This window comes from Cydia strobilella, chromosome 13, assembly GCF_947568885.1.
Source record: "Cydia strobilella chromosome 13, ilCydStro3.1, whole genome shotgun sequence".
NCBI classification, from domain to species: domain Eukaryota; kingdom Metazoa; phylum Arthropoda; class Insecta; order Lepidoptera; family Tortricidae; genus Cydia; species Cydia strobilella.
The window spans coordinates 9066118-9138206 of record NC_086053.1 but is presented as its reverse complement, the minus strand read 5'-3'; the positions used below and the strand labels follow the sequence as shown (position 1 = coordinate 9138206).

At 36.5% G+C, this 72089-nt stretch overlaps 1 protein-coding gene across 4 annotated transcripts; it reads right to left on the bottom strand.

Moving 5' to 3' along the window:
- Positions 1-21951: 21951 nt before the first annotated feature.
- LOC134746666 (protein gooseberry) lies at positions 21952-44108 on the bottom strand. 4 transcript variants are annotated; one of them, XR_010128247.1, is made up of 7 exons: positions 32651-33228; positions 29673-29845; positions 29319-29577; positions 27591-27790; positions 26401-27011; positions 25931-26045; positions 22703-22859 (listed from the first exon to the last, which is right to left on the bottom strand). XR_010128247.1 is itself a non-coding variant. In XM_063681173.1 (6 exons), the coding sequence occupies exons 1-6, from the start codon at positions 43291-43293 to the stop codon at positions 22742-22744; spliced, it is 1416 nt and encodes a 471-aa protein (XP_063537243.1). In that variant the 5' UTR covers positions 43294-44108; the 3' UTR covers positions 21952-22741. The 4 variants fall into 4 exon arrangements, 3 of the variants coding, with proteins under 3 accessions (XP_063537243.1, XP_063537242.1, XP_063537244.1); XM_063681173.1 differs by lacking the exons at positions 25931-26045; positions 32651-33228 and adding an exon at positions 43239-44108 and having other exon boundaries at positions 21952-22859; XM_063681172.1 differs by lacking the exon at positions 25931-26045 and having other exon boundaries at positions 21952-22859.
- Between the last annotated feature and the right edge of the window lie 27981 nt (positions 44109-72089).

Below are 72089 nucleotides of genomic sequence, written 5' to 3'. Positions count from 1 at the left end.
CATTCTGGGTGGAATAAATACAAAATTTCAGTTTGGGACAAAAAAACTTTTTCGTTTTCGTCTTTAGTATGTACTTACCGAAAGTTTTGTTTATATTAATATTTGTCTTCGGTTACCGCGATAGTTACTCATGAAACAAAACTATAAAAACGCACATTGTTATTTTTTTCTCAGGCACCCGTTGACTGCGAACGCTGTAAAGGGTTCGAAACATCGGGATGTATTATAAATTCAATATACACGATATAATCTGTTTTTATACTTTTTTTTTATTATAATTGACCGCTTTCGTATGTCTGGCTGTCTGGTGTTCTCCTCATACAAGTCGCATTTCTCTCGTAAAATATTGTAAGCAGGTTCGATAGTTATGACTAGATACTGTAGATAGCTAGATTTTTTGTCGATACAAATTTTGGTTTTTCTTTTGTGGTGAATTATATAAAAAATAGAATATATATAAATTATATTAAATTAACGCCCACATAGCCCTTTACATCTTGCGCTTGTGCCTGTTCTCACCTAAATTCTTGTATATTCTACGCTGCTGCCCCATATGGAAATTTCCCAGTCTGACGTCTTTTATTGACAATACTCAAAAAAATTCAATCTGCAAAATTTTAAACATCTCGTTAAATCCCCAAACTTGGTCCCAAGCTATTCTGCCTATCAATTATGGCGGGCTGGGTATTCGCTCCACGGGGGACCTGGCTCTCCCTGCTTTTCTCTCATCTGTGCATAGCACCGTCAGTCTCATCAGTGATATTCTTAACATCCTCAATCCCACTGATTTGATAGTGACGGGCTTGGCAGAAGCGGAGTCTACATGGGGAGCCAGATTTCCCGGTGAGAACCCACCTACAGAAAAAACTAGCCAAGCTGCCTGGGACTTGGTAAATATAAAATCAGCTCACAAAACACTTTTGAACGACAGTTGTAACCCCAGTGAGCGTGCTCGATTACTGGCAGTATCTGAGCCAGAGTCGGGACATTGGTTACACGCTTTGCCGTCGCGGAACATAGGATCTCTTTTGGACCCGGCCGCACTGCGTGTGGCCGTATGCCTCAGGCTGGGGCTAAAGACCTGTGAACCGCACCCCTGCTGCCGCTGCGGAGGCCCAGTCGACGCCCTCGGACGCCATGGACTATCTTGCCAGTCGAGTGCGGGCCGAAATTTCAGGCACGCGGCGCTCAATGAGCTGATCCGCAGAGCTCTCGGTACAGTTAACATACCGGCAACCCTCGAACCAGCTGGCTTGTCAGCGGCGGATGGGAAAAGACCCGACGGATGCTCGCTTGTGCCTTGGTTTTTGGGGCGATCCTTGGCGTGGTTTGTGACCTGTGTGGATACTTTGGCTCCGTCCCACGTCCAGCGCTCGGCCCGGAAACCGGGGACGGCTGCAGAAGACGCCCAATTTAACAAGCGCCGCAAATATGCATTTTTAAAAGAGAATTACATATTTGCGGCGCTTGCAGTCGAAACCTTTGGGCCATGGTCATCAGACACCAGACAAGTTGTGAAAGAAATTTCAAATAAACTTGTCTGGGTGTCTGGCGATTTTCGAGCGGGCGAATATTTCGCTCAGCGGCTAAGTCTGGCAATCCAGCGGGGAAACGCAGCAAGCGTCCTGGGGACGATGCCCCATGCAACTTTAGGTTTTTAATATCTGTATTATGAAATTTGTATTGTAAATGTTTGTTGTGAAATAAAATAATCACAAAAATAGATAAGTAGTTTTAGATCATAACATTCATAAATCATAAATATGAATTTAATGTAGTTGTTGTAGTTGAAATAGTTAAGTGTTGCATGTTGCTAGGTTTACATTCTAATACCACTTATGTTCTCGGTGAGATATGCTTAAGGAAACAACATAATCTATAATAGTTATGTATATTCTGTTTATATTGTTCTTCACTTGTATGCTTCTGTTTTATCTCCTTGTAATAAAATAAAATAAGCAAAGATAGTCTAAGATAGCCATTAGTCATATAAAAGTCAGGTACCTACATAGTTATGTCGCCGCAGTACGGAAAATTTTTCATAGCTGGCTACAATTCCATTCCTACTGTAGGCCCTATTTTTAATGTGTACTAAAATGTCGCCCTAACAAAACACGGGTCTATGTCAAAAACTCTATGTTGCTCAAGAGTTGTGCTAGGAGTTTCCCTGTGAGAACGAATTAAGCACGAAAAGCTGCAGGAAAACTGCTTATTAATTTTATTGCGATCTGACTAGCTGACTAGTTCGACTAATCGTCCATCCGAGCGCCAATTAGTCGGCCATTCATCGGCTAGTCGGCCAAAACAATAGTCTGTACATCACTAGTTTTCTCACATCTTTCTGACCCTACATCTTACGTTACCAGCGCTAACGTCAAATCACATGTCGTATATTATTTGCAGATTCTGTCGACTTCTGATGGCATTACCTGTCTCGAAAAACAAGTAACAAAGGCCGAACACTTCACACCTATTACGATACACCCCGCTTCCATTCATGAATGTGACGCCACACACAAAGACTCGAACATAAACGTCACGGCGGTGTTTTTTCAAAAATCGAACGGTCTTTATTTTATTTCTTTTCTGGCAGTATTTGATGCATTAGCCACGAATTAGTCGGCCAGTTCTTTCATAGCGAGATGTAATGTACAAGTTCTTTTGATGGTGTTTGTTGCATTCAGAAGGTGACAAAGTAGTAACGCCCATAGCTTGTGTGTGGCAATGCTTGGGTGGCTTAAGAGAAGTCTAGTGTTTTTGAACATATTCATTAAGTTAACGAAATTCCAAGTTCTAGCTTAACCCTTAATAGGGCACCGGTCATATACTTACCACTTTGTTCTGTCAGGCACAGATTAAATACAATTTGACTTATGTGGTGGTTTGATAGGTTTATGAACGCATACATAACCTGTCATTCATAAAAAAATATGTTGGCAACACTGTGAAGTGTCAAACGTAGGTTCTGTACTGGCTAAGCAGAAAATTTGAAAGTCGAACAATTTTTATGGTGTTTAGCGAATATTTGTTATCAAAGTGTTCTAACAAGATTCCGGTAAGTGGTTTTTGTTACTTTTATGTAGTAATTTGTTATTTTATCTGGATAATTACGTGCTATCCACCCTAAAATACATATTCCCACGGTTTCGGAAGATAGCAAGTAGTTGGTGGTAAATATTTTACCAAAGCCCGTTACGGTCATAAAAGTACGGATCAGTTTTAAAATTATATTTTTTATTTTCTTGCTTTCAGTAAATATGTCTAGAAAAAAGAAGTTAACCGACAAAGATATTCAAGAAATACTTGAAAATGATCATTCCGGCCTTGAAAGTGACTCAGATGATGACATGGGATACATTTCTAATTTCGTTAATGAGTATAATTACTACAACCAAGTTATGCGAGGGTTATCAAAAATTTTGAGTTCAGAGGTTGCCGAAGAGCATTGTGTTGACAGCAGAGATGATTATCTAGAGGTAGACGATATGGCAATAAGCGAAACTACCCCAAAAAATGCTTTAGATACTGGTGAACATGAGAAGAAAACATGTGATGGGGCCCTTGATCGGTCTTCCGAAGATAATTTGGAATTAGTTGACTACGTAACGATGTGACGTATGCAAAGTGGCTTTATGCGCCACGCCGTGCTTTAAAAGCATTCATTGTGCATCCACAGACGGCATGTCCATGCTTCACCAGTCTGAGGACAGTATTGCCTCATGCAGCACGAACGGGCAACGGTAAAATACTTACCACTTCCTAAAAACCATTAAGAGGTAACGGGCATATAGTTACCACCATGTTTTTCATGAAAACTGATTTCCTGAAAAAAAATTTTTTACTATCATCTTGATTGTGGCTACAATAAATATCTAAATCACTTAGTCAAGTTGTTTTATTTCGAAATTCATATCTCTGCCCTATTAAGGGTTAAAATCCAATTGTAGCTTTCTTCGATTTCCACAAAGGCTTAGTTTTTGCTTAAAATTGTACATATCAAATAAGATTTTTCTGTTTATGTTTTAAGTTCAATTCACCAAACAGGACACAGGACTAAAATAATAGATACTAAGTAGGTATACTTGACTCTTAACGCCTGCAGACATTATTTATGATCAACAATGGTCCACCAAACTAAGTAAGCTACCTATATGACTAGACTAAAGTTTTGTCTCGCTACTCACATACTAGCCGTTTGCCTTCATTTGTAAGAAAAAAAAACTCTTAACACAAATATTTACCGAGAAACACTTTAGGTACGCTTTGAAACAACCAAATACCCAAAATTCAATTATATTGCCACAGAATGGCCCAGATTGTTACCTCTTAATTTTCTGAGCGTGAAAAATGATTCGTTAATGTACGGCTAACCGCATAATTTTGGACCTCATGCCGTCATTAGAACAAAAGGGACTGGTTACTGTTCAGTAGCAAGTAAAACCCCCATGATGCCTTCGCGTTGTATCAAAACCACAAACAAGACTATTGAGACCAACGTCCTCTGGACGGCTTTTGTTTCGAATTGAATAGAAAGACGCATACTGTATTGTTGGAAACCAAACTATGATGCTACCGGTGGGTGGCTGAGTTCTTGCAAAGGATTTACCCAATACCCAACCGATGACAGATTTGCAACCTGTTATTGATTGCTTCCTCACAGAATGATTTATAATAGATGGATACATTTGCTAATGTAGAGAGTGAATTTATTGATGCTAGTGACTTAATACTATAAACCCAGAAAATAACTGTGAAATAAAATGAACTTGTCGGTTTATCGCTATCTAAAAAGAACAAAGCACATCTGTCGCTCGCGATCCGAATCGCAATCTTAACTCTCAAGGGCGCAAAGTTACCAGCACACGACTGACATAAGAAGTTGCACATTCTCAATATCATTGTTAGTCTCTTATCAAAGTTCTAATCACGCTCGCACTACTTACGCTAAAGTTTATTAAACAGGATACCTTTGAAACGATTCCAGCTAGTGGGAATGCGAACTTCATTTCGAATTTCCATGACATTTAATTATATTTAGTGGTAATGCCGGGGCCACACTAACGGGAAACGGCGGGAAACGCCGTTGATTATCGCGATAACCCCAGTGTAGCCGTATGAAAAACGTCATATTAACGCGTTTCCCGGCGTTTCCCGTTTGTGTGACCCCGGCATGATGAATTCGTCTAAATGTGCCTATTTATCCATCCATGTTCTCATTGCATTTGTGATGGCCGTTTGAATGCGGGGTAAAAAAACTGCCATAATGTCAAAATTAAATAACAGTCATTTGTCTTATAAAAGTTACCCAATATCCCTCCAACTTTTATTTGCTCTATATTTGTGGTTTATGGTAACATTTGAATTTATATCGTCTAGAAAAGATACTGCTCAATATATAATATCAATGTAAATAATACCTATTATGCTTTTCTGCAAATCTACAAGTACCTACTTAGAGCTTATACTTTGCTTGCATTCATTTTATACGGTTGCCGACTTACATATGGAATTGTTAGTCCTTGGTAGTTAAAATTATTGTAACATTTAGAATATACCTAAGCAAGGATAATAAAAAAAAATACAATTAAGTAGTAGTATATAATAATCCCGTCTAATAGGTACCGCATTCATACCAAACTTTTAAAAAGTTTCCAATAAAATCAGGAGAAAAGCAAGCAATAGTAACGAACTCGGTTCCTTCTGCTTTAATGACAACAATGAACGTTTATTGTTTAAATAACGACACTAACGACGCAAGCAGGCGGTGTATTAAGGCCAACAATAACTGCCACGAAAATTACGGAGCAAACTGTGAGGATATATATCTATATACGTGACCGGACAAAACCCTTTGAAATGGCGCTGGATAGGACATGTTTTACGAAGGCTACACAATCACCTATCCAAGCAAGGACTGACTTGGAAAATTCCCAATAAAAAGGAGGTAAGGTCCCCCCGTACCACCTGGAGGCGCACAGTAGAAGAGGAGGCTGCACCTCGGCTGGGCGGAGCTGGAGGAGGCTGCGCTGGGCCGCGAAAAATTGAAAACCCTTCTGAGAGCCCTATGTCCCTGATGAGGGATAAAAGGATGCCATCTTCATCATCATACGTACTTAAGATATATTTTATAATAATATGTATGCTAGTTTTAAAATATTTATATATGGGCCAATAGTTGCCTGAAAATAAAGAATTTCAATTTCAATTAAGCCCGCTCTCAACAGCTGTCTTTTCTAGTTGCTCCGTATTTGTTTTTCCTGGGTAGATTTAGGACAGTCTGCTTACCTACGGACCTGCAGACCTAATACGAACGAATGGATTTTTGATCGGTATTATTTCGAAAAGGTATTTGCTTTTTTGGGCTCTTTTTAAAATTCTTACGTTGGGTACACCTGAGGTATACAGAAAATCATAGCGTTGCAAGTTTTAAGGCGTTTATTAAAATTTATAAGGGATTTATAAATTTACTAGCTTTTGCCCGCGACTTCGTCTGCGTGGACTTAGTAACAGCAGTATAGCGCCTGGAAAAAATCTCATAGCAATAATTCAACTTGAGCATATTATTATTACACACACACAAATTAGCAGGCAATTCATTAATTATCTCAATTCCACCCCGCTTTTTACTTTCTTAAGGTGATGATGATGATGATTTTCGGGATAAAAACTATCCTATGTCCTTCTCAGGGACTCAACCTATCTCTATGCCAAATTTCATCTAAATCGATTCAGCGGTTTAAGCGTGAAGAGGGAACACACAGACAGACAGACAGACAGACAGACAGACTTTCGCATTTATAATATTAGTATGGATATGGATTAAGAAAAATCACCTTGACCGTCGCGAGGAATAGGGGACTAGACTTTTTAGTAAACCATAGAGTAACTTATACATACTGTACCTTTAACAGGTTTTTGACAAGTTTTCAGAGATAATAAAATATGACATTGATGCATCAAGGCGGTTTGTTTACGGAGGACCTACCGGGAAACACGAATCTGAAATTTCGCTATAGGCCACTTTATAACGAAATTTCCATTTTCTTGTTTTGCGATAGACCCTCAGATTGTGGTAGTGGCGACAGAGCTCCCACAACGCAGATTTTTGCGTAGTATTCCCTATTAACATTTAATTAAAACTAAGGCTTTTAAGTATGTGTTATTGAAAATCAGCATGAAGAACCGGCCAAGTACGCGTTGGACCACGCATAATGGAGAATACCATCATACGATACAGTAGGAGATAAATATGTTCCTGAACATAATTAAATAGGGTTGCCTAAAGAAATACGATCAAGGCTATTTTTTTAATTAATTTTTGGAACAAAAGTTTTTTCTTTAAATTTCACCGACTTGCCTGCCGAACGAACTAAGTTTCAATGAAAAGTATACAACTAGTACAACATAAATCTGTTGGGTTGCCTATCTTATTCCGGTCACTATTATGTGGTTGATATCGATAATTGCACTCATCTGCCTACCGCTTGAAAAATATATCAAAAGGATGGTAATTTTATTGCGAATACAGTAGTATAAGGTTGCCTGCGAAAATCCGGTCACAAATAAGGGTATAGGCTTTTTTAAAATAAAATAAGAAGGGAAGACTTTTAGCGATAACTCAAAAACGGCTTACCTAATAGATCACGATTGTTTTCATTGAATGTATTTATTAAGCCCTGTTTTCGTGTTTTTTTTTTATATTTTTTGGATCGATGATTCAAAAGTTAGGAAAAGAGAGCTGGCGGCTTTCTCTCGCAGCGCATAAGTATTGCCATTCAGCGAGGGAATGCTGCCAGCATCTTTGGCACAATGCCGCGGGGGCCTTATTTAGATGTTTTTTAATTAAGAGTAGTTTTGTTTTTTTATTTTATTTTTATTTATAATTTGTTATTCTTAGTTACTTTTAGTTTTACTTTTAATTGAATAATAATATTTGTAACAATAATAAACAAAGTTAGGAGAAAAAACACGTAGTAAAATTGTAAGTTGCAGCTCAAACTAGCCACTTGCTTTATATTTTCCTCATTGGTAATTTACTACAAACATTTCCTGTACAGGCCAAAGCTACCTCCATAACAAAATTATCATGTCGCGAATTTATGTAGCAAGGCCACTTACTTCCGAAAAAATGACCTTTGGAAGAAATGATAAGGGCTCTTAATGCGGTTAAATTATGGATCGCCTTTTAAAATAGCAAGCAGAATTTGTCCCTCTGATAGCGTTAAAAATAAGGCCAAAAAAAACAGCGTCCATCTTCTGAAAATAAAGAAACACTGGAATCGTCTGGCTTAAATGATTTAGACGAAGAAATTCTGATATCACAAAGGAATCATCTGTGATCATTTTAACGTATATTGGAGGAGTGCGTAACGGAGCAGGGAGTGAAGGTAGAAGGGAAGGTAGGAGTGCCAGGAACGCAGGAACTTTTATGGAGCGCGAGCGAGGGTTTCTTGACCCTTATTACTGATGTTCCTTAGTCGGGAACCAGAAACAAAAACAAACTGAATTGCAGATGGCCGCTAGGCCGCTATAGTAAGTTAAAGTTAAATTATCAAATGAGCCGCTATCGAAAAACTCCTTGTTACGACCGAGGGTGCAGGGTAAATCCGCGACCTCCGGGTCGAGCCTTACCTAGCTAGACCACGCTAGACTAAAATGATACATGAAAGTCGGCACGGGTTGCAGTTATATGAATTAATTTTCGGTATATCTTGAATGTGAAGAAGCGTTGTTAGTTAAAGTTTAATGTTATGACGTGAGATAAATGAAAAAGTGTCATTTATGGAGCCCGATTCTGATTCTTATTTTCTCTTTGATTTAAAAAGAAAATCTGTTCAATTTATAAGCAATAAATTCGCCATAAATATAAATCTTGATGAAAGCTTTAAACAAATAATGCTAACATTAAAACAGTTGAAAGCCTGTAAATTTTTAAAAGACAATTATTACTAGAAATTGAATAATTGTTAAGTCAAATAGCTACTCGTAAGTAGACTTTTGTGAATGTTCCGGGAACGGTGACGGTTGTAAATCTACTTAATAGCCTGTAATTTAGTTCAAACATTTTAGGGTTCCGTTAAATGGCAGTAGGTAAGATAGACCTCCGAGTGACCATCACTATTATTCACTTACGTCATTATGTCTACTATTGGGATTTAGCATATCAAGGACTAGGAAGTTTAAAATGAAAATTAGGATATTTAATGAAAATGATAAAAGTAGCAGCGCACAAGGCTAGTATAATTTCAGTGTCATTTTACCCCCGCCCGGCGGTTGTTTCTCATACCCCACCAGACATTTATATTTTTCTAAAAAAAATATATAGCAAGGTATATATAGCAAGGGTTAGGTAACAACTTCACTAAGGAATTACTTTGAATGCTTATTTTATACATATTTTTAATATTTTTCATTTTGTACCTATTATATTTTATTGTAAACCTCAAGGCCCCAGTACACAGTGGTCAAGGATGGACCATGACAAGCCATCACCATTGTTTACAGGGGGCAATGGTATACAATGGCGGACGGCTGGCCATCAATTGTCTATCGAAGTGCGAGGTGCGCAATCGGGAAGTTGTCGGTTTTATGACCCTTCAAAGGAATCGTGACATTGGTGTTCGACAGTCGCCCATGGCAGTGGCTTGGCATGGCTCATCGTTAGCCACTGTGTACTGGAGCCTTAAGAAATCTTTTTTCACTGAGGGAACCCACGTTTGCTACCCAAGCCCGCACTTATCTTACTCCTACTCAATATTTAGGGTGCTACCTCCTGCGGCTTCGGGAGCCGTGCAGTAAAACAATAAAATCGCCCGTCTTACTGTTACCCTCTTTATGCGCAGGATTCGCCCTAACTGCCCCTTTGTTTCACCAGACAAATGAACGCGTTGGACAATGCTGTCCGCTTGTTAACGCCGTCAGAATAATTGCTCATTCAGTCGGCTATAGATCATGTGTTCATAAACAATAAAGCAATTTTTTTTATACTAGATTGTCGCTACGTGTGGAAAGTGATTAGATAGAATCTCTAGAAATGTCAAAATGGTGTTAATGGGGTTGGCCGGTCGAAGTATTTAGCATAGCTTGCCCTGTCAATCCCTAGATTGTGCCATTTTTTTTTAAATGGAATTTTATGCCCTGGATGCCAGCCCTATAAACCAAATCTCATAGAAAAAGGGGCAAGCTATGATGGCGCCATCTATGCAAAGCTTTGTTATTTGCCACTTGTTTTCACTTTTGAGCTAAGATCTCGGCCAATCTCGTTTGATAATACAATTGAGACATACATATTTCGTTTCAAAGGTGTAACATGGCGAACCTGCATAGTGCAGCAACCGCGCGCACTGGCCGGTGATTAAAAAAAACTAAGCCATACGCCTTTTGTTTTTTCTCATCAATTTTCTATGAATTTTCTCTTGAAATTTTGTTGCAAATGGTACAATTGTGATTTTATTGATTGAATGTGACTCGATGCTTATGATTTGTGTTAAAAGTTAGTTTGTGGGCTACCTCTAATTCAGGTAAAATTATTATAATTGTATATATAGTATTAAATTTCTGTTTATGTTTAAATTAAATCTAATCCAAGTCTTATTTGTACGTCACTGGTTCTTGTAACTTAATGAGGCCTGGGTTAGTTTTCGACCTGAAATCTAAGAACGCACGATTAAAATTATCGGCCCACAATTCGAACTTTAAGATACGACGATACGATACGATATATTACGACTAGTCTAGATACGATATAGACACGATATGGATTAGATATGTCAGTGTTAAAAATGACGTTTCTTCAAGCAAAAACGTCGACTTAATATTTGACGTATCTTAAAGTTCGAATCTGGCCATAATGTACCATTCTTTACACAAAGCGACATCTATATTACACAACAATTTGACTGAAAGATAGGTAGTTTTAAACAGGAACTCTAGGGATATACCTCTATTTTGAAGAGTATTCCACGGAGGCAGATACTATTTCGGGAATGTTTCATCCGCTACTATTGATGCTGACTGTACCTACCTACTCTCATCAGTAATCATCTCATCTGTAAGGAAAACAAATCGGGCGCCGTACACAGGTACACCGTAGACCTAAACTTGGGTCGGCGCGCAGAACGACAGCGATCGGCAAACAAATCAGAATGAAAATTACTGGCTATTACTAGACCAGGCCAAGGCCCAAACAAAGCCATAGAGCCTTAGCTACTAAGTAATCGATAAATAATTCATCAAAACTGGCATATTGGCGACATGCCCTATAGCAGGGAGTCGGGAGTCCAGACGTTGATTAATTTTCATTGACTGAATTTCATTCGCAACGACTTAAATAAATTCACTTTAAGGTAAATATAAGGGTTCTATATGGGACACAACAATTTAAATATAACATTTAATTTTATACACAATATATTTAATTTAGAAAAATTTAAAAACGTTATTATTTATCAAGCACCACTTAGATATTTCAATATAAATTCGATTAGACTCGACAAAGACATAAATCATTCATCTCCTATTGGAGAACATCTTCACTCAATCATTGTCAGTGCAACTCTATAGTCCACCTTCTAAAGGAGCCGTTAGACATAACACCTCAATAAAATGTTAGTAAACAAGCAAAGCCCTCCAGCAGCGCGCGCCGGGCACAGGGCGCGCAGTAAGACAATAATGCACGACTAATAGCTACCGATGACTCACATACTATAAATAAATCATTGTTTTCATCGACACTAAGAACCTACTTACAAGAATCACGAGCGATTGTCCCCCGCTCTATGCTAAACCAGACTAATAATTTGTTCAAAACAACATCCCAGACTCTTTCCTTTAACGGGTCACAGCGAGAGGTCCAACGTCAAAAGAAATTGTCATGTCCATTGTTAATTACAAAACAAAACACCGTGTCGACACCCTCTTTCCCTTTGTCCATGGTAATATTAGCTGTTCTTAAAGGTACACGAGGAGTAAACAAATAGTTGAAGGTACAGAAAAGACATGTAAGGAGAATTATTTGATTTCTAAACAATATCGGGTTTGCAAGCGCGCAAACGACGTTAATATTTATTTCGATATTTAAAAAAGTAAATACGGATAATGTGTGGCTGCGGGTTAAGTGTTGCTGGCCTTCACATTGGGGTCTGTGTACACATTGATTAGCGCAAGTTATTACCCCGCAAATACACTTGCCGTATTTATTTTCTTATATAGAGAGCCGTATCGACCTTAAATTTAATATTTAATGTTTAACAGTCGCTGCATCCTTAACCCTAATCCTAACTATTTGCATTACTATGATATATGGGTCATACATTGAGTTGTTCTGTTGTAATTTTACGTTCGTTGAGTATCGGTAGGTAAAAGTAAAGTAAAATATTCACAGACACTACAGATGTTTAATGAAACAACCTATCCAAATAAACAAATAATAACGTCAAACTGACGTACCTATTAGGTATGGGCATGATGATACATGATGATTATTTGGCTTATTTCGGACACCCGTGCGTGTAGCATGACACTAGTATAGATAGAATAAGTAATAGTATCATACAGAACGGCCACGCCCCGCCCCTACCCGATTCGAATTACCTCGCCCCGCGACAGCAGATTGACGAGCTTTTGGCGAACGCTCAGTTCGGTTTTTAAGCAACTTACTCACACAATGACGCATGACGCGAGTTCACACATAGAAACGCAAATGATTTTTGATGTATGGCGTGTCCGCCCTGAGACACTAGTATGAGCCCGAGTAAAATAATAAGATAACGCATGCATCGTATTCGTAAGCATCTTTTATCAGGCATGGAACGAGAAAAACATCCATAGCAATTAAATACATGGGAAGCCATCATTATCATCGTTATCTCGGCTGTTAACTTATTCTTTTCTGGGATCCATGAATAATTGAGGGAATTCGTCAAATTTTCATGGATTCCATAATTTACTACATCGGTTCAGAAAAAAGTAGAGTTCTGAAAGGACAAATATTAAATACATTTTTATTATAAATTAAATTACAGCAAAATAGCACCTCTCCAGAATCCCTTTAAAGCTTGAAGTCGGCCAAAAATAAATTTCGTTGATTAATTCTTAAGCTCGCTATAAGGCATGCTTTAGTTTCTTCTTCGATTGTCAATAAACGGGCAAAAAGCAGGATCCGATCTATTGAACTTACTACTTTTTTGTGTTAGCGATCGCTGGACATGCACGACTTTCGCGTTTGATCGAGAATTCTGTGGACATTTATCCGGAATGCCGCCGAATGATTTCTCGTGAGAACCGATAATGGCTGGCGACGCGGACGCAGCGACAAGTGCCGCTCCGAATTATTGTTGGGTGATTGTGGATTTTCGCCAAGCAAATGGTTTCGTTACGCCTCTAAACAGCTTTCTAAGGAAACAATTTTGAACAGGTGAATTTTAATAGAATATGAAAGTTAAATTATCCAGTCCTGAGAATGGTGTCAAAATTAGTTCCAATAGATTTTCATGCTAAAATTTTGCGCATGTTAACTAACGCTAAAATCGATCAATGTCTCGGAAACCTAGGTTTAAAAAATGCTACGTGACAGCGGCGAAATTAGCTTATGAGCAGCAGTATATGGTCATGCAAACTAAGTAATTTCTATGCTATATGCTATGCTATGAGGTAGTTAACTAGTGTATCTCATTCAAATAGGTACAGTGTACACCTGCCAAGGCTTAAGCAGTAACAGTGGATACAGCTCAATCGCGGCGCCGCAGCTGCGTCGAATCGCAGCGACACGTGCGTGCACTATCCGACAGAAAATCGATCAGGCACCGAACTTTTCCGAAAAAACTTCAAGCTTACGACCGATTACTGACGATTTTCGATGCCCGAAATCCGAGACTCACGATCCACCTGTGATCACCCCACCTTAGAAAATTGTTACCACGAAACTATCAGTGTATTTTACTCACATACTTCAAGTTGGAGTGAGAAGACGATATCAATACGAGTATATACGATGGCAACGAATCATATTCGGTGTGTTTAACTGTCGCTGCCAGTCGAATAGTTAATTGCCGCACAGTTAGCCGTAACTCCGTTTTACTGTGATTTTTTTCTCACGCACTGATGTGTGAGAACAATCGTGATTCATATGTTTAGGTAGTTATTTATGGTATTTTATGAATACGTCGTCATACTTCGCACTAAATTTTATCAAATGATGTGTAACGCTTACCCAAGTTTTACTGAAGATATAATAACCGTACATAACAATGAATTCTCTATAAATTCTTGCCTTGCCTTCATAAAAAAAATAAACCAAAACAACATCAATTTATGACTGATCAATGATCATACACTGCAAAAACTTAAAGCCTAAAATCATCATGAACTGCCCGATATGCAACGCCATCGAATAATTGAGTGGTCTTTACTTAGTACGTACAAAGCAACCTTTACCTACATTTTTTGTAAACGAGTCAGTCGAGTGATTTTTTCGTAAAGGAAAAGCTACCATAAAAGAAAATATAGGCTCACTTCTTTCAGAAAGCTACGTCCCGTACCTACGATCCGTGAGCAACATCGCATAAACAGAAGCCACAGTATGTCATAGGCATAAAATATTCACTGCATAAATTCAGGTTTCGTGCACCTTTCAAGAATCTCATGTCATGACCTATTTAGGTAAAGGCATATTTTGTAATCCCAGAATTTACTCACTCTCGTTGGCTAAATGTTGGAAGACTTGGAAGTGGTATTTTCGTCCTATAGGTATTGTATTCACTTTTTTATTGTTAAATACGTTTTTTCATTGGTATGTCGGAAATAGGCGTCATTATAATAGTAGGAGTAAACAGGCATATTTAAGGTGATGAACACATTTAAGGTAACTTATTCAATTATCAGCGTTATGGAACGATAATAACGGAATGATAATACAACGAATGTTGGCATAATTCACAATCTAAAACAGATACAGATTAAGAATTGGATGGGAAAGTGGGATACAGAAAACAGTAAAAAAACAACACGCAGTCAACTTCACAAACAGTCCCCGCCCAGTTTTTCCATCAAACTTGATTCGTCATGTCCAATTAAAATAGAGGCACGACTCCGCGGCGACAGCTTTGGACAGGCCACCTGGCTGGATGTAGATAAATAAACTTCTCGCTATTTATTAGGTAGACACCACCTATCTTTATTTTTGAAAGAGTAATAGTTTGCGAAACCTTTTAATACTGAACCCTAATATACCTCGAAAGACAAGTGCCTATAAGTAATTACGTAGATTTAGGTAAAAAAAACTTAAATATCGCCTCTTAAAGGTCCCTCTTGTTTGTGTGAGGGTTAGAAGATATCGGCGGCGTTGATGGTTTTCCTGCGGCTATCTCTATCTTTGCTTTAAATAGGTGTTTTTTGGTGTTGAAAGCTTTCTTAGCCATGGCTATGCGTGTGACGATATCCGAAGTGCATCTGGAGTTGCATGTTATAATGCTTCCTAAGTATTTAAAACTTTTTACTTGCTCAATGACTGTATTTCTGATTTTTATAGGATCTATTTTGTTATTGTGCTATTTTTCAACACCAAAAAACACCTATTTAAAGCAAAGATATCTCGAAACATTAGAAAGCGATTTATCAAGACCTACGTCTGGAGTATAGCGTTATATGGTAGCGAGACGTGGACATTAACCCAGCGTGATAGAGACAGACTAAGCGCTTTTGAAATGTGGACATGGAGAAGAATGGAAGGTATAAGCTGGAAGGAGAGGAAAACGAATGCAGAAGTGTTGGACTTGGTAGGTGAGAAGCGATCTCTGCTGAGAATGATTGAAAACAGAAGGGGAATCATGTTGGGGCACCTGATACGTCACGATACTTACATAAAGTCTATAATAGAAGGAAGAATAGAAAAAAAGCAGAGGCAGAGGAAGACCGAGACGTGCGTTTTTGGACCAAGCCAAAGAGAAAATCAACGTAGTGACGTATCAGGAGCTCAAAACAGCGGCAGAAGGAAGAACGGAGTGGCGGTTACTCCACCGACAAGAGCCAGGCTCTTAAGAGTTATGATGATGATGATGATGATCTCTATCTACAGGTCAAATTTGACTTTCCACTCAAGTAGATTTTCGAGGATTTTGTGTTTCTATCCACCACCGCATAAAAGCTCTAGAAGCTACCAACTAGTTCCCACGCGTGTGCTTTACCGTCGGCTTTTTGCGCTCGACTTCCTTTATAAGAAAAAAGATGGCCCCGATCACGTTTTCCATTGAGAAGTTTTTCTGTTTACGCCTCAGCCGACGATTGGCCGCTGTGATACAATATGACGGCATCTAGTCGCCATCGCCATGGCGATTGCATAATACAGAGTAACAGAATAACAGAGTGACGCTATAGCTATTGTTTTACTCCTTATTCAAGGTTAGGTCTTGCCAAAATTTCGATTACATTAGTATCACAATTAGGCATCTAAATTAGTATCACTTATGACAATAACATTTTTGCTAAAATACTTATTGCAAAATTGCTAGTCAAGGTATAAGATATAAAAGTATATAAAGATATGATATTTTATAGGTGGTTAGTAAAGTTAAGTTTTCAAAAGCACTCAACGAATAGATTCGTTATAGTAACTAAGTAGACAATTCAAGTTATACTTATACGTAAACTTATACTTGATGATTCATTTGTAAAAGACATACTTGAACGTAAATTTTCGAGATTTATCTACATTTGGAAAAGTTATCCGGAATATCAGATACTTTTGGCGCGTTGTTTCATCCGCTACTATTGATGCTGACTGTACAATAAAGCAAATGTGCAGTCAGAATCAACAGTAGTGTATGAAACAAGGCGCCAAAAGTATCTGCCCCCCTTGATTACTTTTCCAAACAGAGATGTCTCGACAGTTCGAGTTCAAAGGTATCTGCATCAATTTAATTGGTTTATATATAGATAGACATATTTTTTGTTTCTTTTTGTTATTTTAAATTAGAATCCTTTTACCTTTTGAGGCCTAGTCTGATTCGCTGCTTTTGACGACTTCGGGTTCGGTATCAGTGGTTAGTCAATGTCAAAGATGTTTTATGTTTACACCCTACATTCCTTCGTCGTCATCATCATTAACTTAAGAGTTATTCTCTTGTCGGTGGAGTATCTTCCAGCTTTCCCTATCCCGCGCCAGCTCTTTGACTTTTTGATACGACACGAAAATTTCGTAATAAGGCAAATAATGTAGGTATGCAAATATTATTTATTTATAAATTGTATACATTATCTTTGTATCGAGCAACAGTCATCTACTTAAATTTATTACATTCAAGTATTTTTTTTATGAAAAAATACAGTAGGGTAATTCCAGGGTAGATGGCCATAAGGGCGAGATGGTCCATCGAAATATTTCATAGTTCTGATGGCGAGATGTTGTTAGTTCTTCTTTAGTACGCTTTTTACGTCATGGTTGGGAGTAAGGATGTGACCAAATTTTTGGGAGATAAAATTGTAATAAAAGTACGTAAAATCCTTGTTAATTGTTTCGACTAGTGAAAATATTTTTAGAGGGTTTATATTTTAAATCGTGGTGATGCTCTAGTGTCTTAATTCTAATGGTGTACGGTGTATTTGGTATACGGTTAGTATACGGTTGTAGTTTTGTTCTAACCTAAATAAGAATAATAAGGCTCGCGTCTCAACTTGTTTTGATTTTAGGCGCGATCTTCTCTCCCGGACGAAAAGGAGAGATGGCCAGTTCAAGTAGGGGTATTATGGCCATATGGCCGTGAAGATACACAGTGATGAACATGTATCTATCACGGATTAGGTATTCCAAAGATTATCAGATAGCCGTGACAATGACCCCTTATGCATGATAACGAATAAAAAAAGTAAAAAGGAGTTAATTGGGGAAAAATCTAATTGCGGGTGTGAGAAAAAATATCACGAGCCTCTTCTCCTCCATGATTGCTTCGAGTGCGTCGTTTGCTGGTATTAGGTGGCCTTATCTTATCTTATAGTTTCGGGGGCCCTTACGGATACACTTCGACCCATAGGGATCTTTTGTGCAGTTACCCCCTATTAGGTGGCCTAAACGGTGTCTTGAGAAGAAAAAATGAAAAATAAACTTAACTCTTCATTTTAGCATATTTTGCTAAAATGAAGAGTTAAGTTATGGCCATCTCTCCTGTAACGGTCGTTATGTTATGTTCATTACTCCCGGACACCTCGGGAGAGATAGCCTATTGTATTTTTTTTTTACATTTTTTGTAACTGATCTCAATGGAAATATTTTTTTGTTTGTTTCATTTTCGAAATTCAATTGATCGAAGTATTATGAAGAAATACAAATTTATTTAATTAATTGATACTGACATCGCCTGTGGCTGCTTCAGTCGCCATTCATAATATATTATGTAACCTTAAGCCATTCATCATCTTCTACGCATTGACTCGGTTTTTTTTTGTTACGGCTCATGGGAAGTAGGGATCCGCTTGGCAATTCATCCCTTTATGAAAACGATTGCTTACTGACCTTCCAACAATGTAACCTAATATTGTTTTTTTTATATTCTTAATTCCTATTGTAATTAAGTAAGTATATTACATTATTATACTTATACGTTTTATCTCGTCTCATCGGACTTTTACTCGTAATTATGAAAACGCAGTCACGAGGGAATTAGCTATGAATCGTTTGTCTTTATCTGTCATTTTTCCTTATGTATTTGTAAAAAAACTATAAAAAAACCGACCAAGTGCGAGTCGGACTCGCGCACGTAGGGTTCCGTACCATTACGCAAAAACGGCAAAAAACGTTTGTTGTATGGGAATAAATATGTATTTCATTGTGTTTTTAGTATTTGTTGTTATAGCGGCAAAAGAAATACATCATCTGTGAAAATTTCAACTGTCTAGCTATCACGGTTCATGAGATACAGTCTGGTGACAGACGGATTGATAACAGACAGACATACAGACAGCGGAGTCTTAGTAAAAGTGTCCCGTTTTTACCCTTTGAGTACGGAACCCTAAAAAGAGATAAAACCTAATTTCAGTAAATCAGGCCCGTAAAGCTGTATGAAGGGGGATAAATAGACAAGTACCTAAACACGACCTTGATGTTTTATCAATAACTAATAACTAATTTAACAAGCAACTACTCATAAACAGCCAGGAAAGGCTTTCATGCACTGTCAAATGCAAATATAATGATAGTGATGTATATAGGACGCAAATGTAATTGTATGAATACCGTGATAAGCTGCTGTTTTCTAAAACTCTTATGTACACTATGAAAAGGCTATGCAAAATCAATTTAATACATATTTATTTTAAGGTTCACATTTGACAACAGAAATATTTAGTAGATACGAGATTGATAAAGTATGCTAATAACAGAAACGCCGTTTATCTACACATGTCAAGTGCAGACTAAGGGGCCCTTAGAATTATGTACATTCCTGTTAACAACGACGTGTTTCATACCTACTCTTAGTAATAATACATACAACTAGAGTCTGTCTGTTCAAAGTCTGTTCTCCAAGTGCCAGATCAAGCACACATAAATAAATAAACATTATAGGACAATCTTACATAAATCGGCCTAGTCCCATGACAGTAAGGTCAATAAGACCAATTGTAAGTAGGCACTAGACTACGATATATCGGGAAAACGCATTTTCACTAAAAACGGGTTTTTACGGTAACACAGTTTACGGGTTTTATAGTAAGTATTTTAAAATATTAACTTTAACCCTTAGGTGCATACGGTATCAAAAATGATACCTTATCTTTTTTCTACACCAACATTCATATTTTTTTTATCATCACGGTCTATTGACCGAAGTTAGATACCTTTGCTTCAATACTAATAAAAAAAAAACTGGCAACCACATAGTGCATCCATTTTTAAACTAAACGTCAAAAGTGTCAATTTGTGCGGTTACTTTTTCCGACAGTGAAATTTGCAAGTTTTAATTATTGTTTATCTGGCGAATCCCGTGATATTTTGAATAGGAAAAAACTGTACAAGTAAGGTTAGTATTCATATTTATCTTACATAATATGCATTTTTGTTTGATTTGTATTCTTTGAAATATTTTTTTGAGATTTAAGTTGGTATCAAAAATGATACTCCATGTGATAACGTCTTTTTTCGTGGTATCAAAATCGATACTCCATGCAGTCTGCTCTATTTTTTTTTCTACTTGCACGGCTTGTGACATTTTTTTGTGTTTGTTTGTATTTTACTAATATTTGGCATGTAGTTTGGGTGTGTATATGAGTTTTTATTTTTTCTACAGCAAGGTTCGTCATAGAGCATTATAAGATAAGGACATAGTAGAATTTTTTGGCACAGTTTGAAGGTGGAGAAATATTGGAAGACGATGTCGAGTCTGACGGAGATGATCTCGAGTTTTATCCAAAACTCGAAGAACTGCAAGCATGTCTTGAGGAAGATGAAGAAGGAAAGTGACGATGAAACTTTCTACAACATATGCCTTCACGCGATATACAGTTTGACGAAATTGGGCACATTCAAATAAAGGGGGATAAGGGGATGAAATGTCGAAAGGGTTGCAAACTACTCAGCAGTGTACAGTGCAAAAAGTGTAAGTTTTTTATGCTCAAAGAAGAATTCTGATTGTTTAAATGACTTCCATTTGTAGTTAACGTTTCTCTGATTGTTTAAATTCTTTATTTAAAGTTGATTATTGAAATATTTTTAAAATTACAAGAAGTTTTTTTATAGTGCTTACTCCATGGAGTATTAAATATGATACCAAGGGATTTTTTATAAAAAAATAATTAAAATATGACTATGTTTTTTTTTACTATTTTTCCCATCATTGACGTACATTTTCTAATCACATATTTTTTTTTGCAAAAAAAAAATCATGCACCTAAGGGTTAAAAAAAAGTTACGTGCATCGTCTAGTAAAAACTAGTTTTCAAAAATATTTTTTTTACTTTTACCTAATCAGAAATCCCCTTAAACGCATCCCACTACTTTTGTTATACCCTGTATAAATTAGATTTATACATGTATTTATTCGAAAAAGTTGAAAATGTTATAAGATCATTTTTGCCAATTCTTTTCTCGATTATGCATAAACCTCTTTACAAAAGAGGAGCGGGGACGTTGCTAGTGAACAGTTTCATGTCAATTTCCTATCCTATGTAATACGAGTATCTATTTTGGTTGCCGTGACGCAAGTGAATAAAGGATCCGTCTAACCATTTCGACAATAGCTGTGTCTCAGCGTCGGGCAATTAACGTCAGATGCAATTTACCTCATGCTATCGCTACCTCGACAGGCTGAAAGAGAGACAGAAGATTTTCAAGTCGTGTGCAACATTATTCACTCGCACATACCAGTCTAACAATATGCGTGAGAGGCCACAATTTATACTATTTTCAGGAGCATTTAATTAATGGGTGAAAGTGGCCTGATTAAATTTTCTTGCGGCATTTCGAGGTGTGAGTTTAGAAGACTAATCTGTTTATTATTCTATTAGAGCATGGAGACTATATAAAGGAGCCAAATCTCTATGTATGAAAAGTGTCCATCAAAAAACAGTAATTAGGCGGCGCCACCATACACCGAAATACTACCAAAAACAACCTACGTAGTTTGGTCGGGTTATTTGTTGCCTTATATGGCTTATGTCCCAGAGCCTAACTAGCGCCACCGGAGTGATTAGGAACTATTATTTAAAGCTGAAAGCGGTCACTTTTGCAACAATTCTGCCATAAGAGATTGCATCCTTTCTATACCATCCATATATTAGAGGTATGTAATGTCATTCAGGTTCAGAGCGCAGTGTCATAAACTTAGGTACATCACGATTTAAATAAATCACTAGATGGAACTAAGATGTGTCGAAAAATCTATCTGGGTTAACCTAACAGAGGTTTTTCTCGTAAGTAAAAAAATATTTATTTTAAATTTACCTAATAGAAGGAAAAATTATAACAAGTTTGTCATTGCATTAGGATTCATTTATTTTCAGTTAAGTAATTATTATTAGAAAGGTGCTTATTCTATATACATATATGATAAAACTCCTATAAAATAAATACATTCGTCATGATATAATGTAAAATGTCTAATCACAATTCAGTATAAGGCATTTTGTGGGAACAATCGTGTTTATCGAAGCGTGATTTAGTTTTTTTAAATATTAATCAATTTGATATAGATACATTACACAAAAATCACTCATAAATGACATGCTTAACTACTCAACAACTTATTTATATATTTAACAACTTTTTATTTAATCTACGAATACTAGTAGAAGCTATACAAGAGATATTAACAATATGTTACGTGCCGAACTGCACTGTTAATATTTACATCTTAGAACTGAGAACAATATTGTCAGTTCAAATTAATAATCGAGGAACTCCAAAACTCCTAAATTAAATGAGAAATTAATTTATTAATTCTATCTTAACCTAGATAAAGCTGTAAATATAATACAATTTATACAGTAAGGCTAATCTAGTCTAGCAATTTCTTTAAAGGACAATTAACTTTGACAGATTACCAAGGCACTATTGATATGTTTTTCTTTGTCATATTATAAGAGCAGCATAGGACAAAGCCAATCAGAATAAATTCGTATAGAAAAATGTACTAAAAGTTGGGAGAATGCGTATTATTACATCAAGAATAAAATGTTAATTTAATTATAATCGTTTTCATTTTTCCATGTAAAACTCCTATTTAATCAGATATGTTTTGTTTAATATTTTTGAAGAAGGTTAATGAACTCTGCCCATATCCATACCGCCGAGTTGTCCTAAGTACGGGTACCCGGACTTGGCCTCGCCGGGCGAGTGCGCGTGCGACGCGTAGTGAGCATTCGTGCCGAAGAACGAACTGCAACAAAGAAAAACAAACGTTAGTTACCATTTAATAATAAGCGTTTCATAATCAGAGTGCGTAGCCAACGTGCCAATCGTTAACGCTACGTAGCGAACGAAACGCAACTGTCACTGTCACACTAATAATATGGAAGTGAGTGAGTGAGTGAGAGACACAAAGCGATTGTCACCTTGACTAGGCCGCTAGGAATGTTTATAGGAAAATGTATTAATATTGAAAACTGTAATAGATGTCATATATTAAAGAAAAAAAAACCAATCCAATCTGGCCTAAAATTCAATCCGGCCTTCACCACTTGAGGGCTTCGTCACTTTTTCTTTAATATACGACATCTATTACAGTTTTTAATTTATATATAGTAGTGTGACTACTTTAAAAAACACAAATCAAAATATTTAATAAAATAATTGTATTTGTTCTCAAACTTGTATTAATATTGGTCAATTTTTTTCTATTTTTCAATTGAAAATTGAGTGGCTTATACTTTTCATTAAGACACGTCAAGCAAAAGTATTCCTATTTACATAATTAACCGTAAAAGTTACACGCTACACGTATTTTGATCAATCAAGCTATCAAGATTTAGTACATATACATGCGAATCCACCCATCACATGGTTAAACCCCTAGCTTGACACTTAATCCGCTTGTAAGGGAAGAATAAGTTGTTTCGCAGTTTTAGATTGTGTTCCTTAACCACAAATAAAGCGTAGGAGGAAAATAATTATGAATGGATTAACGTATGTCGAGTGTAATTGACATACATACGCCGATCACAGAATACCGCTGTGAACTATCGACCAACGAATTATTATGAACGTGTAATAATACGCTAGAAGACCCTAATGCCCGTCTATAAATGCTACTTACTTTTGGCCTACCGAAGTGCGCAGTTATATTTGACCGATCCAAATGGCATTCTCAAACAGAACTCGTGACTAGAGCGCGCAGTAAAACTCTTTTTTAGTGAATATGGTGGCTAATACGTTATTAGCGGTCATTAGTGTTGGTTAATTCTTGTCCTAAGAAGTCGAATAAAGTTTTACAGTATTTTTAAACAATGGTGCGTGTCTCTCAAACGTTCAACCATTACACTAAGTTTTCAGGTTCATTTCAGGTTTTAGCAGGTTTTAGTTATCTACAATTTACATAGAATAATAAATATGTACCGGGAAGGTTACTGAAACCAAATAGCGCAGTCTTAGGTTACAACTATTTTAATTTTAATAAAACAGCATTGTTAACTGGAAAGCCTCATTATTACGTACTTATTTTTTTTATTTAATGTTTTTTTTATTACAAGTAAATATGAATTACTTGTTGTTTTGTTTATTTAGCCTTCATCTTTTTAATAACAACGAAAGGTATCTATGGTACTTCATTTAAACGCCTTATAAATAAGTCTGTTCTACAGGTGCAACTCCTCCATATAAATTTCCGTGGGCGATTATCGCGAGAGCCGAGAGCTCGATATCAAAATCGCATTGAGCACTCGAAGTCGAACACGCGAGCCGTGTGCCGCAGTTAGGAAGTCGAATGTAAATAGCTGCAGATAAGTTTTAATACTAGGCTCGCGTTAGTTTAATGCTCGGGTTCACTGCACTAATGTCACGTTCGGCCTCTCATTAATTGCCGCTATGCTCTCTACAAAGGAACGTGTGTTTATCCGTGTTTTCCGCCATGAATTGTGGTTGCGAACATTGTTGCTCATAATCACACTTGACCTACGAATTTTGCGGGCAAATTGTATTGGTTTGGCCGAATATCAAAGACACAAAAGTTTAAGAAACAATTAGGAACTCGTATTAAAAAGTCTCTCCCGCTACACTGCCAGGCATGTCTCACTCCACGATTTCGTCGCGTCGCTACAAGTACCTGCGGCCACCTCAATTTTGAGGTTTTGCCACTTTTGCCATAGTAATTGGCGCACACCGCTATGGAACAGGCGCCTGCACGCGCTTGCGCCGCCTTGCGCGTAGTAGTCGCGTTTTGTTAGGGAGTGAATCTTCTGTACCTACTACCTAGTACTATTATATATTCTGTGACTCTGCACTGACTCAAAATTGCAAATCTAAAACCTTGTATAAGTATATCTTGTATATAGGTTCTCATGGAAGTAAATTTAATTGAAACTTTGACGTATAATGAAATACAGGATAATCTGCTACACACCCGGCAGCAAACTGGTAATCACAATCGCTGTTTACGACCAATGACTGCGTTCTTAATTACAAGTTGCAAATGCATTACAATATCTTAGATGACTAAATAACTAACTCCGGCCATATACAATCATAAACTATACCAATCAAAATACGTAACTTGCTGTAAAATTGTAGAAACGTTTATAAAAGCGCTTATGAATTTAAATTGTAAATGCTTCGTGTACCGCGCGGGGCCGCAACGCGCCATATGGACGTGGGATAATTCGTTCTCCATATTCTCTGCTTTGCATTATATTTTTTGGCAGGCAGAGTAATAAGTACAATGCCGAGCACAATGGAGTTGCGTCAATCAAGCCACGTAGGACTAGATAAGACAGACCGCCGAATAAACGTGGCTAACCTATATATTATTAGTGTCCGTCATTGTACGCGAAGAGATATTGTGTGTGGTCCAATGTGAGGTTTATAGACGTGCTTTGTCTCGATAACACAGATAAATGTCGTCGCCGTATAGAGTACAAAGCGACAATGAGTGTGTCACACTCTCTTTCGACAAATTCACTTTGGTAGTAACGGCATACCTACCTAAATGCCTACACGACAACAAAACATGATTCTACCGCCTCGACGTTTTTGCTCTTTCAAATTAACGTCTGACAGCAATATTTTAAATTTTCGTGAGAATTGAAATTAAGTGAGCAAAATTTTAATTAAAAATCGATCGAAAATCTCTATAAAATTCGCAGCCCTATGCATTCACGATCAGATCGGCGTATTACGAAGCTCGGGCTGTAATAACCACCCGCGCGCGGATAATGGCCGACTTCTTACACTCTTAATTGATTAGCGGCCGCTCGGACTAATGATAAAGGAAGGTGAAAAGAAATAAAATGGACGCACCCCGGTTTGTGATCGAGCTCCCCGCTCCTGATAGCCACCGGTCGTTTTGCTACTCTAGTACCTTCGTCAATGAGTTCACCTATGCGTCTAGTAGCTTGTCCCTCCTCGCCAAACGCTAGTGACCAAAGAACAAACGATGTCATTGATATACAAACATAAACCTACTTATTACAAAAACAATACTCATATCTGGGATTAGCCTAATGGGTAGCTATTTGTATCGTCAGCTGCAAAGGTCAGTTTTTATTAATGTAATTTTATATTCATCCGCACAATCACAGTCAGAATATGAGTAGCTGAGCATCAATCAATAATTCATAAGGCTACCTGCCCGCCGCCGGGAATTATTAAGACGTTATAGTTTGTGTTTATGGATTCAATGTGTTGTTTTGTTTATATATTCAATCTGTTAGTTGCAATTTTAATAATTCAAATTTAAATACTAGATAACATAAGTGATAAAAACTCACCTATAATTTTCTGGCCATGCACCGACTTCGGCTAATTTGTTCGAGGCATGTCCGCTGAGCTGTCTCGATGTCCAGTGATTATGTGCGGACATGGCATGATCTTGTTTCGCATAGTCCCCGTAGCCATAAGGGTGGGATACAGGGTCGCCTGGACTCGCATATGTTGGGTGCTGGTAGGTTATCCCACCACTCTGGTTTACTGATGGACTAGAGACAGTGGGACTCGAACTGGGAGGTGTAGCATCGGCTGCGACTTGAAGAGGAGTGGCAAGTTCAGAGGAGTGGGAAAGCGGAGTCAGGTTTCCTGATGTGAATGAACTTGAGGTAGGAGGGTGTAAGGATGAAGCAGCTAATGCTGACTGACAAACTGATGGCGTTAACGCAGATTGATGTAAAGATGGAGCCAAGGCAGAATTCAGAACGGAGCTTGAACCTAGTGCGGAGGAATATGACTGCTGCCAAGAAGCGCACTGAGCGTTGAAACTACTTGGAGGCTCGTATTGCTGGTGGACTGACGGGAAAGCGGATTGTAAGGACATCGTATTAAAGGCACTGAGTTGTTGAGAGTTGAGTTGCTTGCGTAGACGAGCTCTTCTGTTCGAAAACCATACCTACGGAAGAGAAAATTCAGTTGAAACACACACTGGATTTATCTGGCCTTCGCTAAACCTTGTAAAATGCACTCATTTAAATTAATCCACTTTAGTCAAATGAAATTTGTCGCACAAGATAATCCCCTGAGGCAATCGCTTAATAGATTTCAACCAATTTGAGATGCATCAGTTTGTTTATAATATGCTCGCATTTCGTTTAAATTCGCCTTACAATAAAACACTTGCTAGTATTTTGTTTACAAACTGTGTATTTACCGAGTGAATATGAATGACGTTTAGGTTTATAATAAAAACTCTATATAAAATTACTTTGTAATAATACAAAAAAAAACTAAGAGGAAACAGTAGCGGCGCAACATATGGTAGCTAAATTACATGCGTACGTTATAATTAATTATCAATGTAATTACGTCATTTTTTACTATGCTCTTGCCTTAGGGGCGGGAATTGAATGTGATCCACAATAGGTAAGTTTATTTATTATACCCATCCATTTTTGAAATTCAAAATATTTCTTTCTTTTGTTCACACATCAAATTAGGAGAGTATTAAACGGTTTGCTGGGAAGCCACATACCTGAACTCTTGCTTCAGTTAATTTAGTTTTCTGAGCAAGCTCTTCCCTGGTGTAAACATCAGGGTACTGGGTTCTTGTGAACGCTCTCTCCAAGGCCTCGAGCTGATCACCAGAAAAAGTTGTTCGAGATCGTCGTTGCTTCCTTTTTAACGTAATTCCAGGTTCTGATTCAGTGTCGGAGTCTTCGCAAGATGAGGGTCCTTCGAACAATCAAATAATCTTCTATCAGAAAAGGTCGACCAAAAAACCTAGAGGTTATTTAATTTTCTGCCATACTGAGTTAATGAAAACAATTTCATGTTGTCATAAATCTTAACTTTCTAGCGTTTCGTAATTTTTCTGTTGTTTTATGTTGATTATCGTCGCGCTACCGCGGAGACCACACGCGGTCTTGATTAAATTAAACGTAACCACATTATAACAGCTAGTAAGTTTTTTTAGGCCTTTAGAAAATTACATTACGTCAAGACGTTGAATTAGATTGGTAAGCGGCAGATGACGTAGATTTATAATGTGATTCGGTGTGCTTATTGTGATAAAATGTAATAAAAATGTGATTTGTAATGGGAGTGGGTGTCGGGAGATGCGAAAGTGCGGTACATGCCACATGGTAATATTTTAGCGTAAGAGTCGTGCGTGTTGCAAGCCGACCGTTAACCGTCGTCACAGGGCGAGCACGAACCGCAAATTTTCAATACGCGCTTGGCAAAGGCGAATGGTAAAGGGGCCGCTTTTCCAGTGTACTTTAGCCGCGCACAACTTAATATGCATAATCTTATCGCGCGCAGAATCTCTCCGGCGAAACCGCCGTCGCCGAACCGGGATATTAGGAGCGCCATTTTATATTGGATAGCTATACGGCACAAGACGTGCAGTACGGACAGATTGTCGTAATGCAAGCCCCACGGCCAAACGCGATGGGATAATAACAGCTTTGGGTACTAATTTCATTTTTATAACCTACAATTTCGAAGCCGACACAAGGGGCGCTGCCGTGGCGTGCGCCCGCTTCACTTTTACCTTGATTATTAACTTTATACGCCATTTTGCGAAGTTTGCAAACGTTCCGACAATCTCATTATAGGTATAAATTTATAATAATAGTGGGCTTTGAACTAAATTAAGTGATTATGGGCTGAAATAAGCGTTAAGGACTACGATGACACGGCGAGTTATTAACGCATCATTAGCTCGAAGGTTCCGTCAGAGTCGGAAACTTCTCAAATTAATTTGTAAATCGCCAAGGATTTCTGCATAAACCTCGGTGGCTAAACGAGAGGAGCAATAAATTTGACCTAACTAAAAATAAATACAAAAAGATACTACGCAGTATTATATACGAGTAGGCAGAGTTTTCATATACAGAGATGTGAGTACAATAGCGAACTAGGTAAAAAGTTTTATGCAAACACGCGCAGGAAGTGTTCCCTTCAAACATCGGAACGTGCGAAACTCGGTCTAGTGCTTAGCGCAGTCTACATTTCTGCTAATATTTTTATCATGAAGTGAATCGTATTTTTAAACGATTGCATAGTTTTTCACAATTTACTATTTAAATAAGTAAAAAGCAAGCTAGTGTCCTTAACGGGTAAATAAAACTTCGTTTGTAAATAGCTACGTGAAGAAAGAAACTTAAGTATTTTTACTTTTAAGGGGCGCTCAAATCATAGACAAATCACAATTATCATTGCAAATTGAGACAAATCATAGGTAAGTTTGTACACTTACCTAGAATACCATCAATGCTGTGATTTCTCCTAGGATCTGATTCGTCACTTTTGCCTCCTCTTATAAGCCTCGATATGGAACTGACTGACGGTGCAGTGTTTTTATCACAGATTCCTTCTTTTATAAGTTTATCTCTAATTTCCCAGGAAAATATACCTGGGTTTTGTCTCTTGAGCTCTTCGATCCTGTTTTCAACTTCAGGCGTCGCCACTCTCGGTTTAGATCCTCCGATCACACCAGGGCGGATGGAACCAGTTTCCTGATGACAAAACAATACATATTAATTTACCTGCTAAACTATGTCAAGGCCAATTCGCAGAAAACAGATCGTGAAGACACTCTTTTTGTGCTCACCTGATACCTATTGAGGATCTTGGAAACGCAACCGTGCGAGACCCGTAGTTGACGAGAGATGACGCAGGGCCTCACGCCCGCCGCCGCCATTTCCACGATCTTCAGCCGGATGTGATTGGGCAGAGGTCTCCCATTAATAAAAACCCCACCCAGTTGGTTCATTCGACCCTGACCTGAAACAAGCAACACATATTGAATCGGATTCTACAATACCACAAGCATGCCTATAAGTTTGCGAATTAGATAATTAATTAATTAACCAGGAAGTTCAAAACCTTTTCTTTTCATTTTCAATGCAGCATCAACGGATGGACAACAACAACTACTACATAAGTACATGAGTTATTAAGGGCGCATTGGCAACCATCGTCTAGCAATTTAACGTTCCATTTCATGTGTTCTCAAGCGGGAGTATCGAATTTCTTTAACATGATTGCGGTTAAGCAAAGGCCATAATATTTTTCTGATAATTTGAAATAGAGATATGTTAGGTTTATTGGTTAACTAGATCTTAAGAAGTCTTCTATGAAAAAGCCTTAAATTGTTTCTTCTAACAAAAATTTGTAATGACTTGTAATATACTATGCAAAAGGTAAACCAGTAAACCTTTTGTACAGTTTATTATAACTACATACGTAGATCCGTAATTCCGTAATAATGAATTTCTTGAGAACTAATATTAAGGTGCATTGAAAACTAATTGCAAATAAACCCTATGGGAAACGGAGGTGGGTTAAAAGTGTCGCTATTATAATCGCATCACGCGCTGGGACCACCTATCATCAAAGGACGCCGCCGCTCCCTGATTTTTGCAATCGCATTGTGAACTTCTATTGAGATAAATCCCAGATCAAAAAAATATTGTACATGAAAGTGGGGTAAATTGTGCTGTGAATGACTTGGACTAAGGACATGTATGAAACATTATTTATGAGGCAACGTAGTATGATATAAATTATTCATGCAGAAACATCTTTCCAATTGATTTCACTATTGAATTAAGCAAATCGGTTTCTTACGCTTTAATATTTAGATAATAGACATAGAAGTAATCAATTTTAAGTTAAATTAATTTATTAGTTAATCAAACCGCAAACTTGTCTCCATATGCGAGTCCTATGCCTCCTCACACGGTTTGATTTACGATGGTAAAAAGAGTGAGGTAATAGTTTTTAAGTCCGGTAACAAATGCCCCTCACATGTGCCCCCAATTCGACTCAACGGGATCGCTCTCGAGAGAGTCTATAGGTTAAAATACTTAGGGCATATTATTACCGACGACTTAAAGGACGATGAGGACATGGAGAGAGAACGGAGAGCGTTGTGCGTAAGGGCGAATATGCTGGCCCGAAGGTTTGCTAGATGTTCAAAAGCGGTAAAAATAACTTTGTTTAAGGCATTTTGTTCATCCTTTTACACAGGTAGCCTTTGGGTCAGCTATACCCAAAAATCGTATAACGCTCTACGAGCACAAACAGCATTCTAAGGATGATTGCTGATCAAGTTTGTTGTCCAATAATGATAACCTTAATTAAATTAATTAAATCTAATATAACTTTTAAGTATTAACATAGTTTTTAAGCCTTATAATATGTAATACTAACACAATGGGATCATGTTATCTTTAAAATAAATAATTGAATTGAATAGAATATGTCTAATATTTAGTTAAAACGACTCGTACGTATATTTTACATGTAGGTTTAATTAATAAATAGAGCATTACAAAAAGTAGATTAATAGCATCTAATTTTTCTTAAATATCCATCAACCTATTCCAAATTTGACAGAGAATATATCCCAACAAAAAAAAATAACAGTGGCAAGTGGCATCTTCCACTTGTGAAGGCATATAGTTTATCAATTTCAAATAATTCCACAAAGGTGCCGCTTGGTGTAAAGCCCTAGACCCCTGCTGAGAACCACCCATCAATTAGACAACATGTCAACAAGTATGTCCTTTGATATGATATACCGAAGTGTCTGTTCAGCAGTTAGACAACCAAGAATAAACCGTAATGCAAACAACTTATGGTCAGTAATTGGGACAACCAAAATATCCCATTTGTAGCTAAAGGAAGATGACACAAATTCCTATTTGTGGACTCTAAACTGTAAATCTGAAAGTTCATTGTTGTGTGGCAGAAAATGACCTTTTCAAGCCTGCTGGACTCTCGTTCTGCAAGTGATCCTCTTTTTTGTCGGACCCCGTAGACGCTGCGGTGCCTCGAAAGCCTCGTGTTTTTGAGCGTTAATTTTATGTTCCCGAAATATTTATGACGCATAACGCGTTCATAATAACCCCGCTATACAAATGTGGGTGGCTTTTTAATAATGTATCACTTCATTATAATCATTATACTTCTCACTCTTGCTAGCAATGAGTGATAACTGATGCAATCTGGATATAGGTACAATGTAATTGTTATGTAGCTGAATTGTACCTATTTAATATGTTAAGGTTAAAGAAATACAATTCTTTACGTATAGATATTTAGAAATGATGTTGTCTATTATTATACTACATTTTCAATAACGTTAAAGCCAATATAAATACATAATAAAGAGATTATATCGGAAGCCGCCGCAGTCAATAGGATGGAATAAAAACGATATAACTTTACAGTTTACACCTAGTAAACGCTTTCATATCCAAACAGGATACAAAATGAACAATTGACAAAAGGCACACAAGCCTCCAAAAAAATTATTGTATGTACAATGCGTAATACAGTTCGCAAACATAGTAACACTATTATCGCAAAAGGAGGTAAAGTTAACAACAAATTCAAACATTCATTGGCAACTAATCGTCCGGAAGAGCTTTGCGAGCATGCACAAGTTGGCCGCGATAAAGGCCGCTACTAGGGTGGCACCGATGTGGAGCACCGACATCAACAACTCAATGAACAAAAAATGCAAGTTAGTAGAGTAGATCGGTTTCCGAAAAAATGCGCAACGTTACAATAGTTACTTACGCGTTTTATTCATCACAGGACTTCCCTCTACGGCTTTAAATAGCACACTAACAGTTTTCTCGGCTAAAGATATCAGAATGTGGAAAGCATAAAATTTTCTCACAATCAAATAATCTTGTTGCAATTCGTTCAACCGCTGCATTCTTGTTGAGCTAAATTGAAACAGAGTCAATCATTTAAACTTAAATGCAAGAGGCCAGCCGTGACGGAATAAATGAAGATTTTGAATTCACCATTGGCTTTTCTGTGTCAACTTTAATTAGCAATCACACTTTTATCAACCTCTCCATCTGGTTAATTGCGTTTGTCATTGGAAGGGTCGAGATTAGATTTCTTTGACCTTCCGGCATTGCGTAGATTTTCGTTTTCAATTTGAACGAGTTTGATTTGGTAATCGTCTTAAAGAGTTTCACTGCGCTTTGTTTTGCGTTAATTGGTGTCAGTGGCCTTTGACTAATTACTTTTGCCCTTCGCATTTATTGCAGCCGTAATCGAAAGCAACTGTATTATTTGTGCGGCTTCATAAAGTTTAAACTGCAAGCTGCCGCAAGGCAATAGACATGGCGCAACGAGTAAGCTCTAATTCCATAAGCATACAATTACAGGTGTCTGCTACACTCACAATTAGGCAATAAACTTAAGAATAATATAATTTACTATACATGTATTTGAGATACTACTGCTAGATTATTTAATTTCGTATGTATTTTAAATCGCCTGTTTTAGAAGCTTTCGTGGCTAATTGTAGCATTACTTCCGATTACTATAGGTAGGAGTATAATTTACAAATGCGCCGTATAAATACTTACAATAAACGTAAATTAATTTACCGTTATGGTGTGTGAACGCTGGTACCTTATACAATTTATTCTGCTGCTTCGCGCCAACAACGGTACAGTGATAGTTTGTTGTGTTTCAAGTCGATATCGTGGTGTGTAAATAAATCGTAAACCCCGTTTTCACAATCATAATATGTTTCTGCTTGCAAATCAATTTCACGTAACGACATTAATATGCCTACAGTAAAATTTATATGACGTTTAACGTCTCATGCCACGCCGCTTTCTTCCACATGAGTTGCGCGGACGATAACCGCTCGTTCCGCTGGTCATAGTTCAAGGCACTGAATTAACGCCGTGTGGAAACGTGCGCTTGCACAGCCTAGGTACGCTGTAAAATGGGTACACTACATAATTCCGAAAAATGTTATGCCGAATTTTAGAATGTCTAATTTTATCATTCCGATTTTTAAATGCTTCACCCATCAAAATTCCGACTGTCGTAATTACGAATGATGAAAATCACGAAGATTTATATTTCCGAAAAGCAGAAAAGCCGAATTTTGTAAATTCCGAACCACATAATTCCGATTATAACAATTCCGATAGTGACAAACACCAAATTTAACATATACGATTTTTGAAATCACGAATTCCGAATTGCCATTTTTCCGAAATTTTTAATTCTTATTTGACGTGATTCCTGATTTAAATATCCCAATTTCTTTAATTCTTTTTCTGTAAGCAGGTCTCTTCTGTGGGGGGTTGTAGTTTCTAACTTAGCCTAAACCTACTTCTCTAAAAACAATTATTTTCAGTGGGGGTTGCCGTTCTAACCTAACCCACTTTTCTGGCGACAGTTTGTTCCCTTGGGGGTCGCAGTTCTAACCTAACCCACTTTTCTGGCAACAGTTCGTTATCTTTGGGGTCGCAGTTCTAACCTAACCTAACGCACTTTTCTCGCAACAGTTCCTTTTCTTGGGGGTCGCAGTTCTAACCTAACCTAACCCACTTTTCTGGTGACAGTTCGTTTTCTTGTGGGTCGCAGTTTTAACCTAACCTAACCTACTTTTCTGGCAACAGTTCTTTTTTTGGGGGTCGCAGTTCTAACCTAACCTAACCCATTTTTCTGGCAACAGTTCGTTTTCTTGGAGGTCGCAGTTTCCTACCTAACCTAACGTAACCCACTTTTCTAGCAACGGTTCGTAGGGTTCGCAGTTCTGTCGAATTTACTTACTTTCGATCGGTCAATGATTTTTTGGAGTTTAATAAAAATAAATATTTTCGGGAAAGTGTAAAATCGGAACTTTAAGCTTTCGTTTAAATGACAATCGGATTTTAAGTATTCGGAAATAGCACAGTCGTGATTTTCTTCCATCGTGTTTTTAAAAATCGTAATTTTGATATTTTGGACGTATAAAAATCGGGATTATGAAAATAGTGGTTATAAAAATCGGGAAAACATATTTCGGAATATTTGGGTGTTCCCCTGTATAATATATGTATACTGATTCGCTAATTGTAAATATAGATGCGTTATTTAACTTATTTATCATCATCATATATTTAAGACTAAGTCTTTTGTCGGTGGAGCAATTTCCATGTTTCGCGGTCCTCTGCCTTCTCTTTGACAGCCTACGACGACGGGACGACGCCTACGGCCTACGACACGACGTTGAGTTTTTCCTTTATTTGATGCCTCCTTCCTCTTTGCTTCAACTTTCCCTTCTATGATGTTTTTGATAAATTCGTCGTGTCGTATCAGGTGCCCTGCTTCTTCTATTATCTATAGTTCTTAACAAACTCCTCTTTTCTCCTACTATACGTAAAACCTCTTCGTTGGTTTTCTTTTCAGTCCAACTGATCTTTGCCATTCGACGCCGGCACCACATCTCAAAAGCCTCCAGCCTCTTCCTATCACGTAACCTTTGTCCACGTTTCGCTTCCGAACAGTGCTATGCTCCAGATGTACACTTTTATGAGCCTTTTGCGTATATTGTCTGATATCCGGGCTTTAAATAGGCACTTTTTTGTGTTAAAAGCTTTTTTATTAGCCATCGCTATTCTAGTAGTAATATCTTGTGAACTTACATCTGGAATCACTAGTAATTATGCTGCCGCAACTTATTTATATTACGTCGAAACATTTTGAAAAAGTTTTTTTTAAATAGCCGAATGAAATATTGATGTCTGATGATGGCTATTGAAGAGGGTCACCTAAAGCTTATCACATTGCCCTTAAGCAAGCATAAGTTATTGATTCAATTTTACCTTACGTAAATTCATAGCAAATTGTATTCAAATAAATTTATTTTTAAATCAAGGAAAAAAACCAACATATTTCAATATGAGAACTAGGTTTATCACGCCTGGATGACACTCATGTTTCGATATTGACACGAGATTTCTACTCCGTAACCTGTTAAAAGTCATCTATAGACTAATAAAATTATCTATTACTATCCAAAATCAAGCAACAATGAGAAGAAATGCCATCTGAATGGGCTTTCGAATTGGGCGGCGTCGACAAAGGCTGTGTCATTCCATTAAGCCTTCTTCAAGAGTGGAGGTCTGTGTGGCCCGTGGCAGCGCGCGCGCCGCCACAAATGTAGCGCGGTCGAATATCAAATCAGTTCTATTATACTTTCATACTGAGCATTTGACAACCTTTTTGACGTATTGGTTTGTGCAATCGGTCACAAAGCAGTCGTTCTACGGCTCTATACTTTCTATGTTTATTATTAACCCACTGTTTTTAATTATGCTAGTTTTAGCATGGTGAGAACCTGCAGACTTTCAAAAAATAGTTTACCTTCAATCACTCACAAATGAAAGGCATGGCATGGGTACAACCTTATCTACTTCCTAGCTGGAATATACTGACATTTATAAAACAAAAAGACAAAAACCTCGCATAAAATATTTTTAACATCGTGAACAGTTGATAATATATATAATTAACTTGAGATAAAGCAAAAATAAAAAATGAAGTGCCTACTTAATATGTTTACCTAATATCCAGCGCGTATAAGTAGGTATGTGTAATAGAAAACAACAGACTCAGGTGGCGGCAACCGGTAAAGACAAATATTCTAATAACCAATATGAAATGAGTGCCTCTCCCATTGAAGTTGCTGCAACTGTTCAAACGAAGCAAAGCCTTTCGGCAAGTCGAGCTAGAACCGAACGTGCAAGTTACCTCTACGTAATGAATGGAACAGAATATTTTATTTCAGCACAATGTCGTATGTTTGAGAATGCCCTGTTTGACCTCATTTGTATTCACACCGAGTTATGTAAAGATTTGTCGGAATCTTTCTTTTCTTGTTAGAAAAGAGTGTTTTGAGTCAAGTTACCGCTCCCAGTCCATAATGTAGTCGCTTGATAGTACTTAGATAAATGACTACGGAAGCTAAGTGGACTTAATATTATGAAACTGCCCGTATAATGAATAATTAATGCCCTTTATTGCCTCGCTTATTGAAAGTATAGCAAAGCAAAGCACGCCCTGTAGCATTAATTTAAATAATAGGGTACTGAAATTTCGATTTATTTCGGTATAGGTAAGACAAAGAGAATATGAAATTAGGTACATAATATACAATTAATTTAGCTTGGTAAAGAATACAAACTACCTCTTTTTGTATTGGTACAAATTGAAGTATGATGGAATTAATTAATTTAATTAGGATCGAAAAAATCACAATCGCTAACAAGAAGTGTTGTATTGATTATCGCTAAAACTAACAGCAGAAGAGCGATCGTTTATCGCTCAGTGAGTTTTCAAGCCCTCGGGTAATTGCAAAGAGTTTATATTTTAATGGAACAATGATACCCTGATCGATGACCGAGCCGTGCACGTGAGCTATTTCGCGCTAACCTACGCCTCCGCTGAAGAAAGACGCAAGTGACAACTACAGTGGAACCTCGATACCACGAATCACAAGGGAAATGCCAAAAAAATTGTGTTAATGAGGTTTCATATTATAGAGGGCATCGACTTAGAGAGGTTCTTATAGATTTTTGTTCGCCTTAAAAACAGATATATTTTACAGAGGTAAAACGCATATAAATGTCTTATTAGAGAGGTAATTATTATACAAACGCGTAAAGTACAGTCGTATTGTGTTTTTCGAGTTACAGAGGTTTGATTTTAACAGTTATTTTCTTTTCCACAAAAAATACAAAAGGGTAGCCGTTTGTTACCGTATGCTCAGATTAAAAATAAAATTAACATAGTTATTGTGATGAGGCTTAACGTGTATTACTAATTACTATGCAAAACATGCATGCAATGAGTGGATTCGAATTAATCACACATATATAGTACTAGGCAGTACTATATATACCTATACATTATGTGTAATATAAATTAGACTATACTATGATAATATATTAATTTTACTATGTCCGTATTACTTCAAGAGCGGCCCGAGCGAGTGCGAAAGGGAAGTGTTGACGTCGCGAAATATGGGAAAAGCTGGCGGCAATGGAGATTTTGATCAGTTAAGCCTCGGCGCATTTATCAGATTTGCGTCGTCTTTAGCCATCTTATCGCTAATCGCTATGAAATTTATCTTATTATGTAGGTATCCAGTTTTCTAGTCTCCCACCATAGGCAACCACTTGCTAACGCTACATTGGCTGTCAGTTTGTTGAATCTTTATTATTAAACATGTAGTTATTTTGATTAAAAACCTCAATGCACTCATTCTTCTAATCACTAAATATGAATTGATAAAAAAATGTAGGAACTAATAAATTGGAGCGAGCTCCTTAGCCTAATAAATTGAAAACACTCCCAGTAAGCATTCGTAATATCCTAATATCAATTTGTTTATTAATAGATCGTCATGAGTAATGGCAAGTAAGCGCCCCGGAGGCCGAAGGCCCGAGCAGGCATTTCGCCGGCCGCGGAGGGGGCGGGGGGCGCGTCATATTATGCGGCTAAAAGAGCCTGTCGGTGCCTTTGATCTGCGCGGACGCTGTGTGCGTGCGCCGAGATGTGCACCGCTTGTCGGCCCTTGATATGAATGTGACTAAACTTTGATTATGGTACTGAACTCTTTGTAGAGGTCATGTATCGGTCGAGTATGTCTTGTAGATATGTAGTTGATTAATCACAAAAATGTATCATATCATATCATATCAAGAAATGCTTTTTTGTATCAAAATATACAAATCAAATCTGAGAGCTGTTTAGATCAGGATTAATATAGTTACATATTCCCTCGAATGTTTGGTAAATTACATGTTGCGCATGCGCAAGTTGCCGATTGGTATCGCGCATCAGCGAGTCCGTCACCTAGCCCGAGGCGCATCTGATTGCGTCGACCGACCCGCGACCGTCATCGAATGCATTATGCGGTTTTGTGTCGATTTAACTCACATTTAGGAATGTCTTATTTTTAAAAGAGTCCAGTTTCAAATTCTTACCCTATTAAAGAGTTTATCTTACGATTTGTTAATTATAAATTGCTTTAAGCCGTTTAGGTGATTTGTATAAAGAGGTTTAAAAATCCATCAACATTTTTACACAAATCATTGATCATCGCATTTGCGACAATAATCTTCTTCGGCTTTGCGTATTAAACAAATGTTTTCTGACATCAACAGCACATCAGAGCGGGCGTGTGACACTAATTCCGACTTACATCGAAAAGTCGTATAAATTGGAGTCGAATTATACATTTAAACATTTTTAATAACACGAAAGGCTGACCGCCCGGCGCGCGTTTGATTGTGACTCACATATATAACGGATGTTTTAATCATCTTAGATATCCGTTTAATAATTAGTCTTAATTAGTTATTGTAGCTTTAACGCCAATTATGAAAAACGGCATTTTTCTATCTCTAAGATATAAATGTCGCTGACATAATGCAAAATAAATTTTTAAATTAAAGGAAAAATGGAATGGATTTTCTATTTTTCCTTTAATTTATAATATAAATATGTAGTATCGCTCGTAGACGTTTCTGCTTGATAAAAACATTACCCTCCTCCTTTGGCAGTCGGGTAAAAATTATAATGCTAAATAGTATAAACAGTAAAGGTAACAAACCTACACATATTTATTTTCAACTACTTTATCCACTTTTGTACTTATATTAAAAACATTATATATAGGTAGGTATACAAATGGTCTAACTAATTGAAATCATTAATAAGAAATTACTTTTGATAAGTATGAAAATACTTGACTCCTTCTAAAACATTCCAAAGATGACGTAGAGTTGCGGAGAAAAAATGAGTTCGTCGGCATTCTTCAATAGCACGCGCTCTCTTTCTTACTTAACCCTTCTGCATTCATTCGTCCTGTTCTGTTTTCAATTTAGCCAAAGATAGATATAACTCCGTAATAGATGGATACAGTCTAAGGAAAAAACGTGCCTCGAAAATCAAGAAAATTTGATTCTCGTTCAGAGGCCGCTACTAGTTTTGGCCTACAGTCGTATAGATGGCGTTGGCGGTTTCGTTTGTTATTTAACAATTTTAACGCATATCAGTGAAAGAACATGGGTCAAAATCATCAAAATAATAAATGCAAATAAAAAAAATCATTTATCTATATTTAAATACATTTTATCGTATTTTTACAAATCTTCAATTTTAGTTTTAAAGTGTGTCGACAGATGGCAGTGAATTTACTGGGGTTACAAAATTTACTATGACAGTACCGCTCTAGTATAAGTTACTCTATGATTTAGCTTAGACGAAACAGGTCATAAGTCGAAGTGACATTTTTAACAATGAAGTCGAAATGTTTTCGTATGGTAATGATTTATGTGTACGAGTAAAACCGTCAGTACTAGTGCTTTTTGGAGCAGTATTCGTTGTTATTTATACACGTTAAACCTTTGAAACAATCTTTAAAGTCCAGCCGCATGGAAACAATGGAATATTTAATTTCTGAATACTATAATTTCCAGCAGGTTGCAACGAATAGTACTCGCCTATTGCGCTGCGCCGATCTAACACGACTTTTTAAAAATGTGAGAACTTAAGCTTCCGTTTCGTAGCGACATAAAGTAATAAATTTAAAGGCCCAAAAAAACAACAGTCTCAAGTCTAAAACGGTTATTCTTCAAACCGAATTGTCGTCGGCTGTCATAAAAATATCGATACGAAGAAAGGACATTTGAAAACAAAAGTAACTCAAAATTTTATGCGGGGTAATAATTTATTTTAAAACTAGCTATAGTAAACTGAGAGAAAGATTTGAATACATGGAATAAACCCCGTATAATTGTTAAATTTCAATTTGTTTTGTACACTTGAATAACTGTACAAATTCTAGTCAACTGTAAAATTTTAATTAAATTGAAAATATAAACTGTTTAGAAGTATCTATCTAGTACCTGATTTCAAGCTGATTGTTACCCATTGCAAAAATAATAATAATTGTGTGATCACTACTCAAAAGGTTATAGGTATGTATGTGTACAACAGAGAACCCGATATATGAAAATGCTTTATTTCAGATGCGGATATTTTTATTATTTAGTCTACATAATTGAGTTTTTTTTAATGTAGGTTCAGTTTAATAGTCGTTTAACACCTAAGTAATTAAGAAGAAAAATAATACCGTTTTAATGGTGACAGGTCACAAAGTTAACATTAATGTACCTAGATATTATCAAAGAATAACCAATATACCTAACAAAAAAAAGATATAGATTTCAAGAAAAGAATATAGGTAGAGGTACTACACACAGGCCTTCTGAAAAGTCGGTTATAAATGTTATAATAATAACAATGTGTTAACTATTAATTATTATCAATGACGATTACAATTAGCTAAAGTTATGGACACTACGTAAATATCGAAATATTTATGTATTCAATGTTTATAATAACTAGATCAAGATCAATCGAAAGTTAAACAAAGCAAATATCACAATAGGAGTTCGTCTAGTTCGTGACAGAAATTCTTTATTGAACTGGAGACATTTTTTTTCTAAAGCGTGTCCTTGGCCATTTCGGATTGGGTCTAACGAGGTTGTCAAAGAACAATTGTTCTTAGAACAGCTTATCAAATATGACAGAAAGCGCGCGAGGATGAAACATTGCTTTATTGCTAGCAATAAAATAAAAAAGGACTTTAGGGTTTTAGAATTCCCATGATTTTATGTTTCTGGTTGCGCAAGATGTTGACCATAATAAATAATATACAAAAAAAGAATTGTTTGTATTTTAGTAGGTACGAGGTAACAAATTGCTATCACAGAAAAGTTTGATGCAGGTGAAATTACAAGTAGAAGAGGTATTGTATGAAATCTAGTACGGATACGGATAAAAAGGCAGTAAAGGTATGCAATATAATTAGTAACTAGGTGTGTTGGTATATTAAAATTATTGACATTTAAATGTTATATATTATGTAGTTACCTACATGTAGGCCGGAATAAATTTGACAGGTAGGGGACACTAATATGTTCCTAAATACTTAGTTTATACCTACCCTTTTGTGTATTAAGCGTAACCTAATTAACTTAGTATATTTATTTAGTCTAAATATATTGAATAATTAACTGTTCTTTTTTGTGTTAACCATTACATAATTTTATAGCAATTCATGTGGCTATGCATATAGGTATACATATTCATTTTAAATATACAATGATAGATTATATTATATTATATAGGTGTTTGTCATCCCTAAAATGAAAAAAATAAAATAAAGTATATAACTTTTAGCATAATTTGTTTCAAATTTAATACTTATTCATGAAATAAAACTATGAAAACGGATTATATCGCGTATATTGAATTTATAATACATCCCGACGCTTCGAACCCTTTACAGCGTTCGTGGTCAACGGGTGACTGGGGAAAAAAAACTACAAAGTACCCACATACAAAAAACAATGAACAATAAACTTTAAGGCTGGTTGTACATGCAAAATCGGTTCATAAGGCTAGTTATACAATACAACTATTTTCAAGTAAAGATATATATATATATATACGCGATAAAGCTACGCCGGCTCCAACCCTACACCTCGGACCCGAGAAGATTTAACTCCCTCCTTAATTGTAGGAGGGTATCCCGATATGGGACCGGCAACAAACTCGGCGGGACACATCTTTTCAAAACATATTATACTCAGAATGTCCAACATCATCCAACACAAAAGGTCTCACAGTCTATGTCGATTCGAACGTCGGGAAGTATTATAAATTCAATATACGCGATATAATCCGTTTTCATAGTTTTATTTCATGAGTAACTATCGCGGTAACCGAAGACAATATTACAAATACTTATTCATTATTTGGTGCTTGAATAAAATATTAACGACTTTAAGTGATCTATAACAAGTAGGATTTTGCATAATATAAGTATAGTTAATTTAATGTAACATAGTAGTACCTATGTATGAACTAACTCGCATTATTCACTCCATTACAGTTATCCCACATAATCATTTAGCCAAACTGATAACGCATGTCTGTAAAAGTAGATAAGATTGTAATATTTAATATTAATCTATTTATATATACACAACTGACATTGTTATAAATTTTTTATTTCATCAGTGGGGTAAACTACCTAATGATTGAACATTTCAATTATAAACAGTTACTTTTTTTTAAGTCACTGCTGCTGCCTTTAAATTTAGTTTCAGTATCATGGGAGAAGGGTTGACATTAGTATTTTTTATCGTATATAATTCAATGAGTTAATTCGATCCATACCAGTAAACAGATTAATGCTATATAACAATACTAAAAGCTTATAAAAATAAGTGCCATGATTTGAATGAAATAATAGTAACATTTAATCTGCAACCCCCAAACTTACCTTGAAATGAATATCCTGTGAAGTATGGAGTCATGTTCAGAGTTGAAACAGCCATCGAGGCCAGAAACCGCAGCGAAGACGCAGGGCTAACACCAGATCAGTCCAAACACAAAAGTCCTGAAGATCACTCTGGATGTCTCACTATCACAACTTGCACGCAGACATGATAACCTAAAAGAAACGTGTGTCTAATCCGTGTTGCTTTGAAGACAGCTCGGTGCCCACTGACGTGTGATGTAAAGATGTATTTCGACTCTCAAGTGTAATCTTTCACAATCAGCGGTGCAACAAAAAATGATCCAACTGGCCGCCTCCGCAGCCTTCCAAACCCCTCCGCCCGAGCACTTGTCTCTTTCTAACGCCCGAACTGCTACATCGGCCAGAATTGACCCGATCACAAATTCATCGTTCTTGGTCAAAATTTCTTCAAATATCCATATTGCTTCTTAAGTATTCTTCAGGTGGTCTAAACTAAGAACTATTTCTTCAGTCAGTTAGACTTTTTCTGGTGCTATATATTCTAAAAAATTATATCAAAATTTACAGCGGCCGGTGAAAGAGGGAGACGGTACGAACGTTTGGATCCAGTGTCTTCAAAGCGAAGCGCTTGCATTAACAATGTGTAAGTCGCGCCTGAGTCGCCGTTCCGTGACGAAAAACATGAGGCGTGTTGCCACAACGATCTATGCCTACAGCGGTCGCCGATTGGTCAAAATTTGTTTAGGGCGGAGTTTGGGTGCACACTTTGAAAATCAACCGGTATTGCTGTGTGAGTTAATTGCATTGTTGATCTGTGTTCGTGTTGAGTACCATTTTATTTCCAATGTAATATTATTTTTCAGCAATAAGATACTTTGAGGCATACCTTTATTTAATATAAATTTACTTATATACAACGGTTGTCTATTAAATAGTAAACCATTAATAAAAATATACAAAGAATCAAAATCCGACTAACTTTAGAAAAATCTGACTATCATATTTTATTCAATATTTTTGTATAATAAGTTCATAAAGCGGTTAGATGTTAACAAGATATACTTATTTTTTTATATTTTAAGGACAATTTTACTCAGATCGACCTAGCCCTACAGTAAGCTCGATAAAACTTGTTGTGGGTACTAGACGACGATATATATAATATGTAATTATATATGAAAACATACATATTAGAAAACATCCATAACTCAGGGACAAATATTTGTAATAAACACAAAAATAAATGCCCTTACCAGGATTTGAACCCGGGACCACCTGCTTCGTAGGCCACTGTCACTACCAACCACTAGGAGGCCGTTTATTAATTAGGTAACATCACGTTCTTCGTCTTAAAATTTTGACGAGATACCTACTAATAGTTAAATACATTAACCCAATACAAATCTAGTAGTCTTTAAAATCTAGTAAGAAAACATGAATATTAAATCTTGTAAGATTGCATGAAGTTAAAAATTAATCTTCTTCAAGTGCCTTCTCCATCTCAGAGGTTGGCGACCTTATGCCTATATGCCGTTCTATCCGTAGTCATGCGAATTAGTTTTTCTGTACTGTCCACGTCTACGGTCTAACCAGTCTCTTATGTTCCTTGTCCATGATATTCTCCTTCTGCCACGTCCTCATTTCCCTTCATTCCCGTATTTTGAGTTTCTAATTTCTATATATATGTCCGAAAAAGAAGCTTTCCTTCCTTTAATAGTTGTTACGACTTCCACCTTTTTCTTCATTAATAATATGACTCTTTCGTTACTAACTTTGTCCGTCCATTTTATCTTAAGCATTCTACGATAGATCCACATTTCAAAAGCCTGTAATTTACTGATCAAATTTTTCCTTAGCGTCCAGCTTTCTGAGCCATACATGAGGATTGGAAGAATATAGCATTTCACCATTCGCCACCTTAAGTTTAAATTAATCTTCCTGTTCGTCAACAGTTTCTTCATATTTTGAAAGGCACTCTTGGCAATACCAATTCTGGTTTTAATATCCTGCTCAGGGTCCCACGTTTCATTAAGCCAGCAGCCGAGGTATTTGTATCTTCTAACAGAACTCTTCCCAGACTATGTGAACCTAATCGAATTTAAACTGTTGTGAGACATACTAACATTAAATCATTTTACGGTTTAGACACTTGTTTTACTAAAACAAGTAAAAACGAGTGACTAAAACAAGTGAGTCTAAACCGTAAAATGATTAATGTGAACCTAGTTTTAAGGAGCGAGTTTGTGCACTTGTTTTACTAACCACCATATGTTTTGTTTTTTTAGTGTTGATTTTTAGACCATACTGTTGAAGTGCATCATTCAATTTTTAAGCATTATTTGAAGGTCATCGAGGTTTTCAGCCAGAAGAACAGTATCATCGGCATAGCGTATGTTATTTATAAGTTTTCCGTTCACACGAATGCCCACGTCGAGATCCTCGAGTGCCATTTTGAAAATAGTCTCCGAGTAAATGTTAAATTAACAGGGTGAGAGAATGCATCCCTGTCTCACACCTTTTTCTATCTTTACTTCTTTTGATATATTATTGTTTACTCTTATCTTTGCTTTTTGATAATAATATAGGTTTTTAATAAATTTTATATCCTTCCCATCCCAGCCAATAGATTTTAGAATTTGGAATAATTTATCGTGTTGTACGTTATCGAAGGCTTTTTCAAAATCTATAAAGCACATATGGACGTCCCTTTGCACATCTATGCATTTCTGAACTATGTTTACTACAGCTACTAAAGCATCCCTAGTACCAAGGCCTGCTCTAAAACCGAACTGTGTTTCGCTCATATTTTCTTCAATTTTTCTATATACTCTGCCATGCAGTATTTTCAGAAGCCACTTCAGAACGTGACTCGTTACACTGATCATTCTGTGGTCACCGCAGGATCTCGCATTAGCTTTCTTTGGTAAAGGTGTGAATAATGAAACTAGCCAGTCTTCAGGCAGCACGTCGTCAGAATTATACAATTTGTTAAACAAAAGATTAATCTCTTCTATTTTATATTCGTGTATGAGTTTTACAATTTTCACTATTATTCCATCCGGACCCACAGCCTTTCTAAGTTTCATACGTTTTAGAGCGGTTATAAGTTCAGACTTGAGTATAGGAGGTCCTTCCATATTATCTTCTTTTGTCCATGTACCCTCTCGCTTCAAGCTTCAAGATCGAGTAAGGAATGTCGAGATCCGTCGATGCACCAAGGTGCAAGACGTTGGTTTCGCCATTACTAAACTAAAATGGAGTTGGGCGGGACATGTTGCTAGGCAGAGTGATGGCAGGTGGACTAAAATGTTAACGGAATGGTGGCCGCTTTCGAATGAAAGAAGCCCCTGGCGTCCATCGGCTCGTTGGGTGGACGACATCCGGAAGATTGCGAGTCACTGCTGGATGAGATTAGCTCAGGGCCGGGACAAGTGGCGTACTGGAAGAGAGGCCTATGCTCAGCAGTGGGCGATAAAGGGCTGATATGATGATGATGATGATGACCCTGTCGCTGGTCATCTTTGAATAGATCCTGTACATATTCTTCCCATACCTCACATGCTTCTTCTTCATCAGTTACTAGTCTATTGTTCTTGTTGTTGTTTAAAATTAATAGACAGTTTTTACCTAAAATACTAACTAAACTAAACTAAATAACTAAATTTGCAAAAAGATTTGGCATCTATGGAAAAACATCAGTGTACAATTCAATACTTAAACACTGTTACATCAAGGACCTCCCTGTTTCACAGGCAAAGCGAGTTATTTGTGACTGGTTGCTAACTATCGATTATAATAAGACTGAGGAGATAATGCAGTGACGCTACGGTGCACTTGTATGGAGAAAGGAAACATTGTATAATGCTCTAAATTGTATAATTGTATAATGCTTTAAATATCACGGCCATAAGCCTCAATTTCTGTTCATATCTAGTAGTCTTACTCTATGTTACATAATTAGACACTTAATCTATACAGACTGACAGACTGACCAACGTAAATCCCTAGTAGCTAAGGTTATTAGCATTAACACCTATCTTTACCTTTAGACATACTTTTTTTTCAATCTAGTTTTTAATTCACTAACTGGTCGCCCAAGATACAGGCTATGCCTAGTTTGGTGACCCCTGTTCATACTGTCATAAATGTACCGCTGTATGCGCGCAACATTGACCTCATGTATACTCCATCTGCAAATTCCCATCTTTGTGTGTGCAAAATAAATACATTTTTCATTTTCATTTTTCATTTTCAAAATAAACAAGTAAACAAATATTTGGCAAAATTTCAGTTACAGCCCTGTCCGAGGGAACAATCTTTCAATTTCAATCGGGTGAGCGTAGGCCACCAGGAGCTATACTACTGACAGTACTGACAGGATAGGATGGGCGCGGGCGGATAACATCCTCGTTTTAAGGTGGTATAATTATATTCTATTCAATTACGAACCTACAGTTCCAATTTTTTTTCTTATCCAAAATGAACAATTAGCAAATCTTTATAAATATTATTTTAAATACGAACGCCATTTTTTTGTGGTTAAAAATAGATCCCATTCAAATTATTAACAAAAAAAACAAAACAGTTAATTTGTGCAACAACATTTACATAACTAAATATAATACATACAATTTATCATACACATCTGGGTCATGTAGTAGGGCTGATAGCAAAGGAATAAATCGCTGCTGTTCAACCCTGCATTGAACGGCGAATCATCATTGCCAAGTGACAATTGTTAAGACGGTGAAGTGGGAGCCAATTCCTCCTTTATTGGATTAAGAGCCCGTTATCGATTTTAGTCGCAAAAATGTAAAATTGATACATTTAGTCGGTGAAATTGTACACCTTTTGTTACGTAATAGAAATAACAAGTACTGGTTTCTATTAGCACCGTTAGCAAGAAACCAATACTTGTTATTTAGATATTACGTAACAAAATGTGTACAATTTCAACGACTAAATCTATCAATTTTACATTATTGCTCTAAAATCGTTACCGGGCTCTTAATAGTTTTCATAAAAACTTTTGACCTGAAATCACTTGCCATAGACAATTCGTCTTAATGCCACGGCTTCCACGGATATGGACCGTTGCCAGAAAAATGGGTTAGAACTTAGATTAAGTTAGAACTGGGTCCCCCACGAAAGTGAAATGTTGATGGAAAATTAAATTACGTTAGGTCAGGGATATTAGGAAAAATGATCTTGATGACAAGTTGCTGTTAGGGAATAACATATTAGGACATAAGGCAATTATAGCAAATAATATTAGGATATATAATACAATAGTAAAAAAAAATACCAATACGATGTAAGAAAATCATAATTAGGGCATACGAGTGTTAGGAAAATGATCATCATATCAAAAAAAATAGGGAATACACTTTAGGAACCCCGATATAGACCCGCATCTGTACTTATAGAAGATAACGAGTCAGCATAGTGTTTCTTCATTAATTCTAATGACGGAAACATCTATTGTTTTTTCCAAGAATGTTTTATTTCAGAATGCGGAGAACGTCGAAGGCCATGTTTCCCAAGCATAATGCACCGTTGAGCTGAAATTGCAGTTGCGTCATTTTTTTTCTGGTGAATACCTAATAATATCCGGCTCTCAATTTGTATAAAACATTAATTAGGATAGTGGTATTTTACTTAGCTCACGACTAGACACAATTTAATGCAGGTGCCTATTTATGTCAGCAGATTACAGTTAAAATGTAATACTTTTAATAGAAACATTTACATACATATCAACAACAGCCAAAAACTTAAACTATTAAACACAGAACAAAACGTTTCGTATGAATAACCTACTTCATAATACTATGCTACATAACACATAAATGGTAAAAAATTATAATTAATTAATGTATTATTAATTTTACTTTACATTACATTTCATTTTACATGAGACAAATCAAGCCTATGAAAACACATTCAATTGATGTCGTATCTTATACATTTAACAAAACAAACATCAACAAGCAGACAAGAAAGCTTGTTTAAAACGAAAAAAGTACAAATAGGAGGATTACCCAGACAGAACATAAAGATGTAGCAAGAGTTGTGGTATCATCGTGGAATTTGTGGAATATGTTTCGGTCGCAAAAATCGAAGCAGAGGGCTTACCGCGAACCACGTTCTCTCGCACTCTGTCGTCTCTGGCGCACTTGTAAATACGTACGTAAGTGTGAAAGGGAGGCAAAACGTCGAACATGGTTTGCGGTAGGCCCTCAGATCATCGGCCCGCTAGCAAGACGATATCATGAAAGCAGGAGGTTCAACGTAAAAAAGGATAGCAAGACATTACAACGATTTGTATGCGTTAGAACAGACTTATGTAGATGAATAGGTTATAAAAAAAGAGTAATAACTGTATAGTCTGTCTCGGACGATAGTTGATGGTACGTCCACCTGTTGTAGAAGGGTAGATCCCAAACACAGGTATAAACATTACAGTCAGAGACGGCATGGAAAGCAATATGATATTGAATCAAACAAAAATCGATTCATTTACACAAGCCTTGAGATGTCTCCGTAACATTTTAATTACAAATCGGCGAACGCTTCATCGGTCTTACAAAACCCTTAATTTGCCGTGTTGATTGTTTCTTTGTAAATAAGTAGGTTGGTACCTGTGTTTAAGCTTTAACTCATTTTATTTACTATTGTGAAATCTAGATACCAAGTCATAATAAACTATTACAAACCAATTACAAAAGAAAGAAAGAAGAAATAATTTTTTTTATATATTATAAACATATTATTTTATATATTATTTTATTTTTATAAGAGCCTCGGTAGAGAGTATCATTTCGTTCCATTTGGAGTTGAAACTCTAGGTCCATGGGGTCCCAGCGCGCATAAGTTGTTTGCAGAAATCGCGAAGCGTCTGGTTGACGTAACTGGTGACCGAAGAGCTGGCGGCTTTCTCGCACAACGTATCAGCATTGCGATACAGCGGGGAAATGCCGCCAGCATCCTTGGTACAATGCCTCAAGGGCCTATTTTAGATTTAAGCTAGTTATTAATTTCGTTTACGTAGTACCACTGTAAAGAAAGAAATAGTAGAGAAGAATTACTCCATTAGAAATTTTCAATGAAGCAAATTAACCAATTATTGGCATCAAAAAAGTATCAGTCAGTGGCACTTACTTTATAGTCGAGTCAACACGCTTTTGTCTTAAAATAACGTTGATGATGCCCTGATTAGTGAGGTATCGACATTTGGACAGCTTAATCCCCTATTTGATCAGAATAGAAATGAGTTAAATTAAAAAGAAATTACTTATAATATAATATAATATATATGTTGTTATGATGGAACCAGGAGGAAAAGACAGGTAGGTATAAAAGTTTAAATTATACATTATATTCATCATAGGCCTAAACTTACTAGGGTTTGGAAATTTAAGATCGCAAATCGCAACATATCCCGTAAAACTAGTCAGCCTGCGTTTGTTTTCTCGATCATTTTCTATGGAGACGTATGCAAATTCCCTGGACCGCAGCCGCACGTCGGAATAACTCAAGGAGCTCGGAAAACCACAAGGCTGTCCACTGTCTGCTTCCAGAGAATCCTTATGTATTTCGGACACGTCGCTCGTAGAGACCCAGATATCTTATAAAAACTGATGGTACCTAGTTGATAAGGTCAAAGGGAAAAGAGGACGCGGTCGATCGCCTACCCTGTGGTCAGACTTGATAAAGACCATCACCGGCTTGCCAATACATTAAGACCGCCGTGGACAGGAACACTTGGAAGAGCATGGTATATCGCGCAGGAAACTTCAAACTAGACACGACCTTCAGCAATGAAGACGCCGACTAAGAAGAGAAGAAGCCTTTGAGTCTATTACAGATTATACATTGTATTACATGTACCTATTTACTTACCTACGCTAATTTATGTAAAGTTAACTAAAACGTCTTTATATCAGTCAAAGTAGGTAGCGCAAATAGAAAAAGATAACAGACCAAGTCGCAACCGTTATGGATGATCCTAAAATAGCAATCATTGCATTATGACCCTTGAAGATTGTCTCCCAATTAGGCAAAAAGTGTCCTTTGGTTTCGCTGGCAATTAGTTGACACTTCACGCGCTATTTAGGAGCTTCATACGAGCGACGCTCTTCAGGCGCAGTTGACAAAAAAGGCGTGAAATACGCGCTGAAATCGCTGCGTACGCGCTTCAGGGGCGATTACACCGCAAAGACACCGCTGAAGCGGCGTTCGCGATGACATACCGCACACGACGTTGGGAAGCATGTTTCATTTGTTCAATTTTTGTCTGCAACTCTGTTAATAGCGACAGAAATAAAAAACATAACAAGGATTTCATACATTTCTTAACATTAAAACATCATTGATAAATCAAAATGTAACAGAACTATGATATTAAGTACCACAAAATGTACCTAAATGCAATGTATTCCCAAGTTAGGTTTTAGTATTCGTGTTATATTATTTCATAAAATTCCAATGAAAAAGTTATTGGCAAATATGTTTTAGGGAGGTCTGAGACTAAACCTCTGTCTAATTACACAATATAAACGATTCCTACTCACGCAACTCCAAAAACTCGTCCTGTTAGATAATACTTAGTAATTTTTTTTTTACAAATTAACAATTAGAACTCGGGAAATTAGTATTAGGCATCTTGATTGCACGGTTGGTATAAATGTGAATCATACTTTTATTGGTCCATCATCAACCTATTTGAACTTCAATCGCTTAAGAGTTTGATATTGTATTTGAATTAGACGATTGAGATTAAACTAAAATTTAAGTCTGGAAAAACAAAAATATTATTGTATAACAATTTTGTAAGAAGTATCGTGGAGTATTGTATGGCGTCCTCATTATGCAACTCATTCTTTAAGGATATTGCGCGTGCAAAAGCGGTTCTTACGACACTTATCATTCTCAGCTGGAATATATATAAAAAAAAGCCCTCGTACGAAACTAGATTACAACATTTCGGGATCGATTCTTTAGAAATACGTAGTAGAATTGCAGATGCCATTTTCTTGTACAAACTGATGAGGTTCTAAATAGATTGTCCACACATATTACAGCTTCTGTCTTTCCGTGCTCCATCTCGAACTCCCCGAAAACCCATTACTCCTCTCTGTCCACCTCTTAGACGAACTATTCTTAGCAGCAACTCACCCATACCGCGGTTATGTAAGATTCTAAATGCATGTTGTAGTGATCATACGGACACTTTGATTCGCTAAGCAAATTCAAAAAACGAGTACATAATTGTCTATCCACAACTAGTATATTGAAACATTTGTAGTGAGTAGCATTGCATTATATATAGTTATTAAGTTTATATTGTCCGATCTTTTTTGATTATTCCTGTATCAAATGCATGCTGTGTTTACCTTTAAGTGATTGTTGCACTTAGAATAACACTGAAAGTGCTTGCATTGCTTTCTTTCTGAGCCAGTCTAAACAGTTGTTGGTGAACCAAAAAAATCAAATAAAAAATAAAAATAACTCTATAAATCGAATATGTATTGCATATATTTGATTGAGCCTAAGTTGTTATGTAGGAATTAGTTTATAAATAAACTGACCATCATTAAGTTAGGTTAGAATTTGGTAAATAGTTATGGAAGTGTTTAACTATTTTTCTAGCAATTCAGCAAGACAGCAGACATAGATGAAGCTTCAGGAATGAAAAAATCAAGTCTATAAAATTAAAAGAATATAGGTACCCATAAACTAAATATAGGTACTTACCCGTAAAAAAAAAAATTAAGAAAAAAAAAGGTAAATTTTTGACATTATAATTATTATTCTAGTCTATATTATTCTGAATCTGACATATTAATTATTATTATTGTATTCATTATTTAAATTTATTGGATTTTGATTTTATTGTTCAAAGTTTTGTTTTTATTTTTAATGTATTTACTAACACATAGCTATAACGATGGTACTAACAATATTGTATGGAATCTTGAATGTTCTGAAATAAAGATATTTTATTTTTATTTATTTATTTTTATAAAACAATAAAGTATGAATAGTAAAAAAAAATCCGTGTACATTTAAAACCACAAAAAAAATCTACGTGAAAATTAATTTATAATTAGAACAATAATTGAAAATTTTGCATTTGGTAGCCTCAGCCATCAAACTCTTGCTAGTAAATCCAACGTAAGTAAACAAGTTTCATTTCATTTCATTTCAAGTGCAAACGTGCCACTACAAAAACGCTTATTGTTTAGTTTAACCGAGTATCACAGCGTATAATATAAACGGGCAGTGAGTCATATCGCTAAATAGAATGCCATTTTTTGTCCGCTAATGAGCGGGCGTGCCTACAATAACAGAACGCGGATGCGTTGACTTGATATCAATACCCTGATTGGTATTGCTAATTGCTTACCCATAAGATTCGTACTATATTTTATGGTGTATCATGGCATATGGAAAATTTGAGCTGTAACATACATAGGTACAATTAAAATTGTGTGTCATGCGTATAGAAATGACTGGAAACAAGTTCTTAACTATCAATCTAGGGTATTTATTGTACTTACGCGCAAAACCAAACGTACTTATTACGCTTAACTAGTTACTATTAAAGGTTCCCGGCAAGCTCGGTTTTCCATAAAAACGTAGTTACGCTCTCATTTTAAAACAAGTAGCTAGTTTTCTCTGAGACTTTGTATTTACAATAGAATAAGGTATATCTGTGTCTGTAATTAGTTTAGGTAGCTTCAGATACCATATTTAAAAAATACAGCGTATTTAAGAGCCCGGTAACGATTTTGGAGCAAAAATGTAAAATTGATTTTTGCTATATTTCGGTTGTTTTATAAACTGGAGTTATATAAACTAATTTCAGACCTAGATATACCTCATGTATGTATGTATGTGCAATGTTTCATTATAATCCAACACGTGGTTTTAAAATGAGAACGGAACTTCGTTTGGATGGGAAGGTGAAATTCGGCCGAGCTTGCCTGGGGCTCTTAAGATGCATCCATCTTTTCCATCTTAGCGAATTTACAGGGGTTATTTTTTATTAAGTTAATAGCTTTTTATTATTTAAAAAATAAATTGACAAACAATTGTATTCATATAGAGCTCATATGAACTTTTATGAACTCATCCTTAATGGTTCATGCCAATTAAGTCGACTAATATCGGTTGTTGGTTACTGAGCCAACCACTGGCACAAATGGGGAGGAGGTATCTCTTGCTTGCAAATGTGGACACCCCGATCAGGCTATTAAGCCTCCTAGAAAACGTCTTAGGATGCCCAGTAACTATAAATACGCCAAAAGTGCGCCTGCTAACCTGATCCAGACAAACATTTTAGCCAGTGGTAAGAATCCTTTGTATGATTCTTACCATTTCATCAGTGAGATTAAAGACCTAACATTTTAGCCAGTGTGATAGCCTCATCACCATTGATACAATAATTTCATCTTTATAGAAATTTACAATATTTTATCTAATGCCTACAAATTCAAAAAGATTTATAAAATAATTATGGCGGGAATTTGCTTTAGAAAATCAACACAATGGGTCCTTGGGAGAGGTGGGCTCCACAATGCCTTTTGGAATTAATATTCCTCTTTAAGAGATTATGGCCAATTTCTATCATCTTGAATTGAGAAGCTTGATCGCAAACTAGGGCTATTTTAATATTTAACTTCATTTAATTTTACATAAAGTACGCAAAAATATACAGTGGATACACTACTGCTTTATACTTATATCGAGTGTTTATGTTTAGGCAAAGATATATGTAACTCCGTATAAGAAAAGTAAAGTCTAAGGAAAAAACGTGCCTCGGGAATCAATAAAAAGTTATACTCAAATAGATGGCGCCACACGCAGATGGCGTTGACAATACCGTTTGACACATACGAGTATCAGTGAAAGAACATGGGTCAAAGTCATATGGCGTTCTAAAAAATTAAATGATTTATCCATATATGTATATACATATACATTTTTTGATATTATTATACATTTTTATTTTTTGTTTTAATCCTGTGTCGATAGATGGCAGTCAATTTACTGTGACTACAAAATTTACTATGACAATAACCCTCTAATCTATATTCTCTTTGGTTTAGGCACGTATTCATTTCTCGATCTCGGCCCGAAATTCATTTGATCTTTTGTCTATATAGAAAGAAAACCAATCGAAAGTCTGTAGTCAATTATATACAGTGGCATCGGTTTACTATGTATGACGTAATTACTGTGTGAAGTTTGGTTTTCATATAAAGTTCTTTGTGACAAAGTCGGATAAGATAACTTCGCTTATAGTGACAATAAATCGCTTCCTATGACCTATAAATCCTACTTTAATGAAATTATGTCCGGTTACTGACACATTCGCTAGTTTTCGTGGCCGTCCCCACGTCTTTCCCTGCGAGGACGTTTTGTGCGTACGTGGCGTGTAAGTTTTTGTACATAGTTTTGATTCTAAGTGACAAAGTTAATAAAACATCTCTCACAAAGGAATTTGAGGTTAATTTGGAAGAATTAACAATAATAAGAAGTTAATCGACTATGCTTTATATGACATCCGCTTAGACAGTCGCTTCCCTTCGATGTCATTATATGCGGATTTTACTGTACCTTCCACCACTCCACTCGTATCTCATCTCCTTGCTCATACAATATTTTGACTATTTCAAAATTAGGTCAAATTAACCGTTGGGTTAAAAAGTTTCGCAGGACTGACGTCGTAGGGGAAACGGTCGAATGATATAATTTATTCAAAACCAAATAATCAGACAAATTACAGAGTATTATGTTTCACAATCCAATTTCCGTTTTCCAACCCTTTGACACGAACTTAATGGCTAGTTAACTCGGTCGAAACATAATTATCTGACGTGGAACATTAATCTTATATGGATATAACTGGGGCTCAATTTGACTTTGTTCTAATGACAGCATTTGACGTAGGAACCAGCAGCGGTATCATGGTCACATTTTTATCACCTGTCATGCCATGCGTCACTTTCGCACTTACATATTTGTAAGAACGTGACAGGCATGGTGACAAATGATAGAGCCGACCATCTTAGCCCTACAGGTGGCATTTTTAAAAACCGTGGTGATGTCACAATGTTGGCATCAGGAAGATGATATGTAATCCTGTACCGACACCCTATGATCATGGAGTTAGAAATCGACAAAAGTTTTGTTGTATTCTTGTTTCTTTTGTCGCGAAAAGGCTGTTATATGTTTTCCTTATACAATATGTGTTAGCCTAAATAAATGAGATTGCGCTGAATCGCACATACGAGTACAGAATGGCCAGTAAGGAGCAAATGATACAGACCGTGCACCTCTCTTGAGGACGAAGTCGAGTTTGCGCTGCGCCGTGCACCTGGCACGATGGAGTCAGGGCTCTCCTACGATTCCTCGAACTGCTTTACGGCTTAAAGTGCCCATAGCATACGATTTTCTCTTACTATCTATCCGTCTGTTTGTACGCTTATTTGCTACTGTTATGATATAAAAAAAAGCGCCCCCGATTACTAAAATCATGCGCGCCTTCTCTTTCGCTGCATGAAGTTTGACAGTGAGTGACGATGGTCAGCTTTCCCTGGTGTTGCTATAATTCAAGCCACATGTCGCCCGCGCCAGCGGGTTCCGTCAGTAATTAGTCCCATTTGCTATGCTTTAGTCAGTTCCGGGGCGATTACGTATAAAATACTTCTTTAGACGGATAAAAATTGGTATCATAATATTGGTTTTGATTTGTACATTTCTGTACTCTCACTCTTTTAAATTAACCTGTAGATTGGTAGGTAATAATTACGTAAAATCGAACATCATGCCTATATTGGATAAATAAAGGAGTTCCGTATTTTATTTATTTTCATCATAACTAGCTAGCTCGCCCCGAACAAAAACTCGCAACTCGCGACACATGCTTAACTACCTACAAACTATTAGCTACTTCTAACGCCTTAACCTCCTGGTCTATGTATTCATCTAATATTCGAACTAAAAAAAGTGTATTTAGTTAGGTACATACTTGAACTACGTTCCTGACACATTGAACGATAAACATTAAAAACAAGAAAAGTGAACCCAGTTAAACCTAAGACCTGCATTCGGACGGTTAAATAATAAATACAAACAAGATAAATCGCGTTAACACTGAATACGTAATCAATGTAATCATTTTCAATTTCATGAGTAGCTACTAATTTATATAAGGCCCTGTTTACACATTCATTAGTGTTTAGTGAGAGTAAGAATTCTCACTAAACATGTCTCTCACAAACAATCTACCTACAGTTTAAACACGTATGAACATTTATGTATGAACTCGCACTAAACACTGCCTGGCCTGTTGACATTATGGTACTTTTATACATTTTGCTACCTGCGTTTAGTGACAAATGAACTCGCACTAAACACTAATCAATGTGAAAACAGACTTTAAATGAGCCGTGACCTACCTACCAATCTAAGATAGAGGTTTTATTAGACAAGAATCAAGATCGAGGTATAAGAGAGACCCACGAGTGAAGTCACACGGGAACGTATGCCTACTTAAAATAGACATACTGTATCTTGTTTTAATATATACGAATCGCTATGTCCGTACATCGTATCGGTAATCCATGATATGTGCCAATAGCATGGATAGGGAAATTAGCGACGGTAATCATACCAACGGTTAGTTATCCTTTAGAGTTGCCCTCGTATCGTTTCTCTTTGCCACCAGACGGTGCATAGCAGTTACAAATCTCTCGGCTAAACCACTTTCTACTTAGTTACTAAATGGACAGTAGTGGAAGCTACTAATATCATATATATTTTTTATTCATTTACTTATGATACTTTATGTCATAAAGTGTGTAAATCACATATGCCACATAGTAACTGGTATTCCACCACCCTATTAAGAGGACAAACAGTGAAATCACAAGCACAACAATACGAAAGTTCAAAGTTCAAGTACCAATGAAAATAAAAGTTGTACTAGGTTTTACCAGCGTATATTTGAAAAATGCCGTATATTCTGAAGTTTTCAAATAAAAGATCATAATCGTTGGCGTAGTAAATGTACTGAAACATTTGTCTAACGAGCGCCTAACGCGGCGTGCGGCACACCCGCCCTATGAAAAACAAATACTGCTACAAATATGTCCAAATGACATGTAAAATTTTTCTATGTCACGATGAGATATTGTAATGATCCGTTACGAGAAATATAATGTGGCTCATGCAAGAGCTACATTACGAATTGGTGCAAGTTTTGAGAGGTCGTCGAGTTTTATACGCACATAATTATAGCTCAATGATTACAAAAATAAATAGTGGATGAGTTCGAACAAAAATAAAATTTTCTCTAATGGAAATCTTCTCTGCTCGGTCCTTAGGTTGACTGGTAAAGAATGCCTCATGGCATTAAGTTCGCCTTTTGTTCACTTTTTCTTTTGTGCAATAAAGTATAAATAAATAAAATTGCGCATTTTTAGATGCAATTTTCGTATTTTTAGCTTTTGTGAAGTAAGTAAGTTTTTGACCTTAGTTCGTGATTGTATTTTATCCAGCAAAAGTCAAGAAATCGAGTTTCGAATCGATGAAATTACTAGAGAAAGCCCTAAATATTGCTTATTATTTTTTTGCCAACCGTATTGTGATCTAAAAAAATGCTACGAATATTCAAAAACTGCTGGCTGAAGCTACTGCACCTTAACAAGAAATTACTAGGTACCACCTAAATAGGCCTTCTGTGCTCAGGAGTATTATTTTACGCTTATTAGTTCCAGACATAATATTTATAAGGAATCATTTAAGAATTATTATGAATATATTTAATTTTTCGATATTGTTCTAATACATAGGCACTTAAATTCAATAGTTTGTTTCTTAACAATTGGACCATTTGCGGACCGCCCCTGAAGACATGTGTGACGACGGATTAAGGTCCATTATAGCGCCTACCTAAGGAAAATGCTGTTCGCTGTGAATTGAATAACTTAATGGGCAGCACACGGAAACAGAATGCGCTAAACTTCTTGAAGAGACATTGGATAACTCTAACGTCTCCAAACGTGAAACCATTTTGCGCTTTAGCAATGCTAATATATATTATAATATTACGAGAAACAATACGAACTGGGAGAAACTTGATTAAACTTGCAACAATGTAATATTATTCTTACCGCATACGAGTAGGACCACATAGGTTATCTACTCATGAACCTGACGGGCTTGCCCTATTGCAATAGCACTAGGGCAAGTAGAGCGGTAGGACTGTGTGGGGGGATGGTAGCCTGGGGAAAATCCAGGACCCTTCCGCATCACACGAGACGGTGGTTATCTACTCGTATACGTACGTTTTCATTAAACCAAAAAACAAAAGGGACAACCCTTAAATACTCTTAGACTGGCGGCGCGATTCGAGAAATTAATTAGAGATTCATTAGATATGAAATAGTAAAGATATGTGACGTCCCACGGGTAAAGGTATCTTATTGGCGGTTGGAGCTTACGCTATAATTAACGCCGCTCCAATTAATATTGGATGGCGCTTACATCGCGCCATAAGCGCCAGCCGCCATAAGGTACCTTTTGCCGTGAAATGTCACATATCTTTACTATTTCATATCTAATGAATCTCTAATTCATTTCCCGAATCGCGCCGTTAGTCATATTTACAAAGTGTGTCCTGTCATGTAAAGCCGAAGAGTTATTTAATTGAAAGCTCTATCTCGAACTCCTGTGTCTTGTAGAAATAGTAATTATTGAATCAAACGTTCAGTCTCTTCTAGTAACCGGTCGGCATTTCAGCGACGCTCCATATTTAACACATTTGACTTGTTTCCACAAACACGCGTGGTTGACTTGCGGCGGGGGCGTGTGTCGGCGCGATCACACACTTTTTTCCACTTTTTTCTGTCGGCATCTTCTCGACTCGACTCTTGAACTAATGACTTTAATTAGCGCTCTCTTCTGTTATTAATTTCTTCGGCTGACGTTTAGTCAACGGAGTGAGAAAGGTCGCGGTCGAACATTGTTTTGACACCTGTAAATTATTTGTTACAGATATGCGTGCCCCGAGAAACAATGTACGTATTTTGGCCTTATTACCTAAGAAGTATATGTACTATAGTAGTATGTAGTATGTCGTAAGTAAGTATATCAATTTCAACACTTCACAATGTTATAAATATATGTAGGTAGCATGTAGAAAGGTTTTTGACAGTTAGTCATTAAATGATCATCTACGGAACCACACCTAGTCTTTTATTTAACACTGGCGACAGGCTGGTAAAATACAGTTTTTCCGAAGTATTTCGCGTGTGACAAAAATGACAACCATCGGCAAGTTAAGTGCATTCGATTTGAGTAATGGTAATTGGCAGGTATATGTGGACAGAGTTGAAATGTACTTCAAGGTCAACTCGACCGCGGACGACATGAAGCTACCGGTATTAATTTCGGCCATCGGTGATACAGCATATGAGTTAATGACAAACCTATGTAGCCCTAAGAAACCAGCGGAATTAACATATGCAGAGGTTGTGAAAATGATGGGAGACCATCTCCAACCGCCGCCATCTGTGTTGGCAGAACGTTTTCGCTTCCGTCCATGTCGTCAGAGCAAAGGTCAGTCAGTTAAGGATTATGTAGCTGAGTTAAAGAAATTATCTCGCTATTGCGAATTTAAAAAAACCTTTCTACATGCTACCTACATACATAACACACAACTTAGTATAAACAGGTATCCCTCGTTTTCCATAATTACACTTATACGTACTTATTTCCCAAACCTTAAAATCTCCATATTATTATAAACTGAAATAGATGTCATATATTAAAGAAAAAGTGACGAAGCCCTACAGTGGTGAAGGCCGATCACCATTCGGAACCCTCAGTGGGCGAGTCCGACTCGCACCTGGCCGGTTTTTCGCTTAGCCCCCATGCATCCGCCAACCGTCCGATAAGGAACTTCGTTCCAAAATAGTTAGTTCCTTTAACGATAAACACATAGTGAGTTACGAGCCCTTTACGAGCTAGGGTGATGCTGATGAAATTCTAGATTAATTTATCACAGCAGTAGGTAGGTAAATAATTTGAATCGGACGTGAAGGACAAGTTGCGCAAGAAAGTTTAAACTCTATCACAATTATACTCTGGTCTAAAATAAATAAATAAATACATAATCTGCCAAGTCAATGTTAATTTTGTATGTTTGTGTATCTATTATGTTGTCTTTAAACTAAGACAAAATATATTAATAAGTATTATTTTAAGAACCCATTAATTTCCAATTCCAACCCATTCAATTATCTGAGTGGGTCTGTATTAGGTTCTTATACATCTTATTACCGAATGACGTCTTTACTAACCATCGCTAAACGGTTTAATTCACATAATTTAAAAACTCATTTACGATTATTAAAAATAAATAGTTATCATGTGTTTTATGAACACAATCAAAATGGATGATTCCAAATATAACAAAACAATGTATAAAATAAACTTTGTACTCTTTGTAGTCTAAACAATATTTATATAGAAAAAACTATAAAGAGTTGGTAATACATAATTTCATAAGATGGCTGTTACAGAATAATACAAGTGGAGTGCACATGTAAGCCGATTTGTGCAAGCCGGTGAAAGTGGTCACTTTCGAGTGGCTTCGACGTGCGAGGAACAATACCCGCCCGGGCTCTTCGAGATACCTAACTAAAGCACCGAGCTGACTGCGGGCACATAAATACTGTAAGAAGTATAGTGGCTATAGAGCTTACTAATACATACTTACTTATTCTGATATGTTTTATTGTGCCTCTTTACTATTAGTAGCCGGCTCATAAAAAAACTTAATAAATGAGTTGCGTAAATTAATTCGTAATGTAAAAGAAATTTAACAATTATTCCTTTTTTGATGAGCCTAATAATCGACACCTTTGAATACCCTGGATATATTATATGTCCCTGTTCCTGAAATATTTGAATTATTCTGTCTCGATTGGGGAGTTTCGAAATTAGATTTGCTCACCGGCTTTCAATCTTTATTTAACTATTAAAAGTTTTAAAAGTTAAAAGTTTGCATTCAATTTTCGCATTCACCGACGTAGTTTATGCAAGGAATTAAACAAACTACTTAATATAAAAAAATATAGACAATAATACTAGGGGATAATTTAAGTATTACACCACAAAAAAACTATACTTAGCTGGAATTCAGAACTACGGTTAAAAGTACCTGCAAATAGCAAATAAATAAATTCAGCTAAAAACAAATCGGCATTGACTTTTGAAAGTCTATAAGAAACAACAACAGCATGCGGAATGTAAGGTTTAATAAATAACATGCACTCAATCAACATACATTTCAAATATCTTCAAACACAATACACCTCCAAATCTGTCAAATATGGCTAGCACAAAACACTTATCAAATGCCACTTCACCTCAAGTGTTATTCCTTTTCAAGCCCAGTAGGAGTCTTTCCAGCTATAGTCCGCGGCCCCAAGTCCCAAGGTACCACTCGATTTTGTTTTGACACACGCCAAACTATCCGTGCCTTGTATTACTGCCACTGGACATGAACATCCCTTTAACAAAAACTCAATCGAAGAGGGTTGAATGAGTTTTTTGTCGATACGTGAATGAAAGTCACAATAACTACATGAGTCAGGATTTCACGAATGAATTCAGATGGGATGTAGCGTAAAAAGATTACTTTTTAAAGTTGTAGAGTTCTTTGGACAATTCAAAAGGCACTTTTAGAGGTTTCATTTAGTATACTCGTGTCTATTTGAGTACGTCTAAGTTAACTTTGCACCGATTTGAATAGAACTAAGTGAGGGTGTGTCATTATAAACGCCATATTCTCATAGAAATTTGACATTAATCATGACATTTCCACACCCTGGCCATTGCGAATGCCATGCAGAGTTAGCTTGGTCCGACTCTAATAATACTGTGATTAAAAATCCGCTAGACCTTATATAAACAACATCTTTCTATTACATTGAATAACTCTTGAAATAAAATTAATAATTAAACAAACTACTTGATTTAAATATCAAGTCGGTGCAGTTATTTCAGGAAACTGCACCTCTTGATACTATTAAGCAATAAGCAGAAGCATAAGTACCTCCTAACTATCCTAATCCCTAATATCCTAATCCTATATCCTAATCCGTAGCCCAAATACAGGGATATTATTGGGAAATTTTCCGCTCCAACAGGCTAAATGAAATGTCTGGGGAAAGTTGGACTTGACGCGTTTATTTCAGCCGGAGAGTTAGAGTTAAACATTCATTGTAACATTTGTAACCAAACTCCATTATTGATAATAATAGGGAAAACAGAGAGCTCGACAGTTTAAACAGTTAACAATTTAACAATTCAATTATTCAACATCACAAAATTCTATGTTGGATTTATAGTGGAAATTAAGATCACATATTTATTTGACATATATGAATTGACCCATATATGAAACTAAGACCTACCGTTTAACTGATAGCCTTAAAGTCATACGTAAGACGTAAGACACAATAATTCATGAATGTCGAATATTATGTGATCTAAAGTTGCGCCGACTATAAATAAGTTTTTACAATATCTTAATGTATAAAGAGTAAACAACATGTAACTTATGTAAGTATGAGAACGCAGATGAAGCCATTTCCGAATATAAGTAAGTAACCTCAGAAAATATAGTAGTAGTAGTAGTGACGTAGTGAGTGAGTAGTTTGACGACCGGCCTGGCCTAGTGGGTAGTGACCCTGCCTGTGAAGCCGATGGTCCTGGGTTCGAATCCCGGTAAGGGCATTTATTTGTGTGATGAGCACAGATATTTGCTCCTGAGTCATGGGTGTTTTCTATGTATTTAAGTATTTATATATTATATATATCGTTGTCTGAGTGCCCATAACACAAGCCTCCTTGGGCTTACCGTGGGACTTAGTCAATCTGTGTAAGAATGTCCTATAATATTTATTTATTTATTTATTTATTAGTAATCACTTTATTGTACACAACACAGGTTTACAAAAATAAATTATAGTAATGGAAGTACAAAGGCGAACTTATACCTATAAGGGATCACTTCCATATAATAACCTTTAGAGATTTATTCTGAAAATGTGTCATATGTATGTATGTGTAGTGTGTCTTCGGTTCGAATATTTTTCATCACTCACTGCACGCTCGTCCATTTATGTATAAACTGTAGCCTGGCTGTAGCTTATAATATATGCAATATTACGCCAAGTGACTCTTCGCGCCAATCACTTACTAGCAAATAACGGCACGAAAACTAATAAAACCAAGGGCTGTTTATACAAGCCAGAGAGTAACTCCCAACACCAAACTTAAAAGCCGTGTCACATAAAATGGATCTTTAATGTACAAGCTTTTAAGGAAATTAAATGGAGGACCATTATTAAATTTATAAGTCGCAAATAGTCCGCTACCGCACTGTGGTTAGAGAGCTGTTTTCCGAAATACAATACTTGGTTAAACTCAAAAGGGTAATAAAAATATAGGTATATTATGCGCCAACCACTTGAGATTGAATAACATTTATTTTAGTATTAGACACAAGTTACTTACTTAGCTTTGGCTAGTAAGATATCTAGTAAGTGTTATTTTTAAGTATGACCATACACTTTTCAACATGTTTTTCATAATTAGCAAATTAACTATAAGAATTTTTTAATTTGGTACAATAAATTTTATGTATTCGAGTTTCTATTAAGCTATGAAATTTAATTCCCCGATGCGTTTAATAGGTGGAAGTAGTGTTGTAAAAATATTTTTTCATATCTATCATGCTCTGAAAAAATCATGTTGTTGAAATAAAACTATGAAAACGGATTATATCGCGTATATTGAATTTATAATTCATCCCGACGTTTCGAACTCTTTACAGCGTTCGTGGTCAACGGGTGACTGAGGAAAAATTACAAAATGCAAAAATACCCACATACTAAAATATAGGTAATGAACAATCATAGACTACAAACTTTAAGGCTGGTTGTACATGCAAAATCGGTTCATAAGGCTAGTTATACACTATAATTATTTTTCAAGTAAAGATATATATTATATACGCGATAAAAAAAAAAAAAAAAAAAAAAAAAAAAAAAAAAAAAAAAAAAAAAAAAAAAAAAAAAAAAAAAAAAAACTATGCCGGCTCCAACCCTACACCACGGACCCGAGAAGATTTAATTCCCTCCTAAATTGTAGGAGGGTATCCCAATATGGGACCGGCAACAAACTCGGCGGGACACATCTTTTCAAAACATCAGAATGTCCAGCATCATCCAACACTACGGTCTCACAGTCTATGTCTCGCTTGCTCCTTTATCAGGTGGACTACAGGATCCCAAGCTGGTGGTAGAGAAAAGCCATCTTCCCTATTAAAGTTTGGATATTTCTTAATCTCAATGGCCTCGCGCAGCATTCTGGGTATGTAACGCTTCTCCTTGGCAAGAACCAGAGGCTTATCAAACTTGATTGAGTGATTGGCTTTATCCATGACATGCTCACAGACAGCAGACCTAGGTCGACGGTGCTTGACATCAGCTATGTGTTCCTTCACCCGAGTGGAAATGCTCCGTTTCGTCTGCCCGACATATGATAGGCCACACTCACAGTCCAGCCTGTACACTCCTGCAGTCTGTAGAGGGGTATTGCATTTTACAGGCCTCAGGAATTGTGACATCTTCTTCATTGGCTTGAAATATGTTTTTATAGAAGCACGCTTCAAGATGTGGCTGATCCTGTCCGTGACCCCCCTGACAAAAGGCAGAATGGCAGGCCTGCGCTCAACTGTGGGGATCTTAATGTGGGACCTCTGGTTGACCCGCGGTATCCTGAGCTCGTTTGCCTGGAGCGCGCGCCTGGCATGCTGGAGCTCCGCGGCCAGATGCTGGTCATCACATATCCTCTGGGCTCTCTGAAACAAAGATTTGCCTACTGTAACAAGTTGACTGGGATGGTGATGCGATTTGCCATTTAAGTACCTATCAGTATGAGTAGGTTTCCTATACACAGTGCGACCTAACTGCAAGCGAGACATAGACTGTGAGACCGTAGTGTTGGATGATGCTGGACATTCTGATGTTTTAAAAAGATGTGTTCCGCCGAGTTTGTTGCCGGTCCCATATTGGGATACCCTCCTACAATTTAGGAGGGAATTAAATCTTCTCGGGTCCGTGGTGTAGGGTTGGAGCCGGCATAGTTTTTTTTTTTTTTTTTTTTTTTTTTTTATCGCGTATATAATATATATCTTTACTTGAAAAATAATTATAGTGTATAACTAGCCTTATGAACCGATTTTGCATGTACAACCAGCCTTAAAGTTTGTAGTCTATGATTGTTCATTATTTTAGTATGTGGGTATTTTTGCATTTTGTAATTTTTCCTCAGTCACCCGTTGACCACGAACGCTGTAAAGAGTTCGAAACGTCGGGATGAATTATAAATTCAATATACGCGATATAATCCGTTTTCATAGTTTTATTTCATGAGTAACTATCGCGGTAACCGAAGACAAAATCATGTTGTTGTTCTAAAAAGTACGCAGAAAGTGATACGTTTCTGCTCTAGTGCAGAAAAGTGGTGTACTCCGTCCCCATCCCACGAGCAACTGGGTAGAGTGGGTAGAAACAAAATGAAAAAATAGTGTCGTTATTTCCCCGCCTGGAACAATTGGTAATTGTTTTAATTTTACTAATAGTGGCTTGGCGGAAAAGGCTTTAGATTACTTTTCGCTCATGTCGTCGCAGACATGGACATTTTTGGTATCAGTGCATTCAGTGTGATGTCCTGGATACAAATATATTAGATGACAAGCGCGAAAGTGGTAGGGGTAGTTGCTCTGACGTCAAAAAGTCGGCAGTACAAAGTTTTTTACTTTTTTTTTAAATCATACCATGTGGGGTATCAAATGAAAGGGCTTTGTGAGTAGATCACAAATATATAACATAATGTAACATTTTCACTACTTCGTCTAACAAATTATTAGAAAACTTTCATAAATTTCACAATCCACAGTTGACTTTGAACTGCTCTAAATTGAAAATGACTGAATGGATCATTTGGGGTATAGTAGATCATCGTATCGCATTGAATGTTGCAGACATTTTATTCCTAGGTACAAATAGTTTTTTAGTTCTAAATTTGATCAATACCTATTTTACAAACAGCTGACTGTCGGAGACTACAATCCCCAAAAAGTTAGACGCGGAGCGAATCGCGGCACCGGGATGCGTATAGGTAAGTACGTATGAACGCAATACATCGATACAATAGTCCATAATTTGCATGACGGTTTTTTTGACGGCATTATCGCCAGCAGCTGCAGAATCGGCGGGGGACGAAAGTGACAAAGCTGATGAGTTGGTATAAAAGTTAAGTATACGTGGGTAGACTTGGTTGATTTTCTTAATTTCATGACTACAGACTAATAGTGTGAAATAGTGAGAAAAAATGTGTTTATTTACTTTAACCCAGCTGGCTGGTAAAACTCCTAAATTTTAATATACATATAAGTATTTATATGTATATTAAAATTTAGTAGATTTTAACTGATATTAACGAAGAATACTAGTATAACAATAATAGTAAGTATGACAAATATCTTGGCGAAATTCATACTTTCTGTTTATATCCCTTCTGACAGGGGAGGGGGTCCCTGTAACTTTTTCACATACGTAAACGTTGGTGATTTAGTATTATTAGCAGTAAATAAAAAGTGGTAGGGGAGCAAAGAGGTGGAGCGAATACTATTGTAATACGGGATATGAGTAGGGTATTATCGCCGACCCTAGTTGCCGCTAGCGATGCAGTAATTGATTCCACTTTATATCGTGGACGTTGGTTTAGAGACAATTTTGTGTGACGTGTATAACTAAAAGTTTTCTGAAAACACTTAAAATTATAATTTTCAGTAAACGTAACACACCTTTTATATAAGTACAGATAAAATGCGGATTGTTGTTGGTGGTGAATCATTGTTCAAGTGAATATTGTGAAGTGATGGATCATTAGAACCTATTAAATAACCATCAAAATGGATTACACAACAGGAACTACCTCGTCAATGAATAATATGAGACCAATTTTCGGCGCATACGCCTTTCAAGGTGAGTCGAGTTATTATAGACCATAGACACGAAAGTATCCAGAAAGATGAGAAAAAAGGTTCGATATGGTTAATTACTATGTTCCCAGGTACCAATAAAACAAGCAATAATATGATGGAATCAAAGACCCGAAATCAATATCGGCTATTGCCTCAACAATAAAAAATTGGGCACAGTACACATTTAGTACATTACATTTATATTCTGTGCACGGTTCCGTAAGCTTTAGAGGGTTTATGGATAAAGTTATCCGGCCATATTGTGTGGGAAAATCAATGGCTGAATTTGTACGTAGGTAATAACTGTAATAGAATGGAGAACAGAGAGTGAAGTACATTTATAGGGATTTAAATTTGCAATAAAGGAAGCCGGATAAGACGTGTATAAAACTAGAGGCTTTATTCTAGCTATGTGTTAGACAACTCATGATATTTAGGTAGGTAATACTAATAGGTAGGTGAAAATACGTCAATGTTAGAGATAATTCTTATGTTCTTAACTTCTTAAGAAGTTCATAGTAACAAAGTTATATTAGCAAATACTAGAATTCAGTAAGTTCCTCGATCAAAATAATGCATGTGTAATGTCAACATTTGTTAATATACTTTACTAGAAATCAGGTTAATAAAGCTTTTGTAATTAAACATACCGAAACTAATTATGAATACATAATAAAGAAATATAGTTTGAGATAAAGATTATCAGTGTTCATTTAAAAATAATATTAAACCGCGTGTCCAATAAACAAAGCGCGCGATTATGCACGATGTAACCCTAATAAAATCACAATACCCGAGACATCAATACCTAATAGTTTTCTACGACTAACGCCGAACTCTAAAAAACGAAGATACCTCTCAAACGTGCCGCTTATTAACCTCTCATCGGCTTCGACCGTAAAATGTAAACTCGATAAAGCCACCAATTAAAACTAAATATGAGAATCTCGATAGTCAAAGCTCGCGCCGCTACATCTGACACCAGGGAACATTTCACCAAAAAATAAATCGCGTTTTTTGTAAAGAAACCAAGGTCGCATACGCACGATGATTTTCGCCTTTCGTCAAACGCGATTACCTACTCGCTCACAGTAAAATTAACTTTAAATCGAACCTTACCCGTTTGTAATACGGGCGGTCTGCTTCGTTTTTTAAGAAAATCATTGCCGAATTGTTAGACGGGGTAGGTGATGATAATAACAATGTTGGATGAAAAGGTTTAGCTAACTAATTTGTTTTTTCTCGGCTACTGTCGATCTCGGTAGCGATGCAAGATTTTTTGTTGGAGATCAATCAGTCAAAATAACAGTGTGATACCGCCTTTGAAGCGATCCGCCGGCCTGTTTTAATCTCGGCTGATACATGATTAGAACAGCCATGATGCAGCAAGCCGGTAACTGATCCGGCTTGTACTCGCCTCCTACTGATTAACTGGCCCCATCACCATCACCAATATTGCAACATTACTATTTAAAAACGTTAAATTTGTTTTTTTATTGCTCGAGGTGACTAAGAAAGGATAGGTACCCATTTTATTAATCTGTATTAATTATTTTGCTAACGTTCGAGATGGCATAGATCTTATTTTGTTTAACAGCATTACAAGTTAGTAAAATCTATGCCTGGTATCGATATGATACACAACTCCTGTATTACATAGATGCGGGCCGGCTATTTCAAAGTCCAAGTGGTCCTAGCAACCAACGTATTTCTCCAAATTATCGTGTGCAGATCATTTTGAGTATATTATTCTTCTCAGTTACTTCTACTGCCGATTAACTCCTCGTACAGTTTTCAACACAGTTAAACCTCAGAATAGATCTTATAAATTTAGCAAAAATCAAAGCCACACAACATACATTTTTATATTTATTTAAAGAATAGACACTAACATTTTGAAATTAATAAAACATGCGCGGGAGTCGACCACAGTACAGTCAACGCTGTTTGCTCTGCGGTCGCGGCACACGATTCGAAGATGGACAAAATGATGTCAACGACACTGTAATGACCGTCATTTTATCCCGCTGTCAAAACTGTTTCGACGCAAATAATATATCCGTAAGACTGGCCCCGCCTTTATGCATCGACGTTTTTGCGCAATCTTGTTTTCGCACTGATGAATTGAGAACAGGATATTTTGAAGTCTGCAAAAAATATCACTCTAATGACCGCATCCGTGAAATAAAAACAAACAACACGTACTGGGAATATATATTTTTCTTCGAAATAGGTAGTATTAAATGAAGGTAGCTAAAATTTGTTTGACATTTATTATAGAACCCAAGTCATCAAGTTTACGAAATTGACGTTATTAATAAAAACTTGATTAAAAATGTTTTCTGGCAATATTTTCCCGTACAATCAGATGAGAGGCGAATGTTCAATCCCGAGAATGACGACTTTAATGAAACATCAAAAAATATTATACCTGTAAAAGCACATTTAATTTACTTTAATTTTATGTCAAATTTGTAAAAATAATAAAGCTTCATTTTTTATGGATCTTTTTTTCTTTGAACAGTAATTTAATCTACAGTAGTGTTATATGAAAATAGAAAAAAAAGCTTACAAGTTTTATTGAGCCAGATACCAAACTCATCTCATGCCTTCATTAGATGGAACAATGGTCATCAGAAGAACAGTAGCAGGTGTGATTAATCACCTCATGTATGCGCGCACACGCCCACGGACTTCTACTTAGACCTAAGGAAATTACGCTTAACTAAGGTAATGTTTTGTTTAATTATACAATTACATACCCTTCTTTGGTTTGGTAACGTCTGTATTGTTGATTCCATGTATTAAGCAAAATATCCGAAGTCCGAAAAGCGATTTTTATCCTCCGTAATGTTCTGGGTTGACTGGTACTACTGCTTATGTATTGGCATATTATGTACAAATACAGGACGTTTTTTTTGTTACAATATACTCTACTCAACAAGGAACCCTCGAAGTGCGAGTCCAAACGTCACTGGACTTGTCTTTAAAATTCTTAGCATTTTTATTCGCAATTAAATGACGTAGCTAGACTTGAGACTACCGTAGTCGCCGTCGTCTTTTACTTACAATAATAGTTAAGAAATGTGAGGAATTTTCTTCATCAGTTTCTTTGCTAGTTAATGGCCGGCTGTATTACTTGCGGGGTGATATGTTCGTTGCGGCAGCGGGAAGAAAAAGTGTAAAATTCCTGTCGTGCCGCGGCCGGCGTCTGATTGAGTTATAAGCTATAATGGCGACTGCGTTCGGTTTTTGCACTGTTTTTCACCTGGATGCCGTGTCTCGGTGAGCTTATTTAATACTTAGCTATGTGATGTTTCTGTGATAGTGTTGAATGGATGCAGCATGACCATGAGTAAGGCTGATATCGAGATTTTTATTTGAGAAATTCCTTAAACGTACATAGATAATAAGTATGCAGGTACATTTCGAAGAGTTTCTCAAATAAAACTCTCGGAACTAACCAGTCAACATTTTTTAATATATTTAAGCATAATTTCCAAACCTTATACATAATAAATATATGTAACCAACAAAAAGTCACTAATTAATCAATCAATAGTCATCGTTCACTTTATCAAAGACGTTAAAAATGACTTACCAAGAAATTGTTTTGTATATTGTGTAAATTGTTTTGTATATTTTATGTGGGTTCTAGCGCAGGTTCGGGCTCGGCTTACTAAAGTTGTACTTTATAGGTGCATTTGTGTTTTTTTGTTTTTGGATTTCGGTTT

Coding starts and splice junctions, on each gene's coding strand:
- LOC134746666 (XM_063681172.1), bottom strand. CDS start 32,792: ATGCAGCGGTTGAACGAATTGCAACAAGATTATTTGATTGTGAGAAAA. Junction 29,846..32,650: donor TCCTGTGATGAATAAAACGC/GTAAGTAACTAT, acceptor TGCTTGTTTCAG/GTCAGGGTCGAATGAACCAA. Junction 27,791..29,318: donor CAGCATTGATGGTATTCTAG/GTAAGTGTACAA, acceptor GATTGTTCGAAG/GACCCTCATCTTGCGAAGAC.